Genomic DNA, 72,089 nt, shown 5'->3' with positions numbered 1-72,089 from the left:
TTTTGTGAAAAACTAATTATTTGTAAAATTTGAATCAGTTGCTATATGAGTTGAATTAGGTCAAATTTAGTAAAAGATAAAATGATATGATTATTTTATTAGTTTTAAAAGTTTGATCTAAAGAGTTTTTTGAAACCTCCATAAGTTATGGATATGAAAGTTTTTTTTTTTAAAAAATTAAAAATTTTGATTCAAAGTTTTTATGGAGTTACAAAATTTGGTGTTAATGTTTTAAAGAATTTCATAACTTGTTCTTAAGTTATGGAACATGAAAAGTTTCATCATAAAACAAATATTTAACTCCATAAGTTATGGAATCCAAAAGTTTTCAAGAGTTACAAAACTTGCCCTCAAGTTTTGGAATTTGAAAAAAGTTTTTTTATGATAAAAAAAAGAATTGAATTCTAAAACTCTTGGGTTCATAACTTAGACAATTAATTAAATCGTTTTAATTTTGAATTTAATAATTGGAATTATGATGTTTTTATTGAATAATTCAATTAACTCTTATGGACTTTATTAATAGATAATTAAAGTGTTTAATTAAAAGAGAATTAATAATTCCATAATGACATGGTTTAAATTTAATTAAATTAAGAATATAGTTTAATTAATATATTAAACCACCAAGTATTTTAAATGTCTAAAATACACCCTTATACTATTATAATATTAAAAGTTTAATATATTATATGTATAAGAGCAAGTCGTCTTACCATTAGTAGGCCTCATTCACGAAGCCGGTCTATAAGGGGGTATAAGGTTACTGCCTATAAAATGGCAGTTTAATGGGTGTCCACTCTCACCCACCGCTTCCTTGACTGGTGGAGGGTCGTTAGCCGAACAGGTAGAACAATGACTATAATTATCCCTTCATTAAAAGTATAATGATAAATACTAAGTAACTAAACACTTATAAATTCACAATCTGAGTTACTTAGGAAAATGTGAATAAGGTGCTAATCAATGAAATTACACTTTGCACTTTGTTTAAGCTGTTAGTGGAGCGTGTGTGGTTAACCGGCACACTAACCTGGACTTAACAAGGTAGGCAAATGGTAACTTAATGTTTATCATAGTATCGTTGGAGCGTGTGTGGTTAACCGGCACATCGATTGAGGGATAAATATTAAGGGTACCAAGTTTATTTGCATGGTTACTTCACACCTTGCGTTATGATCCTCGACATCCCAGTCACAAAACCTGAAGGGCACACTCGAGATTGAAACATGCCATTGAAAAGTTCAATGAATCTCAAAAGAATCTAGGAGTTTCAAAACCAATTAAAACCTAATAATACATTTCGTTTATCTTGGTGGAAATTGGTGAATCGTCATTCACCTACCTTCAAATATTTTATAGCTTGGATTACGGCATCCCTCTTCGAAGTTATAAAATAGTTTGTTGGGTCCTAGCCTTAATATATCATATTGGGTGTTATATTAAGGACTTAAATCAACTTTACGTGAATTTCTCCCATTGTTGATGTCTGGTTTAGACAACAATGATCTTCCCAAACCAAGCTTTCCTAATGAATATGACTTCCCGAGTTTGGCTCATGGAAGTCATACTTCTCTTCCACCACCTCCTCCAATTATTCTCCCTAACCCACAAGTTCAAGGTCACTCAAGCCCTAATGGCAAGCAAGGTCTATGTGTGATCACATCTTAGAGATGAAGTCACATATTGACAAGCCGGGAGAGTTGGGTGTCAAAGTCTTGAGAAAGTTGGATGTTCAATCACTTTCTAAGTCACATAGTGAGTTCCTTTGCGACTACTATGAAACAGACTATGACATGAACCTTAATGATCATATCTATTTGCTTGGTGCTGCTGAATCAGCAATGAGTTAGAACGATAGTAAAGCAAATTTGATTAGAAGATCAACTTCCCAAAAACTTTATGGACAGTGAAAATGGTGACACTGGAAATCCAGAAAAAGCATTCTCTTCCCAATGGAAAGGGATTGGCCATAGTCAACCCGGTTGACCAAATGGTAAAGAGAAAGGCTAAGTCTGAGATAGTCCCATTACCAAAGGGTCCATATGTTTATTTTGCCAAAGGAAGGGGCGTTGATTGCAAAGCTGCCAAATTTACCTAAGGATGTTAAAGTCAATAAGTTTGACTCTACATCAGGTAGAGCCCATTATCTAACTTTGTTAAGTTCTATTCTGAGATCCTCATTACATGATGTGACTGGGTCACATGTTGATGTTTTAAGAATCAAAGAATAGAGAGAAATCTTAAAGGAAGTATATGTTGATTCTGATCGCGAAGGTGGATTTCGATCGCATCAGAATTTTGAGCAGTTGCTTAAGAAGTTATGATATATTGCTAAGGAATAGATAACAACAATTTTCCATGTGGATTGTAAGGATAAGTTTTTCCGCAAATTTTTAAAATAAAAGAAAATTGTTTAATTTTATTTATATGAAGTATCCTTACAATGGCATTTGTGGAAAATTGTTGCTTATATGATTCCACTGACAGCAATATTGGAAAATGGATTTGATTCTTTCATTTGTGGTAGTGTCTAAATTTACCAAATCAGGAAAGTTCCTCATCACCCAAGTTTCAATTGGACCGAAACTTGGAATCATGCAAGTTGAATACTATGATGAATGAGAACTTTCAAGCATTGGAAAATCAAGACTAATTACTTGTTCACATGGATGTGTGAGTCAAGTGAAGGACTAAAGGGATCGAGTACACATTCTTGTGCACTGGTCATGTCCACCACAAAGCTCGTTAAGACTATTTGATTTACTAAAGTTTAGTAAATATGGTTATACTTACAAGTTTAAGTATAATTCTGAAACATTGGAAAAGTCTCAATATATGGCAGAACGAATGGGAAGAATCAAATTAGGCAGAAAGATAAAAGTTTTTCAAATCTGAAAAGATGGGAGAGTACTTTAGTATCATGTTTGTGATCATCTTAATGATTTAGAAATCATATCACAATTAGTCCTCTTAAGGTCATCTTAGTGCATTCTTATGACTAAGAAGAGGAGTCATGAATTGTTGAAATGGTTAGATCAGGAAGATGAGTCATACTTCGTTCCAAAACAATTCTTAGAGTCATACTCCAAGATTGTAACTTGAGTGATATATCTTAAAGAAAGGTTTAAAACACTTGTCAAATGTAAGAGTAAAAGTATCCTACTCTTGTACATTTGAAATTGGTAAGTTATGATGTTTTGGATAAAACAAAGACCAACTAAGGCCAATTGTGTGAAGTGTTTGTCTTGATAAAGAATCCGCACTATCTCTTGAATATTTGGCAAGATAGTCTTATATGTCAAGAGGATAGTGGGAGTGTTAAAGATCCTAAAAAGAATTTCAAGAACTAATCAAGAATAAAACCTGAGGTTCTTCACTAGCACACAACTTGAGGTTTATAACCTATCGTGTTGACATATTCTGTGCCCATTCCAGTTAAAGTTGGCTTTGCATAGGAGTTCTGAAAGTTCTCAATTGGTTGCATAACAACTTTGAAGCAATGGCAGGCCATGTATTGCCAGGTGGCAAGAAGTTAAGATTGCATAAGTTCAGTCCATATGAGTTTGGATTTGTCATTATCCTTGTCTTGTGACTATGGTTTGGACGATTCACATGGATAAGAACACATACACCATAAAATCTAAGGGTCATAAGGTTTCTCTCCGATTCATGAAAATGATGGTGGGGAAACACTTCCACCATGTAGATTTGAAGCAGATGGCAAAAGGTCTAAACAATTGAGACTATGAGTATGACATCCCTTTTCATAGTTCTGAAATTGATTAGACACACATGCATGCTATCTAAGGAAAGGTGTATGATTTTGATAAAGTTTTATCAAAGCATCTCGTATCAGAAATCTAAACTTTGGTAAGAAAGTCAATAAAGTATTGATTTCTAGAAGTCTAGCTGATTTCTAAGTACATGTCAAAGCTAGTGGGAGCATAAGTGTTATGCTAATAATCATCATGTTAGTGGGAGCATGATAATTATTGTTAGTGTTACAAGTTAGCAATGTTAATTATAGAAAACAAAAGTTTCAATTCGTGAGGCTGCAGGGATTGAAAAAGTTGTTTTGCTATAATTAAGGGAGAGGATATACTTCATTTCAGTTCTAAAGGCTTAGATTGAGACCTTAATCATCTTTAGTCAAGAATATATATATGAATTTCATGTTGGATTGGTTCAACTTAAGGAAATTCTATATATTGAGTTCTCAAAGAATATATATATGAATTTCATGTTGGATTGGTTCAACTTAAGGAAATTCTATATATTGCGTTCTCAAATTTCGATTATGATTACGGCATCCCTCTTCATAGTCAAATTTTGAAAACATGGCAAATAAAAATATTGTAGCAAAAGACTGGTCTAGAATCATGTCTTTATGTGAGACATCATGAATCGTGTACCATTTGCCTTGGGTACAGGATCGATTTCATGTGCTATAATAGTTGTCATTTCTAAATTTTTCCAAATGCCTAGAGGCATTAAGAAGGGGAAAGGTCTAGAATTGGATATGACTAAAATGATTAAGCAATTGTCGAAGACAATCTGAGGTTTACCAAAGATTGATTGCTCAGGGACAGTTGGAAGTATAGTGCTAATTTTGGAAGGACCATATTGACATATTCTGAAAAGAGGCATCTCTTGTTCAGAAGTGATAGTCAAAATGAGAATATGGAGTTGTCTCCATAGGTGGAAGTTATTTGTGTAAGATTAGAAAACATAATGGAAGAAGCATGTCCAAAGCAATGTACTTTGAATATGAGACTTAGTTTCCATGGAGTTGATCTCCATTGGAATACCTTATAATGACTGTTGAAAAGTCTTTGTGACTTTGTACATATTCATTACAGGAGGGTCAGTGCATATAAGTTTAAAATCTAAACAGATTTCGATAAATGATAGGAATTTGAAATTCTCACATTTTTCGATGAGGATTTGGGAGTGTGAAATTAGAATCATTGAAATTATGTTTAATTGGTTTATTTCACAAAGTAAGGATCATATACAAACATAGAGTGTATACTTGGTGTATCGCAAAGCTATTGTTTAGAAAAACATAGTGTACATGCTTGGAGCATGGGACAACTAGTGTTTTTAATTCAGGTATAAAGTTGATAAAACTGAAACAATGAAATAATGAGTAATCAGTATGGTGATAAATAAAAGTGGTCTATTTATATTCATAGGGATTGATACCATATTTGATTCATTTATTCTTTTGTTTCATTTTGCATGTTTTGACTTCCAGAATAAACTAGGTCATTCTTCCTGAATGACTAAGTTATTCAAACTATCCACAGTCGGTCATATGTTGGAAGTAGATATGAATCAAGACTGTCATGGGTTGGCTTGTAGAGGTCTAAGATGTTGGACAAAGCGGTGCTACAACACTCATGAGTGCTCATAAGTTCTGAGTATTGGATTTAACCCACGTTCATTTGAATCACTTCATGGATTTTATCACGAGTGATCATGAGACGATAATATCTTATATTCTTAAAACCTAGAGATATGAGTTGTTACTATGAGTTGATTATACATTGATTGCACGAAAACGCATAGGTAACTCGATGTTATAAAACGTGCCTTTGTGTATGATTCAACAAGTAGTAGAACAAGCTATATTAGTCAAAGTTTATCCATTCCTTTTACCTTCGGGATAAAAGCGTTATCTGTGGGCCCCTCGATGATTTAGTGATGACACCCTAAGTGCTTGGCCAAGCCTGGACTGATTTGATTTGTTCAATTAGTCGGTCGTCATAAATCGGAAATCGGGAAACAACAAATGGACAGAGAGAATGATTATAATCCATGTCTCAGTCCATATGATATCTAGAATGGAGGAATATATGATCCCTTATCTAATGGACAAGTCATTGACAAGGTCAGAGTTCGACAGCGGCTTTAAGAGCTACGATTGTCAGTTAGGTTTTGAAGTCATACTCAATAATAGTTTTAGACTTATCCAAGTGGGAGACTGTTGGATTAATGTCTAAGTCCATAACTGTATTTGGTATGTACTTGACCCGACCCGGCATGGTCCATTTGGGTTGCACTTCACCGGCACAATATATATGGATAGTCTTTTGAGAATAGTATATTTATGATTTATATTAATATATTATAAGTTCTAATATATTAATATGGAATGATATTATTTAATTAGTATTGATCAAGAATTAATTTAGAATTAATTAAGTGATCAAAAAGAATTAATTAAATATGGACTCTTATATATATGGAATGGGCCAAGTTCATTTAGGTTGGGCTAAGCTTTCATGGATGGTCCATGGAGCTTTTAACCCATGGATCCTATGTAAATGAAAGGTCATGGGTATTAGGGTTTATGTGGATGTAACCCTAATCCTCCATAATATATAAAGGGGTCCTTGACTCACAAAATTGGCACAAGTGTGTGAAAAAAAGTGTGGGCCGATTTTAGTGAGCATACATATTCTCTCAAGTTCTTCCAAGGTGTTTTGGTGATTTGTGATTCCACTTAAGGCTTCCACACTATTGGGGCTAAGCTCTTAATGTTCAAGACTTCAAGCAACATCAAAGGTATGTCATCTAACTAGAACTTTGTAGTATAGTTGCTTCATAATATGCTAGTTAGGATGAAACCTTGGAATATTGATTATTTGCATGTATAATAGAGAAAACATAGATCCAAGGTTTATAGGGTTGCATGTACACCATAGGAGTGTTAGAATGCTCAAAAACCAACAAATATCATCTATGAACACAATGACCGAGCGATCAAGCATCGGTCTGCAGACCCGATTCATCAAATCCATGAACATTGTCGGTGCGTTGGTGAGCCCAAACGGCATCACCACGAACTCATAATGACCATAACGAGTCCGAAACACGGTCTTCTCCACGTCTTCCTCTCTCACCCTGACCTGGTGATATCCGGATCTCAAATCGATCTTGGAAAACCAAGATGCGCCCTGCAACTGATCGAAAAGATCATCTATCCTCGGGAGTGGATAACGGTTTTTCACCGTAAACTTGTTCAACTCCCTATAATCAATGCACATCCGATGCGTACCGTCCTTCTTCCTGACAAAAAGGACCGGTGCTCCCCATGGAGAACTACTCGGACGAATAAACTGCTTACCCAGCAGCTCCTGCAACTGAGATGACAACTCCTGCATCTCTGGTGGTGCCAAACGGTACGACGCCTTAGCGATCGGGGCCGCACCCGGCACTAGATCAATCCTGAACTCCGCCTGCCTCTCTGGAGGCAGTCCAGGTAACTCCTCCGGAAACACGTCAGCAAACTCCCTAACCACCGTAACCTCTGAAACTGAAGTCTGATTCTTGACCCGCGTATCCACCACACACGCTAAATAATCGGCACACCCGTGCTGAATATATTGTCGAGCCCTGGCTGCCGAATAAAACCCTGATCCTACTCTGGTGCCCTCACCATATACCACCAGTTCTCCCCCACTTGGGGTTCGAACTACTACTTGCTGTCCCTCACAATCGATCATGACACCAAATAGATTGAGCCAATCCATCCCCAGGATCGCACATACTTCCCCCACGGGAATAGGAATCAAATCTATCAGGAAGGATACCCCGAAAATCTCCAACTCACATCCCCGGTAGACCGAAGAAGCAGAAACACTGTGTTCGTTGGCGATAGAAACTCGCAACGGACACTCAAGCTCATCTACCGGCACACTGAACCCCCTACTGAAAGTTTGAGATACAAACGACCGACTCGCCCCCGAGTCGAATAAAACCAATGTAGGAAAAAAGTTTACTAAGAACGTACCTAAACATAGGTACAACACATAAGCATAACACAAATATGATAACTGAAATAGAGAATAGAAACATACCAGCAACCACATCCGGTGCTGCCTTGGCCTCCTCGGCCGTCAGCTGGAAGGCACGCCCCTGAGCCTTCGGAGGCTCCGTCTTGACTGGCCTCCCATCTGCAATCCTGAACCCAGTTGGTGCCAGAATCTACGCCGGCTTAGCGGTGAGCTGCAGACAGTTGGTCTTCACATGACCAACCTGATGACAGTGATAACATATCCTCATATCTGCCGGAGGGGCGGACTGGCGACAGTCCCTGGCATAGTGCCCCTCCTTGCCACATTTGTGGCAACCACCACCTGTTCGGCAAACTCCAGAATGACCCCTGCCACACTTTCCACAACTGCGGCTCTGCTCAACTCCGGTCCTAGTATCAGCGGTCTTACACCGCTTAGGTGTCGGCTGAGACTGTGCCGGAACCTAACGTTGCTCCTTCAACTGGAGCTCTATCTCCAACTCACACCGCCTCGCGGCTTCCTGAAGATCTAGAAGAGTATCAAAATGTTGCGTAGCAACAAACTGACGGATATCGGTCTTGAGCATACTCAGATAACGGGTCATCTAAGACTGCTCGGAAGCAAACTTCGGGCAAAACATAGCCCTCTCCGTGAACATGCGGGTGATTTCCATCACCGACTCTCCATCATGCATCAATGTCAAAAACTCCTGAGCAAGCCACTAATAGCATCACGCGTGGAACGTAGCGGGTGCGAAACATATCCCTGAACTGCTCCCAACTAATAGCAGCTCTCTGATCATCGGTGTACAAGCAAGTCGTCAGTCTCCACCAGTCCTTGGCCCCAAGCCTCAACAGGTTCAGGGCACACCTGACCTTCTGGTCAGTAGGACACGAGCACATGAAGAAATAGCCCTCCACGTCAGATAACCACCTCATAGCCCTGATCGCATCCTGAGTACCATCAAACGTCGGGGGATTCGTGTTATCGAAGTCCCGATACTGGAAAGCCCGGTTGGCTCCCCCTCTACCCCCTGCCGTTGTTACCGCCGATGTGGCTGCAGCGGCAGCCGTCTCTACTAAGGCTGCATAACACTCATCAAAGTACTCGACCATAGCGGTCTTGATCGACCCAAACATCTCTGGTAGTTGCGCTCGAAACGCAACAGCAATCTCATCATGCAGGATCTCCCGAATCTTGGCATCCAACTCCTCTATCCCTATCTGCACCACGGGCTCAGGTGCTATAGGCTCATCCGGGCCTCCGCCCCCTGATCCTGATCCTAATCCTGATCCAGTCGTAAAGCGTCTCGTCATCACCATACTGAAAATATGCCCAAGACGTCAGATAAACAACATAATATCGAGAGACCAATTCCCACAAACACTAGGGGTTGTGACTTCCTTGGTACGCGTATGGGTCCTGTGCTTTCAGTAGTACGGGCCCATACTACCTTCCACACATACCCATATTTGTGTCAAGTATCACCACAACGTTGTAACAATAGACATCAACTTAGCAAGCGCTCAACCCTCACTCCTAGAGGAATGTGAAACTATCTCACAACTGGCCTCACGGCTTCTCCCAACCTATCCATCCGTGAAACTTCCACCAACTCTGCAGCATTAGTGTATGCTAGCCACACATAACGCTGGACCCGATAGACTTTCGAATATCCAATTCTACCCTAAGGTTGAATCAACATTCTCAGGCTATAAGATCTTTATTATGCACAGCCGTGATACATACACTAAACAACTACAGTAATGATGTCAATTTCATATAAAAGAAACCCTAGGCTAGTAGGCATCATATAATCAGGCAAATCTATCATACAATTCCTGAAGATCCCTAGCCTAGCACTAGCATGCTAATCTAACAGATCATAATATCAAATAATTGTATGGTATTTTGGGGTCTACTTACAGGCTCCAGCTGATCGTACACTCTGCATCCTCCATCCCTTATTTTGAAAACCACTTTAGAATTTATTCAAAAATTTCCTTGATTTGAGACTGGATTCACACGAGTGTTCCTCTAATTCACTCAAACCAAGGCTCTGATACCAACTTGTAACATCCCAAAAATTTTAAGCCAAATTTAAACTTTTTCAACCATAACACCAAATAGTGTTTTACAAAAATGTTTTCAAAATATTATTCATCAGAGTGTCCCAAAAATATGATCATATGGATGACGAGCAGTACGATCAAGCCTTCGCCTTGCCACGATCTCCGGAAGTACCTGAAACAATAAACTGAAACTGTAAGCCCGAGGGCTTAGTGAGCTACCCCCAAAATACCAATACCATATCAAATAACAGATAATCAACAACATGCATATTGGGCCTCCGGCCTGACTAGACCGCCCGACAGGGCCTACAGTCTATCTGGATCTATCCCGAGCCTTCGGTATGACTGGACCACCATTTGGGCCTACAGTCTACCCGGACCGCTCGCAGGGTATGTTGGCCTTCAGCACAAAGCAGGACCGCCTCAACCCAAACATCAAGCAAATAACCATGTGCACAAGACTAACATATACTAGCATATATAGATATCAGATATAACTATCTCACAGATCATCAATCATAACAATCTCTCATAACCAGAGCACCGACCTACCAGGTCACTAACATGCCAATCCTAACAGACCATAAGAGCATAACCACATATTGTCTATCCTGATACCGATCTAACATATCATACCACATGCATCATATTATAACCAAGATAACAACTAAAAGGGCCGGCCTTGGTGCCTTAGACCCTATTGATATAGTGAGGATTACTCACCTTGCTAGTAGCTCGGAATGATATTGCCCACACCTCCATATATAGCTCCAACCACCTCGCCTGTACCCATAAGTGGCCCACTTAATAATCAATCAAATTACCAAAACGCCCTTGGGAGGTACAAGACATCCCACAGTTAAATCAAGTCACTGGTCAATGGTCAACAGTCCATGTTGACCTATTTGCTGAATATAACTTTCTCTGCCTCGAGTCCCTCCTGATTCCAGAATTTCTCGAATCGACTCGCCGAGTCTCTATCAGACTCGCCGAGTCGATACGCGACTCAGTGCTTGGAAGTCCAAACTGACTCGCCGGGTCATCTCCCAGACCTCGCCGAGTCCATGTGGGACCAATCTGGACAAAAACCTACCCGACTCGCCGAGTCATCTTCCAGACTCACCGAGTCCATACACATACTCCCATGATCAAGCGATTCTGAACAACACTTTTGTTCCAATCAGTGGATCTAGGTCCCTAGAGTGCATTAGCAAGGTAAAGTTGCTACCTTTACGTATTTGCATGACTCAAAATCCACATCTAAGCTTAAAACGGGACTTCACTCATAAACAAGGGTTCCTTCATGACCCTATTAAGAACTTTATGAACTTAGGACTCAAAAAGGGGTTAGATTTGAAGTTTCAACTTCAGATTTGAAGATTAGGACTCAAAAGAAAGCCCTAATCTTCACATATGAAAGGTTCTTAGAAGAAAAGAGACCAAGGTAACAGCTTGTTACCTCCAAAACGTGCCCAAACTGAAGTAGACTCTGGATCCACACGAAATCCTTGATGCTAGCCTCTTGATCTACAAGTTTCCTTCACAAAAATCACTTCCCAAAGCTCCAAAACACTCTCCAAGCTCACTCTCACGGGATTTAGGGTTTCTGGCTCTCAAGGGGTGATAGAGGACAGTAGGAGGCGCTAATGGTCCAATATATAGGGTGCAAAAACCCTGAAATTTAGGGTTTCTTCTGCCAGCTCCTACTCGTCGATTTCCCCAAGCCGACTCGCCGAGTCCTTCATTAAATGACGTGTCCTGATCCGCTGCTACTCGACGAGTCACAGCGTTGACTCGTCGAGTAGACCTTAAAACATGGAATCTAAATGGAATAATAATGATACCTGACGGTTGGGATGCTACATTTTTGTTGGATTAGGTGTCTAAGTTCATAACTATTTCTGGAATGTACTTGACCCGATTAACATGGTCCATTTGGGTTGCATGACATCATCCATTTGGATAGACTAAAATGAGAGAAATAACACTTAAGGTTTATTAATATATTATAAGTTCTAATATATTAATATTATTATTTAATTAGTATTGATCAAGAATTAATTTGGAATTAATTAAGTGATCAAGAACTAATTAAATATATGGGTTGATTGTGTAAATCAGCCATACTTGTATAGTGGGCTTATGCTTCATGGGTTATCAAGTTGGGTTAAAACTCATAGGACGCTCCATGGATTCTCCATGGTGTTTATAGAACCCATGGGTCATGGAAATGAAAGGTCATGACAATTACGGTTTACATGGTGTAACCCTAATTGTAGCACACTATATAAGCTTCATGTTACACACCAAAATCGGTCACTAAGTATGACAAATGAGGGCTAGCCGATTTCTAAGTGTTCTTCATTTCTCTCTAAGTTATTCCAAGTGCATTTGGTGTTGTGTGAGACATTTGAGGCATCACACTTGAGGTGCTAGGTTCACAAGGTTTTCATGGAATCCATTCTACTACAAGGTATGTTTTCTTGCTTACTTTTATGATTAAAAGTTCCCCATGTATGCTAGATAGGATATAAACCTTGGAAAAACAATTTTATATGTATCATAGATAAAACATAGATCCAAGGTTTCTAGGGTTGTATTTACACCATAGGAGTGTTAGAATGCTCAAAACCCTACAGTGGTATCAGAGCCCAGGCTTGTTTGTTTGATACTTGATGCAAAATAGTGAAAAAAACTCAGTTTTTATGCACTTTGCAGCATGAACTCGCCGAGTCCATGAGGGGACTCGATGAATCCTTGAGTAAACTCATCCTACTCGTCGAGTAGGTTCTTGCACTAGACGAGTAGGAGCCACATAATGCAGTTTTTTGAGTTTTGCTACTGGAAATGGACTAGAAACATTACCCTAAACTGTTTTGGTGCTATAACACTTGTTTTAGATGGTGTAATGGTTATGCTAATCCATTTTCAATAGCTATTATCAAAATTTGAAGTTTTATATGGTTAATTTTATGATTCTTGAAATTGTTGATATGCATGTTCATGAACTTATGAGTTTAGAAGATCATAGGAATTATTTGTAACTTGCTTGTTAGTTTAATTCTTGATCATTATGTGTGTTAATGGAATCCATAATTTGTCCTCAAGTTATGGATTACCAAAAGTCACACTTTTAAAGTCCATTATTAAACACATAGGTTACATCAAATGAAAAGTCACTCATTTTATTAAACCATTAACTCATAAGTTATGAAAGATGAAAAGTTTTGAAAGTTACAAAACTTGCCCTCAAGTTTTGGAACATGTAAAGTAACTTTAAAAAAAACTTTAGTTCCAACCCCTAGAATTTTAAAAGTTCAAATTCAGACCTTATACTTTATAATATTATAAGTTTAATAATAATTATATATGTATAAAAACAAAGTCGTTTTACCGTTAGTAGGCCTCATTCACGAAGCAGGTCTATAAGGGGGGTATAAGGTTGTTGCCTGTAAAATGGCAGCTTAATGGGTGTCCACTCTCACCCACCGCTTCCTTGATCGGTGGAGGGTTGTTAGCCGAATGGGTAAGACAAGGACTTTAAATCTTCATTAAAAGTATGATGAATATAAAGTAACTAAATGTTTTATAAATTCCCAATCTTAGTTACTTTAGGAAAATGTGAATAAGGTGCTAATCCATGAAATTACACTTTCCACTTTAATTAAGTCGTTAGTGGAGCGTGTGTGGTTAACCGGCACACAAACCTGGACTTAACAAGGTAGGCAAAGGGTAACTTAATATTTATCATAGTATCGGTGGAGCGCGTGTGGTTAACCGGCACATCGATTGAGGGGTAAATATTAGGGGTACCAAGTAATTTGCATGGTTACTTCACACCTTGTTTTGTGATCCTCGGCATCCCAGTCACAAAACCTGAAGGGCACACTTGAGATTGAAACATGCCATTGAAAAGTTCAATGAATCGCAAAGAATCTAGGAGTTTGAAAACCAATTAAAACCTAATAATTTATTTTGTTTTCATGGTGGAAATTCGTGAATCGTCATTGACCTACCTTTCAAATACGTTATAGCTTAGATTACGACATCCCCCTTCTAAGTTATAATATATTGTGATTGGATCCTAGCCTTAATATTACATTTGGGTGTTTTTTTAAGGACTATCCTTATATCTGAACTAAACTTGTCTTTCTTCTTTTCAGATGTCTTCCAACAATGCTACTTCTGTCTCAAACCCTACCGGCTCCTTCTCTCTCATGAACCTTTGTGGGAGAGTCATCTTTGATGGATCCAAATTTATGGATTGGATCAGGAACATCAGGATGGTCACTCGGTATGAGAACAAAGAATATGTTCTCGACAAGGAGCTTAAGGTACCCGAGCCGTCTGCTACTCCTGAGGAGATCGGTGAATATGAGGCACATGAAAGAGATGCTACCAAAGTGGCATGCATCATATTGGCCACTATGACAACCGAGCTCCAAAAGTCCTATGAGGACTACTATCCTTTTGAGATGCACCAGGATTTGATGGACCGCTACCATCAGAGTGCTCGTCAAGAGCGATATGAAATAATATCCTCCATGATAACAACCCGGTTGAAGGATGGTGAACCCATCACGAGCCACATGCAAAGAATGCGAAGGTATGTGGACTGTTTGCTGAAACTGAATGTGAACTTCCCCGAGGAGTTAGCAATAGATATCATGATGCACTCCTTACCATCGTGTTATGATTAATTCCGCATGACATACCGCATGAACAAGGAGGAAGTTACACTCTACAAACTTCAAGGACTCTTGAAGACTGCAGAAACTAGTCTTAAGAGTAAATCGGTTGTTACCACTCCTACTCCTACTCCTCTTCAAGTGGAACCAAGAAAGGTTCCGTCACTCCTTCTGCTAACCCTAAAGAGGCGGAATGCTTCTATTGCCATGAAAAGTCGCACTGGAAGCGAAACTGCCCAAATTACCAGCAAGATGTGAAGGATAGGAAAGTTAAACCCAACCATGCAGGTACATACACTATATTGTCTAATAATTCACCCCATTCTAATTCTTGGGTCCTTGATACAGGTTGTGGTATTTACATATGTACTGATTTGCAGTGACTAAGAAGAAGTGAGAATGTGGAGCATGGGAAGATAAACTTGATCATGGGGAATAGGAAAGCTTCACCTGTCACCAAGATTGGAGTTTATTCTTTGTTGCTAAGTAATGGATTAGTATTAGATTTGAATAAATATTGTTACTCGTCCGAAATGGCGAGAAATATTATTTCCTTTCATGGTTTGCACAAACAAGGTTTTACCTTTTCAATTGATAATGATAGTGGTGGTATTAATGCTTTCAATAATAATGTCCTCTTTTTTAAAGCATTACCTTGTGATGGTGTATGTGAAACTATGTCGGTTGTTGATAACCTAGGAAATAATGTATTGTGTATCGATTATTCCAATATCTTGGATAAAGCATCTTTATGGCATTGTCGTCTTGGACATGTAAGCAAGAAACGCATAGGCCAACTCTAAAAGGATGGAGTCTTGGAGTCGTTTGACCTAAAGTCAGATGATAGTTGTGAATCTTGTTTGCTTGGAAAAATGACAAAGTCACCCTTCACTGGCACTTGTGCTAGGGGTGAGGTTTTGTTGGACCTCATACACACTGATGTGTGTGGACCCTTCAGAACCGCCACAAGAGATGCTAACCGCTTCTATGTGACTTTTACTGATGATTTTAGTAGATATGGATATGTCTACTTAATCAAGCATAAGTCAGAGACCTTTGAAAGATTCAAAGAGTTCAAGCAAGAAGTGGAGAATCAGTTGGGTAGGAACATTAAGATGCTTCGATCCGATCGAGGTGGTGAGTATCTTAGTACATAGTTCCTTGACTATCTTAAGGAATGTGGGATTATCTCACAATTGAAACCTCCCAGGACACCACAACTTAATGGTGTGGCTGAGAGGCGCAATCGGACCTTATTGGATATGGTTCGTTCCATGATGAGTCGAGCTTCGCTGCCAATCTCATTCTGGGGTATGCCTTAGAGACTGCCGCCCATATCCTTAATCTAGTTCCTACAAAGAAGGTTGCCAGAACACCTCAGGAGATGTGGACCGGAAAAGTTCCCAATCTGGACCACATCAAGATTTGGGTTGCAAGGCTTTTGTGAGGCGCGAATCTCACGATAAGCTCGAACCTCGAAGTGAGTGGTGTATTTTCATCGGCTACCCACATAAATCCTTTGGTTACCTCTTTTACAGACCTACTGATAATGTGGTCTTTGTATCAAAGAGAGGAGTCTTTCGCAAGAGAGAATTCATGAGCCAAGGAAACAGTGGGAGGCAAATTGACCTTGAAGAAATTCAAGAGTCAAGTGGTGAAGGATCCTTAAAACCTAGCAATCAACCGGAGGAGGAAACTCCTGTTGATCCGACAGAAGAGTCTATACCTTTGAGGCGTTCCACGAGAGTTAGGAATGCACCTGAGCATTACTATGGTTTCCATATTACTGCGGAGGGTGATATACTTATCAGTGATAACACACTGATAGGCTTGGATGAACCTAACAACTACTCTAAAGCCATGGCAGGCCCTAAGGCTGCTAAATGGAAAGAGGCTATGGACAGCGAGATACAATCCATGTATGACTATCAAGTTTGGAACTTGGTTGACAATGTACCAGGTCGTAAGACAGTTGGGTGCAAATGGATCTTCAAGAAGAAGATCGACATGGATGGTAATGTACACACTTATAAGGCGCGACTGGTTGCAAAGGGATTTTCTGAAACTCCGGGAGTTGATTATGATGAGACCATTTCAACAGTAGCGAAGATTAAGTCTATTAGGGTTATGTTAGCCATCGCTGCATTTCACGATTATGAAATATGGAAAATGGATGTCAAAACCGCCTTCCTTAATGGAAAGTTGGCTGCGGATATTTACATGAGTCAGCCAGAGGGTTTTGTCAGTACAGAGCACCCTAATAGAGTGTGTAAGTTTGAGAAATCTATCTATGGATTAAAGCAAGCACCTCGCAGATGGAATCTTTGCTTCGATGAGAAGGTAAAAGAGTTTGGCTTTTCGAGGAGTGAAGATGAATCTTGTGTATATGTCAAGGCTAGTGGGAGTATAGTCAGCTTTATGGTGTTGTATGTGGATGACATACTACTCATAGGAAATGGCATCCTAACTCTGCAGGAAGTTAAGTCCTGGCTTGGGAAGTGTTTCGCTATGAAGGACCATGGAGAAGCTGCATATATCCTAGGGATAAGGATTTTGAGAGACAGGAGTAAAAGACTAATTAGACTTAGTCATAGTACCTACTTGGAGAAGGTGATGAATAGATTCAGCATGCAGAATTTTAAGAAAGGAGAGTTACCGATCCAGAGTAACGCCAGACTGAGTAAAACTCAGAATCCGAGTACAGAGGCTGGGATAGGAGAAATGAGTCGAGTACCTTATGCTTCCGCTGTAGGCTCGATCATGTATGCTATGACTTGTACTCATCCTAATGTGGCCTTTGCATTGAGCATGGTCAGCAGATATCAGGGGAACCCTGGCAAGGCTCACTGGACTGCGGTAAAGAACATTCTTAAGTACCTACGGAGGACTAAGGACTGGGTCCTTACCCTCGGTGGGAGTGATGACTTGAGAGTATTGGGGTATAGTGATGCTAGCTTTCAGATTGATAGGGATAATTTCCGCTCTCAGTCAGGCTGGGTATTTACCTTAAACGGAGGATCAATTTCTTGGAAAAATTCCAAGCAGGAGATATTAATTTTAGTAATTAGATAACTTTGAAATGTGTAAAGTGTAATTGACATTTGATGATGAATAAAAGGTGTATTTATTTATGAATAAAGTGTTGCTATCTTTTGTCGATCGTTTACTATCATTTCATTTTGCATGTTTTGACTTCCAGAATAATTATGTTTGGTATATCATATTATTCGATTTATCCACAGTCGGTCATATGTTGGAAGTAGGTATGAATCAAGACTGTCATGAGTTGGTTGTATAGGTCTAAGTTGTTGGATATGGCTACAACACTCATGAGTGCTCATAAGTTCTGAGTATTGGATTCAACCCACGCTCACTAGCATCACTTAATGGAATTTATCTCAAGTGATTGTGAGACGGTAATATCATATAAGTCTTCAAAACTAGAGATATGACGTGTTGCCTATGAGTTGGTTATACATTGATTGTACGTAAACGCATTGGTAACTCGATGTTATAAAACGTGCCTGTGTGTATGATTCAAAAAGTAGTAGAACAAGCATATGAGTCGAAGTTTATCTATTCCTTCTTGGATTAGAAGCGATATATGGGCCCCTCGATTATTTTGTGTTGGCCCATGTAACGGGCCTGGTCAGAACTAAGTTGATGTGTTCAATTAAGTTCTATATCAAACAAATCAGGAAATCGAGAAACAAACTGTTGGACAGTAAGTAAGACATTGTTCCATGTATTTGTTCGGTTGATATCTAGAACAGAGGATTATATGATCACTTATCTTAAATGGCGTATCATCATCATCTCAGTTCTGCGAGACGTTGAAAGAGCTACGATTGTTGATCGGTTCCTGAAGTCATTCTTGCAGTTATAGTTATTAGACTTATCCAAGTGGGAGACTGTTGGATTAGGTGTCTAAGTTCATAACTATTTCTGGAATGTACTTGACCCGATTAGCATGGTCCATTTGGGTTGCATGGCATCATGCATTTGGATAGACTAAAATGAGAGAAATAACACTTAAGGTTTATTAATATATTATAAGTTCTAATATATTATTAGTATTATTTAATTAGTATTGATCAAGAATTAATTTGGAATTAATTAAGTGATCAAAAGAAGTCTAATTAAATATATGGGTTGATTGTGTAAATCACCCATACTTGTATAGTGGGCTTATGCTTCATGGATTATCAAGTTGGGCTAAAACCTATAGGATGCTCCATGTATGCTCCATGGTGTTTATAGAACCCATGGGTCATGGAAATGAAAGGTCATGAAAAATAGGGTTTACATGGTGTAACCCTAATTGTAACACATTATATAAGCTTCATGTTACACACCAAAATCGGTCACTAAGTATGACAAGTGAGGGCTAGCCGATTTCTAAGTGTTCTTCATTTCTCTCTAAGTTATTCCAAGTGCATTTGGTGTTGTGTGAGACATTTGAGGCATCACACTTGAGGTGATAGGCCCACAAGGTTTTCAAGGAATCCATTCTACTACAAGGTATGTTTTCTTGCTTACTTTTATGATTAAAAGTTCCCCATGTATGCTAGATAGGATATGAACCTTGGAAAAACAATTTTGCATGTATCATAGATAAAACATAGATCCAAGGTTTGGAATGTTGCATGTACACCATAGGAGTGTTAGAATGCTCAAAACCCTACAATTTTAAATCACATTATCTAGATAGCATTTTGAGTGTTTAGAAATGACAAGTAGTCTCACTATTATCAAAATGTGTAATAATTCCAAGATAATGAAGATACATTTGTGGCGATCAAACGGAGTAGTAGAATAATATAGAGATTAATTAAGGTTACAGGTTTTAGTCATCAATAAGGGAATTTATACATAAATATTTTGATTATTCTTTTGAAAAAAATTCTAATTGTCTAAGTCAGGACAAATTCAAGCTTACGAGTCAGAATATTTATGAAAACAAGGTTGAGAGTTTAGGAAGTTACTAAAAATTACAAAGTAGAATGCTATTTTAAGAAAGGTGTAAAAATATCGATCATTGAAAATAGTGCATTCTTAATTTAGTGTTTCTACAAAAACAATCATTTAGAGAATAGATAATAGTAAAATTCAAGACTTTTGATGTACTTAAAGAAAAGAAGAAACATAAGAAAACATATCCTTCACATATATTTTTCCGAATATAGAAAAATGATAAGAACAATGGTAGTCATCTTGTGTATTAATTTTAAGGAAAATACAATGAAAATTGCACTTTAAATCAAGTTTCCGAATTTAGTATGAAAGAGCAAATGTAAATAAGGATAACTTGCTTACAACAGATTTCATAATTACAATAAAATGTATGTGATAAAAGGCGTAATTGAATATATCAAAGTTAACTAAATCAAAATTATGTCTCACGACTATACACGTATTAATCGCTCAAAACGAAAGGCTAGACTTCTAGTCTGCATGTGTACGAACATGGTACCAAGAGAAGCAAAATGGATAGAAACAAAGTTAGACAATGTATTTTGTTATTATTATGGGTGTGCGAGACCTAAAATCAGAAGGAGAGCAAGAAATCAAGTGTGGGGGAAAGAAATGGAAGGTAGCAACAATGATTTCTATTGTTAAAATTTTAAGATCAATAATTATATGTAGATTTAAAACTTAGGTTGAGATATATTTCAATCATCAATAATTGATGTATGTTGATGATTAAATAGACATGTGGAAGTTTTAGAGTGTTTGCTAGAAATCATGAGTTATCTGTTAGGTTAAACTCCATTTGTGAAAAAGAAGAAACAATAAAACTTGTAATTGAAAATCTAACAGTTTTGACCTTTTGGACTGGGGTCCAACAATGGTTAAAACGGAAAAGGTAAAGACTTAACATATTTAGATGAATAATTGTGCATTGTCAAAAGTGTGTCGGTGGAAGTTTAAAAGTGAACACTAAGTTTTGCAATGTTGTATGTTTTATAAACACAGATTATAAAACTAATTTGAAATAAAAAATAAACAAATGAGGTGTGTTGGAAATTTAGGAATTAGAGATATCTTAGAAACATGTGGGAAGTAGAAAGTAGAAAGTAGTCAAAAGACATAAAAAAAAGTGGTTTGAAGATCCGATGAAGCTTTTAGATATAATATGAACTTTAACGTCATATGTTTAAGTTTTATAGCATAGAGTTTAAACACTTTTTTAAAATAAAATGTTTCTAAGTTTTTTGAAAACGTGTCAAAATGATAAGCAATGTTTAAAATGGTTTATATGCCCTTAAAAGCACATCTATCCATTGAAATGGATTTGAAATGAAATTGAAATAGTAGGATTAAAACCAATATTGGTTAAATTGAGTCTTGAAGAAAAGTGTTAAGTTAAAGCAAGTTGTCAAAAGATTTTTTAGCGAGAATATGGCTTACATTTTTAGGAAAGGTCTAGTAAGTTGTATGAAGTGGTTATAAAATATTTTATCGATGATAAATAAAACCGATGAAGCGAAATAACTTTTTGATGGAAGATTAAGAAGTAAGGAATAAGTATGTTAGTGTAGCTGATCGTACCTAAATACTAAGGCGAGTACAAGGCGAGTATAAGGCGAGTACCGGTGTCTCTTTCCCAAAGATAAAGGACAAGAAATTTTTTTTGTAATTTTATGGTGTCAATGCAGTTTACGACCTTTTATAGAGGTCAAAGGGATATCCTATGTTAAGTTTTAAGCTCAAGGTGGGAAACAACCTAGAGCTAAATCGTAGCGTAGTAATAAGGTCTCACGTATGGGTTAAACCTCCGTGTCTCCTCGTGTGTCGAATTGGGAATGCACTCCAATGGTATCCAAGTGACTACTCGAGGGGAATCATCTACCTTCTAACGCGATGTTCCAATTGCCTCCCGTGTCGGTATCGGAACGCTTTCCTAGTTGTAACTCTAGTACGAAGACGATGAAGAGGTATTGAGGAATAATTGGTATAGGTTTCGACTTATGATTATTACTAGTTTTTATCTAGCTACTAACCTTACATCTAAAGTCAATAGCTACCCAGAAATACCCATTCTCAGTACTAAGTGCATTGCTCCTAGAGTAGATAGTGATATAACCTAAGTGGTTAACCTAGCACTTGATTAAGGATAAGAATATTTCTAAATAAAGGCATTGTGTACTCGAATTAGTTGGCCAGGCTATACTTAATTAAATTCCAATAATGTTGTAACAACCTGATATTTCAGGTCCATATAACGACTAAAAGTCAAATATGGTAATCCCTTTGTCGATTAATTAAAATAACATCAAGAATGAAATGTTCAAAAGTCTCACGTTGAGTGTACTAAGTGGTAGATATCGTAATAAGGTTTCCAAAAATATAAAAAACACAAAAATCCGAGTTATATCGAAGAAGTTATGACCAATTTAAGATCCGTAGCAAATCCGATAAAACACTGTTAAGCATAAAACGAGAAATTTCAATAAAATACTTTCCAACTTTAGGTGTCTAAATGAAAGTCGTAGTTATCCCAAAACCGTAAACATACATAAAAAGAACGCCCAAATCTGACTTCGTATGAGGAAGTTATGATTTTTCGAAGTTTCGGACATAACAGTAGACAGCAAAACACTCGAATTAGAGATCGAGCTACTTTTTGCCAACATGACCTAAACGAGAATCGAAGATCTCATCAATGGTATTGCAACAGTAAAAAGTATGATGAAAACGGACATCGAATGAAGAAGTTATTGATTTTTAACGGACTTTTCCTATCCCGGCCTGTTAAAAATGTAATATTAAAAATAAAATCAAAATTAGCCAACGAAGTCTAAACGAGAGTCGTAGAGCATAATCTCGCCTACGCGTGCATATAAAGAACGTCAAAATCGGAGCTCGTATGCGAGAGATATGAATTTATGAAGTTCGAGACACGAAAATCGAAGCTTTCAGACAGCTCACAACGTGAGCCAGAAGTTCACGACGTGAGTCTGTGACTGATGGGTTCCAGAGCTGACAGTGTAACACCCAATTTTTCATTTCAAAACATACTTTCCACCAAATAAAAATCACAAAATCATAATAAATCTCTGTATCATCACAAAACATGTCCCAAGATCTCGTATAAATAAATCCTCTGTGTGTGTACGAATCATGTCGGCGCCTTCCCGCGATCCTCACTAGTACCTGAAACACATCACACAACAACTGTAAGCATAAAAGCTTAGTGAGTTCCCCAATATACCACATACAACACATACGCCACTCGAGGCTACAATACGACCTTCCGGTCCGATGTGTCTCAGCTGGACCCTCCAGTCCCGTAGCTCGTTGGACCCTCTGGTCCGGTCATAGCTCGTTGGACCCTCTGGTCCGGTCATAGGTCGTTGGACCCTTCGGTCCGGTCTGTATCGTTGGACCCTTCGGTCCGGTCTATATCGTTGGACCCTTCGGTCCGGTCTATATCGTTGGACCCTTCGGTCTGGTTTGTATCGTTGGACCCTCCGGTCCGGTCTATATCGTTGGACCCTCCGGTCCGGTCTATACAAAACATAGCATACATATAACACAATGCACATAATCTCATACATACACATAGCATAAAAGACCCTCTGGTCTACACATAAATACCACTCTAGGTAATGTATAGTGAGAAGACTCACCTCAGTTATCTCGGATGATCTCGCACAAGAATCTACTGATCTAGCCCCCGCCTAATCACATACGAAATATCCTCAATAAGTAATGGCTCTCAAAGGCTAGATTAAACCCCCTTCTACGATCTCTCAGAAGGGTAAAGACCATTTTACCCCTCCTTGACTCAAAAGTCCAACTGTTGACCGAAACCCTAAAAGTCAATGGAAGTCAACGGTCAAAGTTGACCCTACTCGCCGAGTGCACTAAGGTGACTCGGCGAGTACACGCATGCCCCCTTCGCCCCTGGTCCTCTCTTGACTCACTGAGTCAACCCTATACTCCACTGGTCGTCACAGATCGCGAGTCGCGGGGCAACCCGACTCAACTCGTCGAGTCCTCTCATGGACTCGGCGAGTACATTCCATGCTCACACTCAAACGACTTTCTGAGGTCAGATCTGTTCCTCTAATCCATAGATTTGGACTTTCCAACCACTATAATCACGTAAAGTCTCAATCTTGATGCACATACAACATCCATATGACCATATATGATGATTTGGCCCCAAATACCTTAATGCAAGGTCATGACCTCCATTGTTCTTCATAAATCTTGATGAGTAAGGCTCTCTGGACCTCTATGGATCTAGATCCAAAGCCTCATCACCAGAAGGGACTATTTGGACATCAAATCAACCTAGCAAAGGGCACAAGAAACCCTAAATCCATATATTCTTCATAAAACAGAAGAAGAGCCGAAGTAATACCTCAAATGCAATGATCTAAGATTCAAATCCTCAGAATAGCAACCTCCTTTGCTTTCTCTTGGCTAGGACCTCCTTCTTCTTGCTAAACAACACCATAAAGGTCAAGAATGGCTTCCCTTCGCTCTCAAAACGCTCAAGCACTCTAGGGTTTCTCTCTATGGACTGGAAGCCGCAATTGGAGGCCATAAGGGCCTTTAAATAGGTCATAAACCCGAGAAATTAGGGTTTCATTAAACAGCATGGACTCGCCGAGTCCACGTATGGACTCGCCGAGTCCACGTATGGACTCGCCGAGTCCCTTCTTAGTCAAGGCACTCGTATCGCGATCCAACTCGGCGAGTCGGGGTTCCTACTCGCCGAATCCCTCTCTAAAATTCAATATAATGAATAATATCATATACCTGGGAATCCGGATGTTACAATTCTCCCCCACTAGAATCAGACTTCGCCCTCGAAGTCTCACTCCGCAAACAACTCTGGATGTTGCTCACGCATCACTCACTCCGGATCCTATGTCAGCTCGGACCCTCTCCGATGTTGCCACTAGACCTGCACCAGGGGCACTTCCTTGTTCCTCAGAACCTTGATCTTTTGATCCACGATCGCAACCGGTCTCTCAACATAGTTCAGGCTCGCATCCACCTGAATATCCTCCAGGGGTACTTCCGCCGACTCGTCGGCTATACACTTCCTCGACTGGGACACGTGGAAGGTATCATGAATCTGGCTCAACTCCGCAGGTAGCTCTAACCGATGAGCTACCTCGCCCACTCTCGCGGTCACCCTGAACGGACCGATGTACCAGGGCCCCAGCTTGCCCCTCTTCGTGAATCGGATCACTCCTTTCCAAGGAGATTCTTTCAGGAGTACGAAGTCCCCCACCTGGAACTCCAGCTCGGATCGTCGTTGATCCGCATAATTCTTCTGACGACTCTGAGCTGTCAGTAGTATCTGTTTAACCTGTTGTATCTGCTCTGTCGTCTGCAACACTATCTCAGTGCTACCCATCACACGCTGTCCTACCTCTCCCCAATAAACGGGAGTCCGACACCTCCTCCCATACAACAGCTCAAAGGGTGGCATACCAATGCTCGAATGATGGCTATTGTTATAGGAAAACTCAGCCAATGGTAAATACGTGTCCCAACTGGAGATCGGCTCAACCCCGACCTCTATCATCTAATGCTCATCGTTGGACCCTTCGGTCCGGTCTATTCCACACACCACCAGGACTCAACTCAACTCAAGAGTTTGGTCCGACCCGTAGTTGGAATCGCTAGTTCCAATGACTCATTCAACTCATAGCTTGTGACCCGCAACCCATGCATACTTCACTTATCCAATCCCTTCGGATTGGATGTCCACACTTACTGAGAATATAATGATTCCCAATCATTAAGGAGACCCCGGTCTCACCCCTGGTCCGACCACCAGGCTCCCAAAACCCATGCATAGGGCTTTTCAAGCCTAAAACCCTCCTGTGTCATACTCTGATCAAGAAGGCTTCCTCATAACAACCTCTCGCTAACTAGTGCGTATTACGGCTCCCCATAACATCACCACAACCTCCCACTGACTAGTGAGTACTACGGCTCCCCGTAGCATCACAATGCCCTGCTCTGACTAGTGAGTACTACGGCTCCCCGTAGCATCACGACACCCTCTCTCTGACTGGTGAGTACTACGGCTCCCCGTAGCATCACAACACCCTCTCTCTGACTGGTGAGTACTACGACTCCCCGTAGCATCACAACACCCACTCTCTAACTAGTGAGTACTACGGCTCCCCATAGCATCATAACACCCTCTCTCTGACTAGTGAGTACTACGACTCCCCGTAGCATCACAACGCCCTCCTCTGACTGGTGAGTACTACGGCTCCCCGTAGCATCACAACAACCTCTGAGTACTACGGCTTCCCGTAGTATCACAACACTCTCTCTCTGACTGGTGAGTACTACGGCTCCCCGTAGCATCACAACACCCTTCCCCAGCAGCTCCTGAAGCTGCGAGGATAACTACTACGTCTCTGGCGGCGCAAGGCGATAAGGCGCCTTGGCGATAGGCGCTGCCCCCGGAACCAACTCGATGCGAAACTCTACTTGCCTCTCGGGAGGCACACCCGGCAACTCCTCGGGAGAAACATCCGGGAACTCACGCACTATCAGAACGTCATCCATTGAACTTGGCCTCCCAACGGCCTCTCGTGTGCCCATCACATAGGCTACAAACCCGCTGCAGCCCTGCTGTAAACTCTGTCTCACTCTGGCGGCTGAACAAAACGCCGACCCACATCGGGTACCCTTGCCGTACACCGTGAGTACTCCCCCATTGGGGTCTCGTATCGTCACCAACTGTCGCTCACAATCTATGACAGCCCGAAATTGGTTCAACCAATCCATGCCCCCCTCATAACACATGCGTCCCCCATCGCTATCGGGACCAGATCTATCGGGAACTCAACACCAAAGATCTCGAGTACACATCCCCGAATCACCTCCGTGGCATACTTCGCTCGCTCGTCAGCTATGGAAACTCGTAGAGGTCGACTCAACGCCTCTCGTCGACTACTGATATGTCGACCAAATGCTATCGACACAAATGATCGACTCGCTCCCGAGTCAAATATCACCAAAGCAGGTACAGAACCCACAAAAAGTACCAGCCGCAACATCGGGCGATGCGCGGAACTCCTCCGCTGTCAACTGTAAAGGTCTCCCGCGAGCCTTCGGTGCCTCGACCTTCGCTGGCGGAACCTCGGTAACTCTAGCAGCAGGTGCGGATTCCTCAAATAAAATACTCGGTTCTTCCCCGCTTGGAGTTCGAACCATCACCAATTGGTGCACCAACACTCTATCCCCCAGGCTGTCTCCACCAGTAACATCGCACCTAATTTCGCAAGGTGCTACGCAACGCTCGATGCTCACTCTGACAAGGATCAAACAACTCCAGATACCAAGGTCTCGTATGGAACCTTCAGAACTTACCATCGTGACTGCCTCTAGTCATTCAGGATCTCGCACTATACCCTCACCGGACCTCCCAACTGTCCTGTGTTAACACAAACTCTGGATCTGGAAATAATGAACCATCATACTCCTCATCCTTGCTTCCTTGCCCAACGTTCCAACATGCCCCTTATCATAAGAGCAGAAACCACATTTCCACCCCTTATACCTCTCAAAAACAATAGGAGTCACTGCCCTGATATACCCTTCTTGATCGCCCAACACTGCAGCTAACACCTGCACTATTATACTCAAATAGGGTGTATACTGATCCTTGACCATTTCAGTCTCCACTGTCAACCTGCTCAAGCTATATCATTTCCTCGCGACAGACCTACTGCCGGATACTCTGATTGGAAAGTCACCATCCGTGCGATCCCACAGGGCTCACCCCAACTCAGAAACCAAAATCTCATCACCCCTTACGTCTCCCGCAAGAAAAGGAAATGGCACCACTCGGGTCACGGAAAGTGACATATCTACTATCGGCCGGCTCTCCAACTCAGACTGTACCCCTCCATATCGCACCGTCCCTACTCATCTCTTAGTCTTGTGACTCCACTGGCATATCACCAACAATCCCTTAGAGCTAACTCGTTTTCCCTATCAAGGGATGCTCCACTAAAACTCGTTCTCCCTGGCCTTCTGGGCCCATACTCCTTCACATCCGACCTTGGACTAGATAATCGCTGCGGAATAACCGGCAAAACCAGAAGCACTCACCGCCACATTTCATGGAACTGGAACCATATCCTCTCTTCTCAACCCGCCTCAAATCATGGTACTCGAACCACGAAATCACCCCTCCATCTGCCACCAATCATGGTACTCGAACCATGACATCACCTCTCGATCTGCTACCATTCATGGTACTCGAACCATGACATCACCTCTCGATCTACCACCAATCATGGTACTCGAACCATGACATCACCTCTCGATCTGCCACCATTCATGGTACTCGAACCATGACATGACCTCTCGATCTGCTACCATTCATGGTACTCAAACCATGACATCAACTCTCGATCTGCCATCAATCATGGTACCCGAACCATGACATCACCTCTCGATCTGCTACCATTCATGGTACTCGAACCATGACATCAACTCTCGATCTGCCATCAATCATGGTACTCGAACCATGACATCACCTATCAATCCACTACTTATCATGGCACTCAAACCATGACATCACTCCTCAATCCGCTACTTATCATGGTACTCGAACCATGACATTACTCCTCAATTCGCTACTCAAAATCCTCTGGATAGCCTTCCGGATCGCCGCGGTCATTTCGTCATAATCATACTGCGAATCTCATCATTGCTAATACCGCTGCCCTCCGGCGTGTGTGGTGTACCAACCATGATGTCTCTGAAACACAACATGAAGATACCAGAGACTCGATCGAGTATACTCCCACTCGATAACTCAACCCTACTTGTTCCTGAGTACCCAATGGATTCTGACTTAGGGTGCGCGCTGCTCCGGTGTCTTCAGTAGTACGAGCCCTATACTACTGTCCACACCGCATCAGCATTCACTCTAAGTCCTCCTCCTTGGATCCCAGATCACAAGTACACTATATCTTACTGGCATAGGCTACCCTTCGGTAGACCTCTCAACAGCTCCTCACTGCTACCTATTCGCTCTCAAACATCACATAGCAGCAAAATCATTCCTAGGCTAAGGCATCACAAATCAGGCCATTCTAGTCCTAATATGATTACCTAGCGTACTCTATCATGCATATCATATCACATCATATCTCATAACACATAATGTAAGGGTATTTTGGGAAATCACCGTTCGGGCGCCGGCTGATCGTACACACTGCTTCCTTCTGCCTTTCTCAAAATCTTTTATTCTTTTAGAAAAATTGTTTATTTTATGAAAACTTTCTCATCTACTCAGTTTGAGTTTGGATTCATCCGAAGATGCACCAGAATCCCTCAAACCAAGGCTCTGATACCAACTTGTAACACCCAATTTTTCAAAACAATTTTTCATTTCAAAACATACTTTCCACCACATAAAAATCACAAAATCATAATAAATCTCTGTATCATCACAAAACATGTCCCAAGATCTCGTATAAATAAATCCTCTGTGTGTGTGTACGAATCATGCCGGCGCCTTCCCGCGATCCTCACTAGTACCTGAAACACATCACACAACAACTGTAAGCATAAAAGCTTAGTGAGTTCCCCAATATACCACATACAACACATACGCCACTCGAAGCTGCAATACGACCCTTCGGTCCGATGTGTCTCAGCGGGACCCTCCAGTCCCGTAGCTCGTTGGACCCTCTGGTCCGGTCATAGCTCGTTGGACCCTCTGGTCCGGTCATAGCTCGTTGGACCCTTCGGTCCGGTCAGTATCGTTGGACCCTTCGGTCCGGTCTGTATCGTTGGACCCTTCGGTCCGGTCTGTATCGTTGGACCCTCCGGTCCGGTCTATATCGTTGGACCCTCTGGTCCGGTCTATACAAAACATAGCATACATATAACACAATGCACATAATCTCATACATACACATAGCATAAAAGACCCTCTGGTCTACACATAAATACCACTCTAGGTAATGTATAGTGAGAAGACTCACCTCGGGTATCTCGGATGATCTCGCACACGAATCTACTGATCTAGACCCCGCCTAATCACATACGAAATATCCTCAACAAGTAATGGCTCTCAAAGGCTAGATTAAACCCCCTTCTACGATCTCTCAGAAGGGTAAAAGACCATTTTACCCCTCCTTGACTCAAAAGTCCAACTGTTGACCGAAATCCAAAAAGTCAACGGAAGTCAACGGTCACAGTTGACCCTACTCGCCGAGTGCACTAAGGTGACTCGGCGAGTACACGCATGCCCTCTTCGCCCCTGGTCCTCTCTTGACTCACTGAGTCAACCCTATACTCCACGGGTCGTCACAGATCGCGAGTCGCGGGGAAACCCGACTCAACTCGTCGAGTCCTCTCATGGACTCGGCGAGTACATTCCATGCTCACACTCAAACGACTTTCTGAGGTCAGATATGTTCCTCTAATCCATAGATCTGGCCTTTCCAACCACTATTATCACTTAAAGTCTCAATCTTGATGCACATACAACATCCATATGACCATATATGATGATTTGGCCCCAAATACCTTAACCTAAGGTCATGACCTCCATTGTTCTTCATAAAGCTTGATGAGTAAGGCTCTCTGGACCTCTATGGATCCAGATCCAAAGCCTCATCACCAGAAGGCACTATTTGGACATCAAATCAACCTAGCAAAGGGCACAAGAAACCCTAAATCGATATATTCTTCATAAAACAGAAGAAGAGCCGAAGTAATACCTCAAATGCAATGATCTAAGCTTCAAATCCTCAGAATAGCAACGTCCTTTGCTTTCCCTTGGCTAGGACCTCCTTCTTCTTGCTAAACAACACCACAAAGGTCAAGAATGGCTTCCCTTCTCTCTTAAAACGCTCAGGCACTCTAGGGTTTCTCTCCATGGACTGGTAGCCGCAATTGGAGGCCATAAGGGCCTTTAAATAGGTCACAAACCCAAGAAATTAGGGTTTCATTAAACAGCGTGGACTCGCCGAGTCCACGTATGGACTCGCCGAGTCCCTCCTTAGTCAGGGCACTCGTATCGCGATCCAACTCGGCGAGTCGGGGTTCCTACTCGCCGAGTCCCTCTCTAAAATTCAATATAATGAATAATATCATATACCTGGGAATCCGGATGTTACAGACTGCAGGCGTCTCTTCGTTGGAAGAGGATAAGGGTCGACCTGATGACATGAGCAACTCAATTCTCACGACGTGAGACCCCAAAAGTTGGCCTATAAATAGATCTCAAGGGTTTTCCGAGTTTAGTTGCTCACTTCTTCCCTTTGTCATGCTTATGCTCTGCGTTTAACCCCTCGAAGCCATCCCGAAGCCCCGGTTATCATATTCAAGTCCTGAAGGACGTTTTACGTTCCCGAGATTCCCGAGGATCCCGAGAAATCAGCCTTCTCCAGTCGAAGTTCTGCTCGACTGTTGTCTCACATTGTTCAAGCTACCAAGTGAGTTCATACCCCCATTTCTACGCTTTTAACTGATTTTAAATGCTTTCGAACACTTTACGGGCGAGAATGCAAGTAAGCACACGGTTAATCTTGTGTGAAGACATCTATCTTTCGTTATACATTTTAGATTGTTTTTAATAACTTTCATATGGATCTGTTAACATGTAAAACATCTTACCTTACTTTACCCTCTCGGAATAAAACCTAATTATAAATACTAGAAACTTATTTATACGTTTGCATCATATTAAGGGTAACTATTTTTCAGTTTACCACTTTTATACATACAAGAACATCCACCTTTTATTATGCCTTTGTTAACATTGTGAAAAAGAATAATCATTTCAGAAACAACATATTCATTTTAATACTGGACTTAATTGAGAATTCGTGACGCATTCATCTTCAATATAACTTTTAAGGTACCACTAGAAGTCCTATTTATAACCAGAATCTCCCGTCTGGAGAACGTGACAAGTGTGTATAGATCTATACGAGACTAATGATCCCGCGCCCTGACTGCTAGCTACAGTCCCCGGGGTGACAAGTGTCATCTCATTTCGACGCCTGAAGAACGTCGCTACAGGCAAATTATGATAGTACGGTTATAAAAACTCACTAGATAGACAATTATTATGGTAATATGTTTTCACGGGAAAATTAATAGATACAGTTCTTTTCACATTCAAATACAAATCTTCTTATAAGTTTTGTTTTATAATAAGACTATACATCATATTTTGAGCATGTCATAGTTGCTTACAAGTTACGGTCTTGGACATTTGAGACTGCATTTCACTTTTCGGAAAATATAGGATTTTCCTGGTTCAAGTACATACAGTTTATACAATGATCTTTCATACACATTTCATACATTTGTTAGAAAATATCGGATTTTCTGGAAAACATACACGAACTTTCGAATGACATACATTTTATCAAAACACTACTTATGAACTCACCAACTTTATTGTTGACACTTTTTCTTTGAAATAACTTGTATTCTCAGGAAAACGCTAAATTAGGTAGCAACTACTTTTGAAGACTAACGCGCTGGCGTTAGTAACATATTTTGGATCACCATATTGTATTTAATATTTTAAACATGTAACCCATACAATCATGTAAACTTTTCAAATATATTTATATTATGGAGGTGTGTACTTTCTTTACTATTCAATTGTTATGATACTGTACATGACGTCCTCCGCCCCCGAACGTTTCCGCCGTTCAGGTTTGGGGGTGTGACAGATTGGTATCAGAGCATTGTTTATAGTGAACTAAGTATATCAAAACCAATTATTTTTGATATACAACTACAAACACAACTGGGGAAAAAAACACTCTGACTGAGAGTTATACTTTTAAAATGATATTTTTATAAAGTATACATGCATACATTGCATAATAGGGCCAGTATCACATTGAAAACAATATAGAAGTATTACAGATGAGTTGTGCAGTGCAGGTATGCCTTGGAACATGTAATCGGAATTGGGATGAATATAGCCTGATCAACTATATTTGTCCGAGAGCCGACTAACGTATGCCAGGGAGTAGCTGCAGTGGACAACAAGTCTAAAAACTTACCAAAAACATAACCATATTGAATCAATCATAACATTTAGAATACTATAGGAGTATTTGGTAAATGCAATAACTTTAAACTTTGATACTTCAGTATGTGATTTAGTTTATGGTAAATTCTTAACCCTATTCTCGTGTAGACACAATGGCTGGATTCCACCTACCAGGAGACCCCTACTACCCCAATCAAGGCAATGGGGGATGGGAGGAAGACGGCCCAGCAGAGGATGAGGAACCCATGGAGGAGGAGGAGGAGGAAGAGGAAGGCTCTGATGGGACAGACTCAGAACCAGAAATAATCAATCCACCAGCCGTCCGACCTCCTGCAGTTCGAAGAGGTTTTCAGGGACCAACTCCCGTCTGGGGAAGTCACATTCACCATTGGAGTCAACAGCAATGATTGCGCCCTCCCAACGGCATGTGTCGGGACTTCTACGACGTCAGTGGTGGAAGTTCAGCTGACCGGGCTCTCCAGTCATGGTGGGCAAAATAGCCAACTAGTCCTACCAATCAGGAGTTCAAGAGAACCGGATTCGTGAAACCGACGTAAAGGTACAAGGTAACGCAGCCGATATCCGTCGCCTGGACAGGTTGCAGGAGGATGCACAACTCCACACCGACACACTCCAAGACCAACTAAACACAGCCCTTTCTAAGATAAGGGAAATGAGGGAGTAGCAAGCTACCTTTAACAGGTGTCGGGCCAAGCAATCAGACACGGAGTCAAGCTCCAAGTGTAAACCACATCGCAAGTAGTACTTGCCCAACTCCCAAAATTTTGTTATAGAATAGGATCTCGACTAAAAGTCTTACTTTTCTCTACCTTTTGCAATCGGAGACCTTTAGAAAGGTCGAAAATTTTCCTGACTCCAAAATGTAACCCAATATATGTTTAATATATAAGGAAGTAGTCCTTTTGTGTGTTAATTCTTTGCCTACCACTCGAATTCATAAGTTTATCTATAAACTCTAATTATGAATCAAAATCGAGAACCTTGTTTATATCGAACCCAATTCATGAAATGTTGAAAATGGCTAACTAATTAACACACGACTTTCAAACATGTGAGACTTATTGTCTTCCATTAATTTTGTTTCAGCACGATGCCTCCTTGTAGGTCAGCATGCCGAAATACGACACCAACACCGCCACCACCACCTCCAACTTACGATCCCGCTATGGTATAGGCTGGCATCACCGCAGCAGTAGCAGCTGCCGTATCCCAAATAAACTCTAATGGAGCCGGAGGGAGCGGGAGTAGTACCAATCATCAGAACCATGGCACTGGTCATGGTCATATTAGGGAATGCACCTACAAAGAATTCTCGAACGCCAAACCAAAAATGTCCAACGGCACTGGAGGGGTCATTACACTTATGCAATGGTTTGAAAAGACTGAGACGGTCTTTGAAATATGTTCATGCCAAGAAATAAGCAACGTCAAGTTTGCTGCTTGTACCTTCACAGACTGAGCCCTCACATGGTGGAAGGGCCATGTGAAATCCGTATCTCTTCCAGTCGCCAACGCCATGAGCTGGGAGGACTTGAAGGTCCTACTGTTAGAAGAATACTGCCCGAGGGGCGAAATTCAAAAACTAGAACAAGAACTATGGAACTTGAAAATGGTTGGTTCTGACCTAGCCGCCTATACGGCCAGGTTCAGTGATTTACCAGCCCTATGCCCGGGAATGGTCAACCCGGAGCCGAAGAAAGTGGAAAGATACATCTGGGGGTTGTCACCCCATATTCAAGGGCATGTTTTGGCTTCCAACCAGTCACATTCAATAGCACGAAGCGCCTGGCTCAACGACTAATCGACCACGGGGTTAAACAGGGTACTATCACAGTTACTGCTGACCCTCCGAAGGAGGCAGAGGACCGAAGGAAACCCTGGAACAAGAGAAAGGGGAAAGCCCCGCAAGAGAACCCCAAGAGGCAACGGTTAGTGACAGCTCACGCTGTTACTGTCCCTACCACCCCTGCACCTACAAAGCCGTACATCGGCAATCTGCCGAAGTGCAATAGGTGCAACTTTCATCACCACAGACCCTGCCGTGAGATGCATTGCACCAAGTGCAACCAGAAGGGACACACTGTCCGCTTCTGCAAGGAACCAACCCAACCAACCGCTCCAGCCGCAAATGTGGGAGTAACGGGACACTTCCGAAGGGACTGCCCGAAAGCAAACAATGGGAATACTGGTGGAAGTGGCCGAGTATTCGCAATGGGCCAGAAGGAACCCGTTGCAGACCCTACTGTTGTTACAGGTACGTTTCTCCTCAATAACTAATATGCATATATGTTATTTGATAGTGGAGCGGAGAGGAGTTTTGTGAGTCATAGTTTTAAAAACCTACTCAAACAAATCCCTCAATCATTAAGTTAAACTTTTATAGTAGAAATGGCTAACGGGAAAACAGAAAGCGCTAAGGAAATATACTTAAGCTGTACCCTCTCATAAACAATAATTCCTTTCCAATCAACCTCATGCCAGTCTCAATAAAAAGTTTCGACGTCATCATAGGCATGGATTGGCTAAGTTCTCATCGTGCGGACATTTTATGTTACGATAAGGCCGTTCGCCTTAATCTGCCAAATGGCGAAGCCCTCGTTATTTATGGCGACAAACCTAGCACCCCTCTTCGTATCATCTCTTGCATCAAGGCTCAAAAATATCTACGCAAGGAGTGCCACACGTTCTTGGCACATGTTGTGGATGTGAATCGAGGAATAGAATACTTCAAGGGCGTGCCTGACGTTTGTGACTTTCCTGATGTCTTTCCTGAGGATCTTCCAGGAGTACCGCCTGCGAGACAAGTCGAATTCAGAATCGACTTAATTCCTGGAGCCACCCCTGTGGCCAAAGCGTCGTATCGCTTAGCCCCAACAGAGATGCAAGAACTATCCAGTCAACTGAATGAGTTACTCAGCAAAGGATTCATCCGACCAAGCTTCTCACCTTGGGGAGCACCAGTGCTTTTCGTGAAAAAGAAAGACGGATCATTCAGAATGTGCATCGACTACCGTGAACTCAACAAACTTACCATTAAGAACCGGTACCCCCTACCACGAATAGACGATTTGTTCGATCAACTCCAAGGAGCAAACTACTTTTCCAAGATCGATCTGAGATCGGGATATCACCAGCTGGGAGTCCTAGAGAGCGATATTCCTAAGACGGCCTTCCGAACCAGATATAGCCACTACGAATTCGTAGTGATGCCGTTCGGACTAACCAATGCACCCGCCGTGTTCATGTACTTAATGAATCGGGTATATCGTTTGTTCCTGGAAAAATTTGTGATAGCATTCATAGATGACATGCTCATTTATTCAAAAAGTAAAGAGGAACATGGTCAGCACCTGAGACAAGTCTTAGAGACGCTGAGAACTGAGAAGCTTTACGCAAAATTCTCAAAATGCGAGTTTTGGATTAGGAAGGTGGACTTCCTGTTGGATTAGGTGTCTAAGCCCATAACTATAATTTGTATGTACTTGAATTGAGAGCAGCACAGTCCTTTTGGGTTGCCCTCAACCTAGCAACTGGACAAGGAAATTATGAAAGGAGAGATATTAATTTATAAGATTAATAAATTAATATATAAATGATTTATTAATATGTTAGTGGATTAATATATTAATTATAAATCATTATGTTTAATTGATAGTTAGCCAGAAATTAATCAGAATTAATTTTGGGGTTAAAAGTATTAATTGTAAAGTGCAGGGACTAGTTTGCAATTATCTAATAGTTGAGTGGAAGGCTCCAGAACCTCCTTGGAAGGAGGTGGACGAAATCTATAGGGGAAACCCTAAGGATTTCGTCCAAGGGGGCTTTGGATAAGGCCATTGGGTTTGCTTAGGCCCTAAGCTAAGGAGCATTAGGGTTTTCCTAAAACCGTAGTTCCCTCAGCTATATAAGGAGCCTCCTGGCTCATATTTTCGGCCACTCTATTTCTTTGGAAGATACCTAGGCCGAAATTGCATACTCTCTCCATTCTCTCTTCTTCTACTTTCCTTCTTGCTAGTTCTTGGGTGTGATTCCATTAGAGGCATTACACTTGTGGTGCTAAGCTTCCAAGAAGATCAAGATCAAGATCAAGGGAATTATCAATTGTTTGCTATAACAATTGAAAGGTATGTAACTCCTAAACCCTAGTTTACTATTTTCGAAAATAGCCTCCTCCTCTAGGGTTCTTGTTTTGCAATTCAAAGTTGTATGTTCAATAGTTAAAACATAGATCCAAAGTAGGTTGCATGTGAACTTAGGAATTGTTTTCTGGTTTATTTGTTTTACCTAAAACCCATCAGTGGTATCAGAGCCATTGTTTGTTTTAAATTGAATTGCTATAATTGTTGAATTGCAAATTAGGTTTATAGCCATTAAACCCTAAAGGCCAAATTTTCGATTTTAGGGTTTTGGTTCAAAGGGTTTTCGAAAACCCTAGCCTCCAAAGAACCCTAATCGAAATTAGGGTTAGGGTTTTGAAAACCCTAGCCTCCTCCCTTTGAATTTCGAGATATTCCTAGTAATTTTAGGGTTTCTTGTTTTGGATAATTGTTACTTGATTATATTAATTGATTAATTATCCTTTACCCTAATTTTCGAAATTTAGAGGGATAAGGATTAGGATTAAATTAATTGATTAATTTGATTAGATAATCCTTACAAGATTTAATAAATTGATTAAAAGTTAATTAATAGATAAACATTAAATCTAGTAATTTGGTTTATTTTAAATTTAAATTAATAGTTTAATTTTCGAAATTTATATAAACCTTAAAGTTTTAAAAAGTTTAAAACATACCTTATATATGAATTATAATTAAAAGTTTAATATTATATATGTATAAGAATATGATCAGTCAAATCGCTAGTATGCCTCATTCACGAAGCTAGTCTATAAGGGGGTATACGGAAACTGCCTATAAAATGGTAGTTGAATGGGTGTCCACTCTCACCCACCGCTTCCTTGATTAGTGGAGGGTCGTTAGCAGAACGGATTTGATAGGACAACTACTTCTCATTAAAAGTATAATGCTTTTAAAGAAAGTACTAGAACATTATTTTACAAAATCCCAACTCTAGTTACTTTAGGAAAAATGTGAAAAGTATGCTAATCCATGAAATTGCACATTGTGCTTTATTGGTCGTTAGTGGAGCGTGTGTGGTTAACCAGCACACTAAAAGGCACTAACAAAGAGTAGTAATGGGTATCTCATAATTATCATTTTGATGGAGCGTGTGTGGCTTACCAGCACATCAATAGTTAATGATAAAGACAATGAGGTTACTAAGCACATTTGCATGGTTATTCACATCTTGTTTGTGATCCTCGGCATCCCAGTCACAAATAGAAGAGCATAATCTGAGATTAAAACATGCCATTGAATAGTTTCAATGTATCTCAAAAGAATTAGGAATTTCACTTCGTTTGTTTCGTCTAATGGTGGAATTGGTGAATCGTCATTCACCTACCTTTATGAAATTTACACTTGGATCTCGACATCCCATTTCTAAGTTGTGAACCTTCATAGTTGGATCCTAACCTTGATATTATATCTTTGGGTTATTATATTGAGGTATCTTGAAATCTAACTAAAACTTTCTTTCTTTTCAGATGTCTACTCCCGGACACACTTCTGCTTCATCCTCGTCCAACCAAAACTTCTCTTTGCTCAATATCTGCTCCAAAGTCGTTATGGATGGCTCTAACTATAACGATTGGATGCGCAACATCAAGATGGTGCTTCGTTTTGAGAACAAAGAATATGTTCTTGAAAAGGAGCTCAAAGAGCTTGATGAGTCTGAAGCTACTCCTGAAGAATATGCTGCATACAAGAAACATTATGATGATGCTACCAAGGTGGCATGCATCATGGTGGCAACTATGTCCCCAGAATTGCAGAGGTACTATGAGGACTATTGGCCTTTTGAGATGAACAAGGACCTTATGGAAAAGTACCATAAGCGAGCTCGTCAAGAAAAGTTTGAAGTAGTCAAGTCACTCATGGCTTGCAAGATGAAAGAAGGGGAGTCGGTTGTGTCACATGTGCAAAGAATGCAACGCTACATAGAGCGTTTGGTGAAGCTCAACATTCACTTTGATGAGGAATTGGCCATTGACATGGTATTGAACTCACTACCTGATTGTTATGGTCAATTTATTCTAACTTACCATTTGAACAACACTGAGCAGACTTTAGCCCAATTGCACAACTTGTTGCAGACAGCTGAAGCAAGGATGAAGGGTAAAAGTATAGCCTCCACACCTGCAAGTGCCCCTGTCTTGGCTATTGGACAAGGAAAGGGGAAAAAGACGAAAGGTCCTCCTAAGCAAAACTGGAAGAGCAAGGCTCAAGCTGGGTCATCTAGTAATGGCCCAAAGGCTAAGCCCAATGCTACCACTCCCCATGTTTCTGATCCAAAAGAGGCCGATTTCTTTTATTGCAATCAAAAGGGGCATTGGAAGAGATCTTGCCCTCAATATCTGCAAGATATCAAGGATGGCAAAGTAAAGCCATCTTCGGCAGGTATTTACACTATTTCTTCTAATAACTCATTATCTTCTCGTTCATGGGTCCTTGATACAGGATGTGGTTTTCATATCTGTTCTGATTTGCAGGGGCTAAAGGAAAGTGAGGAGATAGATCAAGGAAGGATAAACTTGATCATGGGAAACAGAAAGTCTTCACCAGTGACCAAGATCAGAGTTTATCAACTTTTGCTTAGTAATGATGTTAGATTAGATTTGATAAATTGTTGATATTCGTCTGAGATGAAGAGAAACATTATTTCATTTCATGCATTGTTCAGACAAGGTTTTAAATATTCTTTTAATGATTTGAATGGTTCAATTTCTGTTTATAAGAATGGTGTTTTTGTGTTTGAAGCTTTGCCTTGTGATGGTATGTATGAAACAGTGACTTGTGTTGATAGCTTAGGAAATAGTGTATTTAATATTGACTTGTCTAATAGTGTAGACAAGGCATGGTTGTGGCATTGTCGTCTTGGACACATTAACAAGAAACGCATCGCCCAACTCCAAAAGGATGGAGTGTTGGAATCATTTGACCTAAAATTAGATGATATGTGTGAATCTTGTCTTTTGGGAAAGATGACAAAATCACCATTCACAGGGTCTTGTGAAAGAGGTGAAGGTCTGTTGGATCTCATACACACAGATGTGTGTGGACCCTTCAGATCAACTACAAGGGATGCTAATCGATTCTATGTGACTTTCACTGACGATTATAGCAGATATGGCTATATCTACTTAATCAAACATAAGTCAGAAACCTTTGAAAAGTTCAAAGAGTTTAAGCATGAGGTCGAAAATCAATTGGGCAGGAAGATAAATATACTTAGATCCGATAGAGGCGGGGAGTATCTTAGTATCGAGTTCAACGACTATCTAAAAGAGTGTGGGATAGTCTCACAATTGACTCCTCCTAGGACACCACAGTTAAATGGTGTAGCTGAGAGGCGTAATCGAACCTTGTTAGACATGGTTCGTTCTATGATGAGTCGTGCTTCGCTTCCTATTCACTTCTGGGGGTATGCCTTAGAGACAGCCGCCCACATCCTCAATCTTGTCCCTACAAAGAAGGTTGCCAAAACACCTCACGAAATGTGGACGGGGAAAGTTCCCTTGTTGGCACATATTAAAGTCTAGGGTTGTGAAGCTTTCGTAAGACAAGAGACTCATGACAAGCTAGCAGCTAGAAGTGAGAAATATGTTTTCATTGGTTACCCAAAGCAGTCTTTTGGATATTTGTTCTACAGACCTAGTGAAAACGTGGTCTTTGTAGCACGAAGAGGAGTCTTTCTGGAGAGAGAACACATATTCAAAGAGGACAGTGGGAGCACCATTGACCTTGAAGAAATTCGAGAGTCAGCCAATGAAGGAACCTTAGATGACACTAGCACTCAACCAGAGGAAACAGTTCCAGTTGAACCAGTTGATAACTCATTACTTCTTCGAAGGTCCACTAGGGTGAGTGCGTCACCTGAGTTATATGGTTTTCATATTACCTCAGAAGGTGACACATTGATAAGTGATAGGACACTGGTAAATTTAGATGAACCAGTCACTTATAAGGAAGCAATGGCAGGCCCAGAGGCTTCCAAGTGGAAAGAGGCAATGGACAGCGAGATTAAGTCCATGTATGACAACCAAGTTTGGAATTTGGTTGATAGTGCACCAGGTCGTAAGACAGTTGGGTGCAAATGGATCTTCAAGAAGAAGACAGACATGGATGGAAATGTGCACACATTCAAGGCTCGACTGGTTGAAAAAGGTTTCACTCAAACCCCAGGGGTTGACTATGATGAGACCTTCTCGCCAGTAGCTAAGATTAAATCTATTAGGATATTGCTCGCCATAGCTGCCTTTCATGACTATGAAATCTAGCAGATGGATGTCAAGACTGCTTTCCTTAATGGGAAGTTGGCTGAGGATGTTTACATGAATCAGCCAGAGGGTTTTGTTGATGTAAAGTTTCCCAATAGAGTGTGCAAGCTTGAGAAATCCATTTATAGATTGAAACAAGCATCTCGTAGCTGGAATCTTTGCTTCCATGAGAAAGTCAAAGAGTTTGGCTTCTCTAGAAGTGAAGATGAGTTTTGTGTGTATATCAAGGCTAGTAGGAGTATAGTAACTTTTCTGGTGTTATATGTCGATGACATATTACTCATTGCTAATGACGTTCCAACCTTGAGAGATGTTAAGTCTTGGCTTGGAAAGTGTTTTGCCATGAAAGACCTTGGAGAAGCTGCCTATATTCTTGGGATTAGAATATTAAGAGATAGAAAGAAGAGACTAATTGGACTTAGTCAGAGCACATACTTGGATAAGGTACTAAAGAGGTTTAGTATGGAAAATTCCAAGAAGGGAGAGCTACCTATCCAGAGCAATACCAAATTAAGTGAGACTCAATGCCCGAGTACAGATGTTGAAATAGATGACATGAGTCGTGTACCTTATGCTTCCGCTGTCGGATCGATCATGTACGCTATGACATGTACTCGCCCTGATGTGGCATTTGCTTTGAGCATGGTCAGTCGCTATCAGGGAAACCCGGGTAGAGCTCATTGGATAGCAGTAAAGAACATACTCAAGTATTTGCGAAGGACGAAGGACTGGGTCCTTGTACTTGGTGGCAATGATACTTTGAGAGTAGATGGTTACAGTGATGCCAGCTTTCAGACGGATAGAGATAACTTCCGTTCACAGTCAGGCTAGGTATTTATACTGAACGGAGGAGCAGTTACTTGGAAAAGTTCCAAGCAAAATACGGTGGTTGATTCTACTTGTGAATCAGAGTATATAGCAGCGAGTGAAGCGTCGAAAGAAGCAGCTTGGTTGAGGAACTTCATCGGAGATCTCGGAGTTGTTCCAACAATCCAGGAGCCTATGGAACTGTTCTGCGATAATGAAGGAGCGGTTGCCTTGACAAAGGAACCGAGAGATCATGGTAAAACCAGACATATCGACGGAAAGTACCATTTCATCAGACATAGAGTAGAAGAAGGCCATCTTATAGTAAAGAGGGTGTCATCTGAAGATAACCCAGCAGATCCCCTCACAAAGGGTCTGAGTAGGGCTAAGCATATTCAGCATGCTCGGAGCATAGGACTGAAAGATGATATTAGTTTTAGTAGTTAGCTTAGTTTTGTTCTAAAACTTGAAACAAAGTAAATGTAATTGACTTTTGGTGATTAAATAATAAAGTATTATTTATAAGTTTGGTTACTGCCTTTTGTCGATTGGTTGTTATTGTGTTTCATATTTTGCATGTTTTTGCTTCCCGAGTAATTTAGTTATTCAAACTCCACAGTCGCTCGTACTTTTGGAAGTAAGTAGTGAATTAAGACTGTGGTGAATTAGATTTCAGATTGTCTGAGGATAGACATGGCAATAGAATTGCTGCAATGTTCATGAGTACTCAGAAATTGAGATTTGAGTATTGGATAAACCCTCGCTCAGAGTATCACTTCATGGAATTCATCACGAGTAATACTGAGACGATAATATCTTATAATCTTGAAACGAAGATATATGAGTTGTAATTTACAAGTCGTTGATGCATTGGTGATACGAAAATGCATCAGTAACTTGGTGTAATAAAACGTATTGTCATGTATAATTTGATGAGTAAAAGATACAAGCATATGAGTCAACGTTTATTCGTTCCTTTTGCCCTAACCGGAAAAGCGATATCTGTGGGCCCCTCGATGATTTGGTGTTGACTTATGTGCTGGGCCCAGCCAGGACTGAATTGATGTGTTCAATTAGAAGTCCTACATCATCACAAATCAGGAATCGGGAAACATAGATTCTGAACAAAGAGATTGATTATATTCCATGTCTTTTGTCTGGGGATATCCAGGAGAACGAAGGATTATATGATCACTTATTTTAGGACACGTAACTGACCGGGTCAGAGTTCGGCGGCAACTTTTTGGAAGCTACAATTTGCTGGTCAAATTTAGAAGGCATACTAGCAATTATAGTTACAAACTTATCCAAGTGGGAGACTGTTGGATTAGATGTATAAGCCCATAACTATAATTGGTATGTACATGAATTGATAGGAGCACAGTCCTTTTGGGTTGCCCTCAACCTAGCAACTGGACAAGGAAATTATGAAAGGAGAGATATTAATTTATAAGATTAATAAATTAATATATAAATGATTTATTAATATGTTAGTGGATTAATATATTAATTAGAAATCATTATGTTTAATTGATAGTTAGCCAGAAATTAATCAGAATTAATTTTGGGGTTAAAAGTATTAATTGTAAAGTGCAGGGACTAGTTTGCAATTATCTAATAGTTGAGTGGAAGGCTCCAGAACCTCCTTGGAAGGAGGTGGACGAAATCTATAGGGGAAACCCTAAGGATTTCGTCGAAGGGGGCTTTGGATAAGGCCCTTGGGTTTGCTTAGGCCCTAAGCTAAGGAGCATTAGGGTTTTCCCAAAACCCTAGTTCCCTCAGCTATATAAGGAGCCTCCTGGCTCATATTTTCGGTCACTCTATTTCTTTGGAAGATACCTAGGCCGAAATTGCATACTCTCTCCATTCTCTCTTCTTCTACTTTCCTTCTTGCTAGTTCTTGGGTGTGATTCCATTAAAGGCATTACACTTATGGTGCTAAGCTTCCAAGAAGATCAAGATCAAGATCAAGGGAATTATCAATTGTTTGCTATAACAATTGAAAGGTATGTAACTCCTAAACCCTAGTTTACTATTTTCGAAAATAGCCTCCTCCTCTAGGGTTCTTGTTTTGCAATTCAAAGTTGTATGTTCAATAGTTAAAACATAGATCCAAAGTAGGTTGCATGTGAACTTAGGAATTGTTTTCTGGTTTATTTGTTTTACCTAAAACCCATCACTTCCTACGTCACGTGGTCAGCGAAGAGGGAATCCACGTGGACCCTTCCAAGATCAATTCGACAATTTCTAGGCCTTGCTGGCTATTATCGCAGGTTCATATAGAACTTGTCCAGCGTTGCAAAACCTCTTACCTGCCTGAATCAGAAGGGTGTAACCTACAACTGGGGGGAAAAGCAAGATATCGCATTCCAAACCTTGAAGCAAGCCCTGTGCAGTGCACCCATCTTGTCCCTTCCAGAGGCGACAGAAGACTTCGTAGTATATTGCGATGCTTCCAATCAAGGGCTGCGTTGTGTGCTAACGCAGCGAGGAAAGGTTATTGTGTACGCCTCACGACAACTGAAAACACATGAGGTCAACTACACCACTCACGACTTAGAACTTGGAACAATGGTGTTCGCTCTGAAGATTTGGAGGCACTACCTATATGGTACAAAGTGCACCATCTTCACAGACCACAAAAGCCTTCAACACATATTCGATTAGAAGGAACTTAACATGAGGCAAAGACGTTGGATTGAGCTACTCAACGACTACGAATGCGAGATTCGTTATCATCCGGGAAAAGTCAATGTGGTGGCAGATGCCCTTATTCGTAAGGAGTACTTTGGTCGAAGAGTGAAGTCATTAACCATGACGATCCATTCACACCTGTCAACAAAAATCAAGGAAGCTCAATTGGAAGCCTTGAAACCCGAAAACATGGCAGGTGAAGCACTTAGAGGGATGGACAAAAATTTTGAGATCAAGAATGACGGAGTTCGTTACCTCGTGGACCGAATCTGGACACCGAAGTTCGGTGGATTCAGAGAGATAGTTATGGACGAAGCACACAAGACCCGATACTCCGTGAACCCAGGTTCAGATAAGATGTACCTGGATCTCAAGCAACTCTACTGGTGGCCAAACATGAAAGCAGAAATTGCTACATATGTGGGCAAGTGCTTAACTTGCGCCAAGATCAAAGTAGAACTTCAGAAGCCCTCAGGTCTACTCCATCAGTCCGAAATACCTGAGTGGAAGTGGGAGCATATTTACATGGACTTCATAACCAAACTACCCAAGATGCAGGGTGGTCACGATACCATGTGGGTGATCGTCGACAGGTTAACCAAATCTGCCCACTTCTTGCCTATCAAGGAGACCGATAAGATGGAGAAACTAATAAGAACCTACGTCCGAGAGATCGTGAGACTTCATGGAGTACAATATCTATCATCTCGGACCGAGACAGTAGATTCACTTCAAGGTTCTGGCAGACGCTGCAGAAAGCTTTGGGAACTAGGCTCGACATGAGTACAACATATCACCCACAAACTGATAGGCAGAGTGAGAGAGCGATCCAAACCCTAGAAGACATTTTGCGAGCATGTGTAATCAACTTCGGTAAAGCATGGGACGTCCACTTGCCATTGGTGGAGTTCTCTTATAACAACAGTTATCACACTAGCATCAAGACTGCTCCAGTCGAAGCCCTTTACGGCCACAAGTGCAAATCACCTCTGTGCTGGGCGGAGGTGGGCGACACGCAGTTGGCGAAAGGCCTAGTCCCTGATAGTACTCTCACTGGTCTGAAAATCATAAGGGAAACGACTGAAAAGATCGTTCAAATTCGAGAGCGACTGAAAGCCTCACGAGATAGACAAAAGAGCTATACCGACAAAAGGCGAAAACCCTTGGAATTTCAGGTTGGTGACCGCGTTCTACTAAAGGTCTCACCCTGGAAGGGCATGATACGTTTCGGGAAACGTGGAAAGCTAAACCCAAGGTACATTGGACCCTTCGAAATTACTGCAAGGATTGGTCCAGTAGCTTATAGACTTCAACTTCCAATCGAACTTAGCAAAGTACATCCGGTGTTTCACGTGTCTAACTTGAAGAGGTGTCTATCCGACGAAACTCTTGTAATTCCACTCGAAGAAATCGAGCTGAACGAAAATTTTAACTTTGTGGAAGAACCCGTCGAAACCATGGATAGGGAAATCAAACGGACTAAGCAGAGTCGCATACCAATAGTGAAGGTTCGCTGGAATGCTAAGCGGGGACCCGAATTCACTTGGGAGCGAGAAGATCAGATGCAACAAAAGTACCCACATCTTTTCCCTAGTTCAAAAACTTTAACTTTGTAATCAATTTCTAGTCGAAATTCCCTCTAATAGGGGGATGATGTAACAACCCGATCTTTCAGGTCAATATAACGACTAAAAGTCAAATATGGTAATCCCTTTGTCGATTAATTAAAATAACATCAAGAATGAAATGGTCAAAAGTCTCACGTTGAGTGTACTAAGTGGTAGATATCGTAATAAGGTTTCCAAAAATATAAAGAACACAAAAATCCGAGTTATAACGAAGAAGTTATGACCAATTTAAGATCCGTAGCAAATCTGATAAAACACTGTTAAGCATAAAACGAGAAATTTCAATAAAATACTTTTCAACTATAGGTGTCTAAATGAAAGTCGTAGTTATCCCAAAACCGTAAACATACATAAAAAGAACGCCCAAATCTGACTTCGTATGAGGAAGTTATTATTTTTCGAAGTTTCGGACATAACAGTAGACAGCTAAAAACTCGAATTAGAAATCGAGCAACTTTTTGCCAACATGACCTAAACGAGAATCGAAGATCTCATCAATGGCATTGCAACGGTAAAAAGTCTGACGAAAACGGACATCGAATGAAGGAGTTATGGATTTTTAACGGACTTTTCCTGTCCCGGCCTGTTAAAAATGTAATATTAAAAATAAAGTCAAAGTTAGCCAACGAAGTCTAAACGAGAGTTGTAGAGCATAATCTCGCCTACGCGTGCATATAAAGAACGTCAAAATCGGAGCTCGTACGCGAGAGATATGAAATTATGAAGTTCGAGACACGAAAATCGAAGCTGTCAGACATCTCACAACGTGAGCCAGAAGTTCACGACGTGAGTCTGTGACTGATGGGTTCCAGAGCTGACAGCAGGCGTCTCGTCGTTGGAAGAGGATAAGGGTCGACCTCATGACGTGAGCAACTCAATTCTCACGACGTGAGACCCCAAAAGTTGGCCTATAAATAGATCTCCAGGGTTTTCCGAGTTTAGTTGCTCACTTCTTCCCTTTGTCGTGCTTATGCTCTGCGTTTAACCCCTCGCAACCATCCCGAAGCCCCGGTTATCATATTCAAGTCCTAAAGGACGTTTTACGTTCCCGAGATTCTCGAGGATCCCGAGAAATCAGCCTTCTCCAGTCGAAGTTCTGCTCGACTTTTGTCTCACTTTCTTTAAGCTACCAAGTGAGTTCATACCCCCATTTCTACGCTTTTAACTGATTTTAAATGCTTTTGAACACTTTACGGGGGAGAATGCAAGTAAGCACACGGTTAATCTTGTGTGAATACATCTATTTTTCGTTATACATTTCAGATTGTTTTTAATAACTATCATATGGATCTGTTAACATGCAAAACATCTTACCTTACTTTACCCTCTCAGAATAAAACCTAATTATTAATACTATAAGCTTATTTATACGTTTGCATCATATTAAGGGTAACTATTTTTCAGTTTACCACTTTTATACATACAAGAACATCCACCTTTTGTTATGCCTTTGTTAACATTGTGAAAAAGGATAATCATTTCAGAAACAACATATTCATTTTAATACGGGACTTAATTGAGAATTCGTGAGGCATTCATCTTCAATATACCTTTTAAGGTACCACTAGAAGTCCTGTTTATAACCAGAATATCCCGTCCGGAGAACGTGACAAGTGTGTATAGATCTTTACGGGACTAATGATCCCGCGCCCTGACTGCTAGCTACAGTCCCCGGGGTGACAAGTGTCATCTCATTTCGACGCCTAAAGAACGTCGCTACAGGCAAATTATGATAGTACGGTTGTAAAAACTCACTGGATAGACAATTATTATGGTATTACGTTTTCACGGGAAAAGTAACAGATACAGTTCTTTTCACATTCAAATACAAATCTTCTTATAAGTTTTGTTTTATAATAAGACTATACATCATCTTTTGAGCATGTCATAGTTGCTTACAGGTTACGGTCTTGGACATTTGAGACTGCATTTCACTTTTAGGAAAATATAGGATTTTCCTGGTTCAAGTACATACAGTTTATATAACGATCTTTCATACTCATCTCATACATTTGTTAGAAAATATCGGATTTTCTGGAAAACATACACGAACTTTAGAATGGCATACATTTTATCAAAACACTACTTATGAACTCACCAACTTTATTGTTGACACTTTTTCTTTAAAATAACTTGTATTCTCAGGAAAACGCTAAATCAGGTAGCAACTACTTATGAAGGCTAACACGCTGGCGTTAGTAACATATTTTGGATCACCATATTGTATTTGATATTTAAACATGTAACCCATACAATCATGTAAACTTTTCAAATATATTTATATTATGGTGGTGTGTACTTTCTTTACTATTCAATTGTTATGATACTGTAGATGACGTCCTCCGCCCCCGAACGTTTCTGCCGTTCAGGTTTGGGGTGTGACAAATGTGTACTCGAATTAGTTATGCCAGTAGTATGTTCAGTATTTTAAAAACGTTTTGAAAATTTATGGCTATAGTTGTGGCTCTCCAAAGGAAAACCGGTATTCTCTATAACCTTCGGCTCTGATACCATTTCTGTCACACCCCGCTAAAGCGGAAACACGGGGCGTGGCAGTACAAAGGTTCTCATAGCAAAAGTTTAAAGACAATACCAACCATAGTATTAAAAATCATTACAAATTTACAAGGAGTTTGAACAACTTTTTAAAAGAAATTACAATGTATTTAAAAGTCAACACATGCTAATGCTCCTACAAGTGTTGTGTCTCTACGTGCCTTTTACTAGAGGATTCCTAAAAAAGCATGTAAAACGAGCGTCAACTATAAAAATAGTTGGTGAGTACTCACAGATTAAAAATAATATTGGTTTCAAGAATCGAATAAAACTTTTGATAAAAGTTTCCATAAATAAAAGTATATTGCTAAAATGAGTTTTCAAGAATCGAAATAATATTTGTTGTTACAAGGAGCAAACAATTTCATTGCTAAAACAAGTATATAAGTTTTCAGTAATAAAAGTTTGTTGCTAAAATGAGTATACAAGTTTCGTTGCTAAATTGCGATGTAAGATTCGTATTTGCATCAAGTTTCCATTCATGAGTCCACAACCCAAGCCTAATGACCGAATCGTGCCCTATTGACTACTATGTATATCGCAAACATAGTGAATAAAATGGTAAAATGCATTCAAGCGAATCGTGCGAGTGAGGAGTTGTCTACCTCCTGATAGCGCTATCCATAATAACCATAGGCTCAAAAGAGTTAATGAGTTGTGTTTAGAGATTCCAGGGACTTAACCGCGATACAGTCCTCATGAATTAAAGTAACATACATATACATACGAAATATAGCAACCAAGTTTCATACGAGTCAAAATAAATACAACGAACATAAATAGTTTAGGACACGCTTTTCCACCCCAAAACATTTAAAAACCGAAAATAGGGGAATGGTGAATAATCACAATACATTGAGATGATGCAAATGGTGCCTTAAACTACGTTCCACTTGTACCACTACCGATTCCTACAATAATGGTATTCACTAGTGAGTCTCTAATCGAAATCTAACACTAGTATACTTACTACTACAATAGAATTATGTCAATATGGTGTCAAAATCTAATATTGTTAAGTTACAAACATTTTTTTGAAATGGAAAAATTTTATAACTCATGTGATTAAGATAATTTTGGATATTATTTTCCATATTTTTGTAATATTAATTGAGGGTATTTCAATACATTTAAAGGTGTTTTAAACTCCTAAAAATCCAAAATTATTATCAAACAGTTTCCAAAATTCATCAAATTTTACATTTTTGTTCCAAATATAGTAGATGTCTTCCAAAAATTTTCTCTTGAATTTTTGATGTGATTAACTATTTTCCCAAAATTTTAAGCCTTCATATCAATATAAATTCGTGAAAAATAGTATCAAGATAATAGAAATTCTAAAAATTTTTATATTACTGCCACTAAACATACTTAAGCTGGGAAAAATATGAAAATCGGTTTCTAAATAGTTTATTCCGATTTTTTGATTTTTATGCATTTATTCTAACAAAAATGGAAATAAATAGAAGACAACTTCCAAAATTGCCCAAACTTTGTTTAACACTGTTATAATACATATAGAAGCTGTGAAAAATATAAAACATATTTTTCAATTAGTTTTGCTATTTTTCTTTGTTTTATGCTCTTGAATATTCATTAAATGGTGAATAATTACCAAATAGTTAAAGTAAATTACCAAAATTCTTGTAAACTCCATTTACAGTGTACATAATCTGGGAAAAATACCAATGGTGATTTTTATATATTGAAATCCGATTTTGTGGATTTAAGTGTATTTAATCTTAGAAAATAGGAGAAATATAGTATACTGAATAGAAAAATCATGAAAATTTTTATTTAGAGTTCGAATATATTTTAAGGTCTTCTTTTAAATTTTCATGAATTTTGGATGAGTACAAATATTTTTCCCATTATTAGTCCATTATAAATACAAAAATCGGGGAAAATAGGAATGCATCATGAAAAATTCTGAAAATATTTTTCTGAGTACTCCAAGTTAGGTAGGATCTGTGAAAAATCGTATATAGCCTTTTCACATTCCTTAAAGTGGTTTTATGATTTATTTGATTTAAACAATAAGAAATTCAAAACCATAGCAAACAGTAACAAATATCGATGAAACTCACTGAGATGTCATCATTCACTTTAGGGGTCATCCAAGAATTTACCTAGGATTTATAGACCTTGGAAAGTATTTTATATGAATTATTCCCCTATTTTCTTGCAATAACTATAATAATTCGAGAAAAATGAATTATTTTCTGAACATTTGTAAAACATCTCATTTTGTTGATGGAATTCAAGGAAAAATCGGATTTGATCATAAAATAAGTTTTAGATATATATTTGGGAATAAATCCTTTATGAACCTATTTGAATGCTTTTTAACAACAAATTTTGATGATCAAGCCTCTAAGCTTGAAGATCATCACATGCATGTTGGTTTTTCGATGAAATAATATCACCATAAGCATAAAAATCATGGTTATGAACATGCATGTGAATAATCTCGAAGAAAAGTGTTTATGGAGAAGAAGAAATAGTAAAACTTGAAGGAACAGTGAAGTAGAAATCGATTTTACCTTCAAGAACACCACAATATGATGAAGATTTCAAGTTTGAGGAGTGTTCTTAGGTTTGTTTACTGGAAAATTTTGTGGTTATAGAGAGAGGAAGAGAGAGTTTGAGAGAAAAACTTGTTCTTGAAGGATGTAAAGAGGTGGAGTGAAGAGTGAGTGAAAATGAGTAGTGTGTGCCTTTTGAGTGTGAGAGAGAGAGATATGGGGAGAGAGGGATCCGAATTGTTGAGGTATAATACCCTCTTTCTCTCTTACTTTTATAAAGATTTCAATTCTTTTATAAAAATATTAATTTTTTTATAAAATATACACCCTAACCTACTTTTTATTCATGAAACCTTGATTTTTGACTTATAAATTAAGGGTGAATGTTAATGACTTAAAATTTTATTTTCCTTGATTATATTTCCCTAAATTTAATTATTTTAAGATAATATTATAAGTTTCATAACTATTTTTATAGAATTCTTGATGTTCAATTTTATAAAATTTAGGTTTTAGGGCTTTTAGGGTTTTGAGATTTAATAAATCTTTGGATATCAAAATCAATAGAATCTTTGAGACTTCAATTTATCTTATGATACTATAACTCTTTTATAGTTATAAATAATGTTTGTAACTTATTTTATCGGTTTATTGGCATTCTATGTAGTGATTACGAGATTCAAGAGAAATTGAGGAATAAAGTATACTAGTCCTAGTTTTCAACTTTGACTTAAGTTCTGACGAGACTCATACCTAATTTCTACTACTAGGTCAAATTCATAATGTGTGTATATGATTCATAAAAAGGTGTTCGAGTCAAAGAGTGACTCAAATATGGATAGTTACTACAGTTAAGTAGTTGTAGAATTCACATATCAATGTGAAATCTAAGCATACTATCCATTTATTCTAATTGTTTCCAAGTTTCTAGTAGGCTATAACTTAGTTTCTAGTTACTAAGTCTAGTATGTGTCGTGCCTACACGTACAACAAAGTTTATCAAATCTAGAACCCACTCGAATTTTGACGGTTGTCACATTTCCCCTAAGAATTTCGTCCACCTCCTCCAAGGGGGTTCTGGAACCTTCCATCCAACTATTTAGTAATTGCAAACTACTCCCTGTACTTTATAATTAATACAATTAAACCCAAAATCAATTCCAATTAGATTCTGGCTAACATATTAATAAATCATTTATATTAATTTATTAATGTTATCATAAATTAATCTCTCTCCTTTTATAATTTCCTTGTCCAGTTGCGAGGTTTGAGGGCAACCCAAAAGGACTGTGTTGCTATCAATTCAAGTACATACCAATTATAGTTATGAGCTTAGACACCAAATCCAACATTAATGGGACTCAATACTCAAAATGAACCATAAAAATAACTCTAGCTCGTGCATGGACCAAGATGACTAATCAAGAATGCATTTTTATGAACAAGGGACCTCAAAATGCCAATATCTACCATCCCTAGCTTCTAGAGTATCTCATACTCTGAAGCATGGATTAAAGAACCATAAAATCATAATACAAGCCCTAAATAGATCTAAACAAATGATCCATCAAGTTAAGAGTTTTATACATCAAATAGCTTGCAAAGTTGATGGAGATTCTGGATCTTCAAGCTCCAAGTCCGACAAAGGTTCACCACCAAGATTCACTTCCCTCAAAGGATCTAAAAACAACACAAGGTCACAACAACGGCTCACAAACACTGAAATGAAGGCTATGGTTTCGTTCTTCGGGTTTGGATAGGTGAGGCTAGAAATAATAACCACCCAAAGCAACATAAGTTGTTTAAATAGGGTACAAACCCTAAAAATTAGAGTTTATCCCAGCCGACCGTACGCCATGCGTACTCCCACATATACCCAGTTTACATGGTTTTCCTCCGTGACCAGATTTTGACCCAGTACACCCAACATAGTCATAGCATACGCCCAGCATACTCAGCCATAGACTAAAACCATCAAACTTCCGAAGGCCACAACTTCTTCGTTCTAAGTCTAATTTTGACTTTTTTTATATCCACAAAAAGGTAATGAGAAGCTCTACAATTCTATCAACTCTCCTTTGTCTTATAGCTCCCCAAGCTTAAATCCAAAATTCATAAAAGGCTCGAATTATCACTTTACGGTTACAGCCTTGGGCTCCAAAACACAGACCGAACTCTCGAATCTCCTAATCTACATGATCCACTTCCACGAGGTCTAAATATCTCTTTCCCCGAGGAACATAGCCATATTATAACTAAAATTCGGGTCACGGACAAGAATTAGGAGACGACTCGGAACAGGGTGTTACACCATTAAATTATTTTTATAATCATTGAGAATTTTCAAATAATTAGCTTAACTGTAACTTAAAATAAGAATAGTTAAAAGTAATATTATATAAAAAATTATAATGTTATCATTAAAAACAAAAACAATGTTTGTTGTTTTAAATAATTACAATGTAAGAAACTAACAATATTTATCAAATAAATTTTAAAAAAGTTCAATTTTTGAAACCAAATTAAAATAATTAAGAGTTTCCAAATACGTTATTTAAAATAATTTACAACAACAATAGTTTAAAGTAACATTATATACAGAAATTATGTTGTTGTCTTTAAAAATAAAAACAATTTTGATGTTTCAAATAATTGCAATGATAGAAATTAAAATGACAACCAGATAAACATTTTAAAATTATTAATCATAACAACAACTATAAATATCATTAAACCGTATATTATACTTAAGTTTCTTCATGTTTAACCGACAGGTAGAGATTATTGAGACAACTGAGATTATAGAATTTTAAAAGATTTCTATATTTTCATATAATTCAAAACAAACAATCTTTATACCAACTTATTATAAGATTTATTATATAAGAGCAAACAACAACGTCAATGATATATATTTAAAAAACATATATTTATAAATATTTCAAATATATTGTTGTATTCTATGGAACGCGCGAATATTCTCCTAGTTATAAAATAAAATGAAACCATAAGTAATGACTTGCACAAAATGACACCACTAGATCAAGCTTGTAGGGGTTATCATAATTGTACTCAAGGAGCTTGTTTAAAGAAACCACACAGGCTAATCGTATATTTTTATCTTTTTTTTGTTTTTATTTTTATAAAATCTAACAATAAATTGTCTCCAACTATAACAAAAATTAAATAGATTCTTTTATTTACTATAGAAAAAAACATCAAAAAGTGGTCATTGTGGTTCAAAAAAATTGAGTTCAGTCCTTAAGTTTTTATTCTATAAAACGTATCTGTGGTTTCAAAACTTTTAATGAATGGTGTTTTTGGCTCACTCCGTCAAATTAGATTTGTTATCTTCTCTCACGTGCAGATCATGTGAGGGTGCTTTCGTCATTTTAGTTAACCTTGATCATTTATTTTTGGTGATCATTTTCCCTACATACTCACTTGCTTCCTTTCCATCCTATCAACTATGTTCCTTTCCTAAGAAACAAACATTTGTACTCCTAACTTCCGATTAGAAGAGCACAATCAATCGATTAGGTTTTCAAGCTTTCGAAGAAAAAAGGGCTTTTGTGTTTTGAATATCCGTGAAAAAAGAAAAAAAATATTCACTTGGATGTTGAATGCGGTAAGGATTTACATCAAAGAAGCTATTTGTTCCTTATAATTTATTGATCAAAGACTCACAATGTAAAATCCTATTTCGAGAAGTTTCTTACTGCAGGGAATAGGGTTTAGACCCTATTAGATATTGATAATATTGTTTATGTGATCTAACCCATTGGTTTGTGTTTTGGAGCCAAGGGTAAAATGGGAAAAGTTATATATCAGGCGTCTTGCATGGATTAGGGTTTTTAGTTTGCATGGATCAGGCGTCTTGCACGGAGTTCGAATGAAGAAGTTATGGTTGTTTGAAGTTGAGGTAAATTTGGGTGAAAACTGTCACCACGAAGTGGGGATCAGAGCCCACGGCGTGGCAGTCACCACGAAACAGCGAAACGTGGCCACAACACGATGATTAGTCTGGCCCAAGTCCATGATCTCTATGGTTTTCAACATATCTAGGAATCAGGTTCCACTTTTTGGCAATTTTATCAGTCTCTATCACCTCTAGAACCCCTTAGGAGAAACCCTAGCCTCCACCTTCAAGATTTTAGCTTCTACCCTCTCCCCTCTCTTCTTTTGGATGCTTTTTATGATATTTTGATGAAGTTTGAAGATCAAGAAGCTCCTTTTGATTGCAAGGAAGTTGTTTCAAGTTTGGATCAATCAAGGGCACTACATTTCTGGACTATTGTAAGTATAAAGTTCAAATCTTGCTATCCAGTTCTTTAGATCTTGTCATTAGGAGGTTTTGGCACTTTTCGCCCATTTTTTTAGTGATCTTGGAGTTGTCTGGACTCCAACATATTTTGATTAGTTTGGAATGTTTCTTGGACCTCATGGACTAGGAAAGTTATGATCTTTTGCCTACCATTTTAGCCATGCAAGTTATCTTCTTCCTTTAAGCCATTTTTGTGTATTAAAGTCTAGATCTTGAAAGATTGTGACATTATTATGGATTAAGTTGGAAACTTTATCCATCTGGACATCTTGTTGATTCAGATTTCAATGTGGGAGACTTGGATGTATGGACTAAGTTGAGAAATATGCATTTTTGGGTCCCTTTGAGACTTAAGGTCTAGATCTTGGTCGGTTAGACCTTCCCAATAGATAAAGTAAAAAACTTTATCAATTAAGACCTTGGAAAGAATTAGATCTGAGCATTGGAGCTCTTGAAATCAGAAGAAAATGGACCAAGCTCGTTTGAGCTGTTAGACCAGTCCACACGGCGTGGCCTTAGGCTGCCACGGTGTGGCAATTGGAGGATCGACATCTGCTTTGGTATTTTGTGCTCCGGACGTGGTCAAGGAAGGCCAAGACGTGGAGGGCTGCTATTGGCAATTTTGATCTTAGCTTTGACTGTTGATTTTTTTACCAGTTTGACTTTTGGTCAAACTTGGGTAAAATTGAGTATTTGACTAAGCATTGGTTTCAGTTTGGCCTTAGGAAGCTTGGGTTAGTTGTTCAATTCCTGAGGTAGCTATTGGGCTCCTATTGAATATTTTTCGTGAGTCTCTTCACCATACTTGTGGGTCGATGGAACCAATTTCGTCCTATTGGATTACATTTGTAGGATGATAATTGTCTTTGTGACACTTGTTGATATGCATATATGTGCTTATTGTCTTTTTTGACTCTTGCTAATATGACTGTATGCTTAGATGTATTGGGTGGAATAGACCCGTACCGGTTGAAAGATACTAAAGGAGATGAAATAGACTCGGGGGTGAAATAGACACATACTTGTTTAAATATACTGAAGTAGTTGAAATAGGCTCGGGTGTGAAATAGACTCGTACCGGTTTAAAGATAGCGAAGGATTTGAAATAGACACAGGCGTGAAATACACCTATACCGGTTGAAAGATAACAAAGGAGTTGAAATAAACTTGGGGTGCGAAATAGACCCAGTTTACCTTCGAGTCGTTATGTATGTTTAGTATTTGGTATTTTAGGGAACTCATTAATCTTTGTGCTTACGATTTTATGTTTAAAATGTTTTCAGGTACTTCTGGTTTAAAAGGAAGGGCCCGACTTGATCGAACTGCAACTCCTGAAAAATTATTCTGCATTGATTGTTAATAACTTTACTCAGATGTTTTTAGAATAGTTTTACTCTGATCTTCTTTTGGGATAATGAATGAATGATTTTGACTTATTAAAAATGTAATTTTTACTTGGTATTTTGGCGACGTTTCAAGTTGGTATCAGAGCCCTGGTTTGAGGGATTTAGGCATACACTTGGGTGTGTATGAACTCAAACTAAGGAGTTAATAAAATCTTATTAAAGAAAACAAGTTTTCCAAAAAGGTTTTTAAGAAAAAGGGGTGTGATGCGTGCAATCAGCTGAACTCAAGTAACTATTTCACAAAATAACCACACAAGTGTTATGCTTATTCTTTAGGCATGACTATATGAGAATTGCATACTAGATTAGGGCTAAGTATCTACTTAGGATTTGCGTGATAGTATACTTGGAGAGATGCCTGTCGATTGAGCTTTTGGAACTGCATGCTAGTATGGATTTCAGATTGTTGGATACAATGGCCTGATTAAGTGAGGCACTGGTTTAGATTACTCGATGCTCGAATGTTGCATGCTTTGTGCTTTTAGATACCTCCAATATATCAGCTAACTATTAAGAGAATACGTTAGGTTACATGTTTCAGGGATTAAATAATTTTAGAATGTTAGGTTTAACTCTATTATGCAACACTTGTTTGAGTCCAACCATTGTACTGTGAGACCTTGCAGTTGAAGAATTATCTAGTGTCTGTGGCATGTAATTGTATTTGTAAGGTAGGTAGATGGTATTAGAAGGAGTCTCTTCTGCAGCTGATGGTGGAGAGTGGTGTGAAGGGAACCCTAGGAAAAATGTTAGAATGTGCTTGTGTGAGAATTTTAGGAAGAGAAATCCTAAAAGGAAAATATAGGAAGATTAACAGTGTGTACTCATTTGTGGGCAGGTAATGATGGTTGGATTGGAGGGTAATGGACATGTGTAGTTACTTACAAGATCCGAAACAACTTTTGAGGAAAGCACGGATAGGATTGGAAGGTAGTATTCGGCCCGTAATACTGAAAACACAGGATCTGTACTTGAATTGTGGAAAAATTTGGTGATTCTAAGGAGCTTATTGTGGGCAGATTGTATGGGTTGGCACCAGGATTCATTGAAGTGTGTTTCAATCTATACCGGTTATGGTTGTTCAAGTTGAGGATCGGATGGGTCTTGTGATTGTTTGAATGGTGCAAACCTAGGCGAGTTAGTTTATTTTTAAGTCTCAAGGTCCTTGCTCGAGGTAGAGCCAATTGAGTCGCGTGACTCAAGAAGGAAGCGACTTTGATGATAGGATCGAGGATTAGAGTCAAAGTTCTGGTGATTGGTAGATGGATTGGGATGTCACTATCTACGACGGGGGTTATGTTCCTCCAACTTTCCATCATCAGAGGAAAGACAGAGCATACATGTGATTTTCAGAGTTAGGATGTAGACCCAACATGAAACAAGATAGTTGTGGTTTTTGGTGGCAAGTTGGCATTGTGGGAATACACAAGAGAATTCTTATAGTAGGGCCACCTTAAGATGAGATCAGAGGTATGCTTTCTTTGATTATAGTCATCTCAGGTACTAGTTGATTGTTTCAGGTGATCAGGGATGTGAATTGGGAACAACAACTGTTGTTATCTTTACTTTATCCCGGTTATGATTGGGAAGTTTCCGAGGTCTCCATCCGAGATTCAGAATCTATTTGAGTTTTCTTGTATTTATCTGGAAGATCACCTTGCGTTGTGTTATACATTCCTAAGCTCAGGTATGCTATGTATCTAGTTGAGCCGGTTTGAAGTTTCGTCAGTTTGCGATGTCAATTGGTGGTATTGCGAACCCTACGTGGGGGAGAAATGGAGCGTGTGTGGTTAACCGGCACATTGACTAGGTGGTAAATAACATCGAGAGTAACAAGTACATTTGCATGGTTATTCACACCTTGTTTGTGATCCTTGGTATCCCAGTCACAAACTTGAAGGGCATATCAAGATTTAAACATGTCATTGAAAAGTTCAATGAATCTCAAAAGAATCTAGGAATTTCAATTCATTTAAAACTTAATTGTCTTTTTTGTTTTTCATGGTGGAAATTGGTAAATCGTCATTTACCTACCTTCAAATTATATGCAATTAGATTACGGCATCCCTCTTCTAAATTGTAAATAATTGTGTTGGGTCCTAGTCCTAATTTCTCATTTGGGTGTTAAATTGTGGATTCTTATCTAATCTAAGCTTTTTCTCGTTTCTTTTTCAGATGTCTACTCAAAACAACAACGCTTCTGACTCAACCCCTTCTGGCTCATTCTCACTCGTGAACTTGTGTGGGAGGGTGATATTTGATGGGTCCAATTTTAATGATTGGATCCGCAACATCCACACGGTCACCCGCTACGAGGACAAAAAGTATGTTCTCGACAAGGAGCTGAAGGAGATTGACACCAACACTGCTACTCCCGAAGAAATTGTTGTGTATGAAACTCATGAGAGAGATGCTATGAAGGTTCATTGCATCATGCTCGCGACAATGACTGCTGAAATCCAAATTTCCTACGAGGACTACTATCCATTCGAGATGCACCAAGATTTGATGGAAAGGTACCATCAAAGTGCTAGCGAGGAAAGGTACGAGATCATCATTGCGATGATCACTACCAAAATGAAGGATGGAGGGTCCATCATGGCCCACTTGTAGAAAATGCAGAGATATGTGGACCACTTGCTGATGTTGAATGTCAACTTCGATGAGGAGCTGGCCATAGATATCATTCTGCACTCCTTGCCTCCTTGTTATGACCAGTTTCGTATGACCTATCATATGAACAAGGAGGAGGTCACTCTAAGCAAGCTTTAAGGCCTGCTAAGGACTGCTGAGAGCAGTCTAAAAGGCAAATCTATTGCATCTACTCCTACTACTGATGCCCCTGTCTTGGCTATTGGGCAAGGAAAAGGAAAGAAAAGGAATGCTCCTTCTAAGAGCCACAAGAGAAAGTCTCACGATAGTACCTCTTCTAGTGGAACCAAAGCTGGTCCTGCTGCTCCCTCTTCCAACCCGAAGGATGCAGAGTGCTTCTACTGCCACGAGAAAAGGCATTGGAAACGAAGCTGCCTGAAGTATCTGCAAGATATTAAGGATGGGAAGATAAAGCCTACCTTCGCAGGTATTTATACTATTCATTCTAACAACTCATCACATGATATCTCCTGGGTCCTCGATACAAGATGTGGTTTTCACATTTGTTCTGATTTGCAGGGTCTAAGAAGAAGTAGGGATGTGGAGCATGGGAAAATAAACTTGATCATGGGGAATAGGAAAGCATCGCCTGTCACCAAGATTGGAGTTACTCTTTAGTGCTTAGTAGTGGGTTAGGTTAAGATTTGAATAATTGTTGCTATTAGTCAGAAATGACACGAAACATTATTTCTTTTCATGGTTTGTATAAACAAGGTTTTAGATTTTCATATAATAATGAAACGGGTTCTATTAATGCGTTCTTTAATGTTACTTTCTATTTTGAAGCATTACCTTGTAATGGAATATATGAAACTATGATGGTTGTAGACAATTTAGGAAATGATATGTTGCATATCGATTCTTCGAATGGTTTGGACAAAGCATGCTTGTGGCATTTTCTTCTTGGACAAGTCACCAAGAAGCGCATAGCCCAACTCCAAAAGGATAGAGTGTTGGGGTCATTCGACCTTAGGGACGATGACACGTGCGAGTCTTGTTTACTTGGAAAGATTACCAAGTCACCCTTCACTGGTACTTGTGAAAGGGGTGAGGGTTTATTGGATCTCATACATACCGATGTATGTGGGCCCTTTAGATCCACCACAAGGGATGCGAACCGCTTCTATGTGACTTTTACTGATGATTATAGCAGATATGGGTATATCTACTTAATCAAGCACAAGTCAGAAACCTTATAAAAGTTCAAAGAGTTTAAGCAAGAAGTGGAGAATCAGCTGGGCAGGAAAATTAAGATGCCCCGATCCGATCGAGGAGGTGAGTACCTTAGCATTGAATTCCACGACTACCTCAAGGAATGTAGAATTGTTTCGCAATTGACGCCACCTAGGACACCACAGTTGAATGGTGTGGTTGAGAAGTGCAATCGAACCTTGTTGGACATGGTTCTTTCAATGATGAGTCGAGCTTTCCTACCTATCTTATTCTAGGGGTACGCCTTAGAGACTGCCGCCCATATCCTTAATCTAATCCCGACTAAGAAGGTTGCCAAAACACCTCATGAGATGTGGAAAGGGAAAGCTACCTCGTTGTCACATATCAAGGTTTGGGGTTGCGAGGCTTTCGTAAGACGAGAGACTCATGACAAGCTCGAACCTCGTAGCGAACAGTGTATTTTATCGGCTACCCGCATAAGTCCTTTGGATATCTCTTTTATAGACTGAGTGACAATGTTGTCTTCGTTGCGAGGAAAGGGATTTTCCGAGAGCAATAATTCATATGCCAAGACCGAGTGGCAAATTATTCTTGAAAAGCTTCAAGAATCAAGTGGTGAAGGAACCTCTAACACTAGCGATCAACCCAATGAGGAAACTCCTGTTGAACCGATTGACGAGTCCTTACCTCTTAGACGTTCCAGTAGAGTTAGTGTTCCACCTGTGTTATATGGTTTCCATATAACAAGTAAAGGTGATACGTTTATTAATGATAGCACACTAATAAATTTGGATGAATCTAACACCTACAAGGAAGCCAAGGCAGGCCCGGAGTCTGCGATCTGGAAAGAGGGTATGGACAGCGAGATTCAGTCCATGTATGACAATCAAGTTTGGAACTTGGTTGACAATGTGCCAGGTTGTAAGATGGTCAGGTGCAAATGCATCTTGAAGAAGAAGACCGACATCGATGGGAAAGTACACACATATAAGGTGCGATTGGTTGCGAAGGGCTTTACTCCAACTCCTGGAGTTGACTATGATGAGACCTTCTCACCAGTAGCGAAGATTAAATCTATAAGGGTCATGCTAGCCATAACTGCATTTCATAACTATGAAATATGGTAGATGCATGTCAAAACCGCTCTCCTTAATGGAAAGTTGGTTGAAGATGTTTACATGAATCAGCCAGAGGGTTTTGTCAATAGAGAGCACCATAATAGAGTGTGTATGCTTGAGAAATCCATTTATGGATTGAAACAAGCATATCACAGATGGAATCTTTGTTTCGATGAGAAAGTCAAAGAGTTTGGTTTTTTGAGAAGCGAGGATGAGTCATGCGCATATGTCAAAGCTAGTGGGAGTATATTTAACTTTCTCGTATAGTATGTGGACGACATACTGCTCAAAGGAAACAACGTCCCAACCCTGCAGGAGGTTAAGTCCTGGCTTGGGAAGTGCTTCGCTATGAAGGACCTCGGAGAAGCTGCTTATATTCTTGGGATAAGGATATTGAGAAATAAGAGTAAAAGAGTAATAGGACTTAGTTAAAGTACTTACTTGGATAAAGTGTTAAAACGTTTTAGCATGGAGAATTCGAAGAAAGGGGAGTTACATATCCAAAGCAATACCAAGTTGGCACACCCCCAAACCAGAACGGCGGAAACGTTCGGGGGCGGAGGACGTCGTGTACAGTATCATAACAATGCCAAATAGTAAAACAAGCAACATCATCATCCATTGCATTAATAATATAGTTTATACATATGTGTTTTGTGTAAAGTAATATGACACCAAAAATGTATATATATATATATATATATATATATCAAAAATAAAAGACGAGTCTTGGTCCTGCTCTGTCTTCTCAAAACATGTGCAGTGTACCTGTCTACTGATGACCTGAGTATACAAGTTATTTTGAAAGAGTAGATGAGCATTTAAGCTGGTGAGTGCGTAAGTATTTTAGTGTCAAAAGTTGCATGTGTTTCATGAAAATGTTTGTAAGTGTTTTGATGTAAATGTTTGTATACTTCCTAGAAAATGCTATATTTTCTACTAATATAAAAAGTAGTCTTCTACCAAGACTCAACTGTTTTGTATGTTCTATTTCTCTTTGAAAAATGATGTAAGATGTATGTTTGTACTTGTAATAGTATAAATGTGGGTTTTCCAAATTTGTAAAACTATCTTTACTCGAAAAATAGTATGCATTTCTTATGTGAGAATATCACTGTATGAATATAATGGAAAATGAAAATGTATAGTAGTGTTGTATAAAATACCTACAGAAGCACTAACTACCTTAAACCAAATTGTTAATTAAGGTAAAAATGTGATTAGGTTATAACCATGCCTGATTGACTAGTATAAAACACGACGTTCTTTAGACGTCGAAAATGGTATAACATTTGTCACCCGTAGACCTGCAGGTCCCACTGTAGCAAGCAGCAAGGTGTAGGATGGTCAATCTCGTATAGATCTATACACAAACTCATGATCTCCCTCCAGGAGACTCTGGTTACAAAACGTGACACAGTAAGTATATTGATATGCCATGAAATAGTGTTTCACATTGTAGTTATTCTGTTCTTGTTATAGTATGTGTGTTCCTTTCTGTTCTTATTATAGTATGTTTTGTAATGTATGGCAATGATATGAATGTACCAACTCATGTATGTTTCTCTGTTCTAGAAATAGTATGTAGTGATTCTCTAAACTATACCTATTATAGTTAATAGTATGTTTGTTTGAACTGTTACTGATTTGTACAAAAGACTCAATTACTCACCATAAGCAACTAAGTTAAGTATGTTCCTTAAAAATGGGTTTAATATTCGTATATGTATTTAATAAGTATAAATATGATTTAGCCGACCGTCGGACTAGTGATCCTACCCTAAGCCCACAACCAAACAAGGAATAGGAGTTAAGGTATCTAGCAGTAGTCCTAAGTCCATTAAAGCATACTTATTGGTAAATATATAGTTGAATATGATTTGATATAAAAGAAGTTTAAAATAGTTTAAAAGAGTTTTAACAGGTTTTTTGAGTATAAGAAATCCTTTTGGGTGTTCTTTTCATATATAAATGGTTAACACAATTGTATTCGGTTCTACTTGTATTCTCCCCCTAAAAGCATTTAAAAGCATTTAAAAGTGTAATTATAGGGGTATGAACTCACATGTAGTGAGTGATTCGAATGAAAGATCGATATAGGATGCTTGGTATGCCAAGTGAAGTCCCGAGCACAAATGGATCCTATTTAGCATATATTAGCACATATATGTATGAAATTAGGGCCTATAACAACTAATATGTAAAGGAAACAACCTTAGGAACTAGGAAACACTTACAATGAAGTGTTAGAACCAAGAATGAAGGGCTGAAAGATGTTCACGGCCACACAAGAGGTGTTCACGGCCCTTGGAGGGTTCATGGTCGAAGAACACTTGAAGTGTTCGCGGCCAAGATGAAGGGTTCACGGCCAGAACTCCTTGAAGATCTTGATGAAAAGTGATAGATCAATAGATGAAAGCAATTTGTTTCTAAGGAATATCAAGAAAGGGTGTGATACTTACGTTTTTGAGGTGAAATGAGAGCGTTTTGTGGATGATACTTGAGAGAGAAGGTAAAAGTTCACAGCTGGAAGGTGAGAAATGATGAGAAAAATGGCTAACACCCATATATATATATATATATATATATATATATATATATATATATATATATATATATATATATATATATATATATATATATATGGGGAAGAGTAGTTCACAGCCCAAAGATGGGTTCACGGTTGTGAACCTAGTTTGCGGCCGTGAACACATTTGAAGGTGTTTCTGGCTCGAATGCAGTCCACTGATCTCTTGCTAACACTTCCTAACACACAATCCGTTAAATGTACTAGGCCTAAAACTCATAATAAGACCCTTAACTTAGTAAAAGATAATAGAAACAAGTCCCAACTTTTGATTGATTTGATTGACTTACAAGATAGAAATTCGGGTTGTCACACAACTTGTGTAAGACTCAAAGCCCGAGTACCGAAGCTGAGATAGCAGAGATGAGCCGAGTACCTTATGCTTCCGTAGTTGGCTCAATCATGTATGCTATGACGTGTACTCGCTCTGATTTGGCCTTCGCTTTGAGCATGGTCAGCAAATATCAAGGGAATCCTGGTAGAGCACATTGGACCGCAGTAAAGAACATCCTCAAGTACCTACGAAGGACTAAGGAATGTTTCCTTATTGTTGGGTGGAGTGATGACTGGAGAGTGCGAGGGTATAGTGACGCCAGTTTTCAGACCGACCGAGATAATTTCCGCTCTCAGTTGGGTTGGGTCTTTACCCTGAACGGAGGAGTAGTGACTTGGAAAAATTCCAAGCAGGAGACCGTAGCTGATTCAACGTCCGAATCAGAGTATATAGCTGCGAGCAAAGCATCAAAGGAGGCAATATAGCTAAAGAACTTCATTGGACACCTTGGAGTTGTACCGAACATAAAGGAGCCTATGGAGATTTTCTGCGATAACGAAGATGCGATTGCCTTAACCAAGGAACCGCGGCATCATGGTAGATCTAGGCATATCGATAGGAAATATCATTTCATTAGACATCGGGTAGAAGAGGGACTCCTCGCAGCAAAGAGGGTATAGTCAGAGGAGAACCCAACAGATCCCCTTACGAAGGGACTGAGTAGGTTAAGCACTTCCATCACACTAGGAGCATTGGGCTGAAGGACGATATTAGTTTATTAATTAGATAGCTTTTAGAAACTTGTAATAGATAAATTGTAATTAATATTTGATGATTAAATAAAGGTGTATTATTTATAAGTAAAGCTACTGTCATGAATTGGCTTGAAGATTGTCTGATGTTTAGACATAGCAAAAGTTTGTTGCATCGTTCATGAGTGCTTCTGAAATATGATTTGAGTATTGGAGTGAACCCACGCTCACATGAATCACTTCATGGAATTTCATCACGAGTGATTGTGAGAGGATAATATCATATAGTCTTTAAACATAGATATATGAGTTGTTGTTTACGAGTTGGTTGTGCATTGATAATGCATAAACGCATCACTAACTTGATGTTATAAAACGTATTGTTGTGTACGATTTGATGAGTAAATAGTACAAGCATATAAGTCTAAGTTAATATGTTCCTTTTATCCTACGAGGTTAAAAGAGATATCTTGGGCCCCTCGATGATTGTGTTTTGACTTATGTGTCGGGCCAGGCCAGGACACAATTGATGTGTTCGATTAAGTTCTATGTCAGACAAATCGGAGATCGAGAAACAAACTGCTGGACAATAAGTATGACTATGTTCCATGTAATTGTCCACGTGATATCTTGAGAACGGAGGATTATACGATCCCTTATCTAAAGGACGTGTCAGAGTTCGACAACGGCTTTTGAGAGCTACGATTTCTAATCGGATTTTGAATTCATACTTGCATTTATAGTTATTAGACTTATCCAAGTGGGAGACAATTGGATTAGGTGTCTAAGCCCATAACTATATATGATATGTACTGACCCGATTGTAGCATGGTCCTTTTGGGTTGCCTTCACCAAAGCAACTTGTCTTGAAGAATTATGGAGAATGAGGATAAATGTGATTTATTAATATATTATGAGAAAAATATATTAAAAGAGAAATCAAATTATTTAATTAACATTGGTCAAGAATTAATTTAGAATTAATTTTGTGGTCAAAAGAGGTTAATTGAATTAAGGGGACTGATATTTTAATTATGTGATAATTGCAATAATGGGCTGAGGACCTATTGGATAAGTGGTGGACGAAATCTTATGAGAGCCCATAAGGAGTTCGTCCAAGGCTAGGGTTCTTGAAGGTTCCTATGGGCTGCTTAGGGCTTAAGCAACTAGATTAGGTATTTTATTTTCAGCTACAGAAACCCTAGAATATGCAGACCTAGATGGAACACTGACTTTGATGGCTCAAACTCCACAGTTTACTATCAAAACTCCACAATATCCTTACACTAGAGAATCATCCTATCAACACTCATATGACAGCTCACTGCAGTCGTATGAAGCTGATACAAAACTTGATGACGAATAAGAGTTTCAGAATGTCATTGCCCTGGTCATCCAACAGTTCAATAGACTCCCACAACCCTCCTTTCGAAAATCAACAGTTCACTCAACCACCTTTCAATCGCAACTTCAACCTGGAGAACAACCAACCTAGATATCCCAGAAATGCTCATCACCAATCTTAGCCACATAATGCTTCTCGGATAAAAGAAACCCCGCAGACTAACAAACGTTAAGACTCTGATACCACTACCAAAGAAAAAGATGGTGTAACGTCCGAAAAATACCAACTAAAAATTTCATTTTTAAATTAGGTTAATACATAAAACATCGTTACAAAACATTCATAATATTAATTTATGTCTGAAAACCGGTAACATCATAGTAAAATATTCAGAGTACATCGCAGAAAATCCATAGTGCGGAAACAAGAGGGTGTGTGATATGCCGCTACCGCGCCAGCTCCTTTTCCCTAGCTGAAGAGGTACGTGAAAACAAAACTATAAAACATAAGCACGAAGCTTAGTGAGTTCCCCCATAATGCCACATACCATGAAATCATATAATGAATAGTTAAGGGATACGGGCCTCGCCCACACCCATAGAGATACGGGCCTCGCCCACACTCTACTAGCTAGGAGATATGGGCCTCGCCCACACTCTACTTTCTGAGAGATATGGGCCTCGCTCACACTCTACTTTCTGAGAGATACGGGCCTCGCCCATACTCCGCTACTAAACCATAACATACAAGTATCACACAGACAACAAGTATAAGCAATTATATCATACTGGCATATAACACAATCAAACTCAGCTATGAGATACGGGCTCCGCCCACACTCCGATACTAACATATCGTCTATACGGGCCGGCCTTGGTGCCTTAGACCCGTCCCTACTGGAAGGAAACTCACCTCGAGAGTAGCTGTCGAACACCTGCTTAGACTACGCCTGGCTGCCGCACCGGTAATCCTTCCGGCTATAAATCCGTAAACATGGATTAGGTACTCATAAATACCCCTAAGGTCAACTGACTGGTCAAAGTCAACTCCTTGGTCAAAGTCAACCTTCTGATTGACTGGACTCGCCGAGTCCATATGGCGACTCGTCGAGTCTGACTCATCGGGTCCCTGTTCCCACTCACTGAGTCAGCCCGACTCGCTAGACGGGGACAACCAACAAACACGCGACTGGACTCGCCGAGTCCAAGGGGGTGACTCGCCGAGTCTGACGAACAGATCTCACAAATCGCTCCAATCTTGCATTAGAACATCAACCTTGGAGATTTGGAGATTCTGGGACTATAGCTACACGTTAAATTGCTAATTCCACGTGCGACTACGGAGGGTTGGACCTCCTACACTTAAACCCTTCTTATCCTAGTGACTGATCATATGACTCGCCGAGTTGGAAGAACAACTCGTCGAGTTCAAGGCTATATTCAAGGGACTCGCCGAGTTTGAAGAACGACTCGCCGAGTACCAGGCAATCTTCATAGGACTCGCCGAGTTGTTTATCCAACTCGCCGAGTCTAAGGCCATCTTCATGGAACTCGCCGAGTGCACTTTGGCACTCGCCGAGTACCCTTCGACTCTTCACCCATTCTGGCCAAATTTGAGACATGCAATGGTTCCAAACCATAAATCTAAGCTCCTAGGGCATAAACACACGGAGTTTGGGAGGTTTAAGAGCTTGCATTCCACATATAAGGGACAAAAGGGAATCTATTTTACTAAGGATCAAGAAGGAGCTTTCTTACCTGGTTAGGAGCTTCTCCCAGGGTAGATTTCGGATCTACCACACTTCCTTGCACCCTCCAACTTCCCCCTTCTTCTTCTAAGCTTCAAAATTCCTTCACAAAGCCAAAATCACTCACAAGGATCAAAATGGGCTAGGGTTTCGCTCTACAGTTCTTTTGGAAGAGAATGGGACGAAATGGGTGTTTTTGAATGGGTAAAATAGGGTGCAATGTCTGAAAATAGAGTTTCATCCAGACAGGTGGACTCGCCGAGTCCATGCATCGACTCGCCGAGTTCACCGCTCAAATCCCGTGTCCACCCTGCTGCTACTCGGCGAGTCGGGAAGCAGACTCGCCGAGTTCGTGGAAAAATTAAGATAAAAACTTAAATAAAATCATACCATGAACCCGGTGTTACAAATCTCCCCCACTTATTTTAGACTTCGTCCTCGAAGTCTGCCGCTCCCTTCCGGAACAGCTCCGGATAATGCTCCATCATCTCATCCGCGGGCTCCCAAGTCCATTCCGAGCCCTTCCGATGCTGCCATTGCACCTTCACCAGCTCCACCCTTTTGTTCCTCAGTTCCTTCGACTTCCGGTCTAGGATAGCCACAGGCCGCTCGATATAATTCAGGCTGTCATCAACCTGGATGTCCTCCAAAGGTACCACTGCTGAATCGTCCACCATGCACTTCCGTAGCTGGGAGACGTTTAAAGTGATGTGGATCTGACTGAGTTCGGCTGGCAGGTCCAGCTGATATGCCACCTTGCCCACCCGGGCTGCAACCCTAAACGGTCCAATATACCTGGGACCCAACTTGCCCCGTTTCCTGAATCGGATGACCCCCTTCCACGGCGACACTTTCAGGAGAACCATATCCCCGACCTGAACTCCAGGTCTGATCGGCGCCTATCGGCATAACTCTTCTGCCGACTCTGAGCAGTCTGAAGCCTGCTCCGGACCTGCTGAATCTTCTCTGTCGTCTTGAGCACTACTTCGGTGCTCCCCATGACTCTCTGTCCAATCTCGCCCCAACATATCGGGGTCCTGCACTTCCTCCCGTACAACATCTCGAAGGGAGGACAGTCAATACTCGCCTGATAGCTGTTATTGTACGAAAACTCGGCTAAAGGAAGATAGGTATCCCAGCTACCACCGAAGTCTAAAACACACGCCCGCAGCATATACTCCAGAGTCTGGATGGTCCGCTCGCTCTGGCCATCCGTCTGCGGGTGAAAGGCTGTACTAAAATGCAGACGAGTACCCAGCTCGTCATGAAACTTCTTCCAGAACCTGGAAGTGAACCGCACATCCCTATCCGCAATCACTGAAACTGGCACCCCGTGCCGTGCCACCACCTCTCTGATGTAGATATCGGCCAATTTCTCGGCCGAGATGCTCTCCTGAATCGGGATAAAGTGGGCGCTCTTGGTCAATCGATCGACGATGACCCATATCGAATCCACTCCCCGCGCGGTCCTGGGAAGCTTGGTGATGAAATCCATCGTAATGTCTTCCCATTTCCACAGCGGGATATCCAACGGCTGCATCTTGTCGTGCGGTCTCTAGTGTTCGGCGTTGACCTTCCTGCAGGCCAGGCACCGCTCAACGTACCATGCTACATCTCGCTTCATGCAGGGCCACCAATAGTCCAGACGAAGATCCCTATACATCTTCGTTGCCCCTGGATGAATGGAGAATCGGGATTTGTGCGCCTCCTCCATCAGAAACTGGCGCACGCCTCCGACGTATGGAACCCACACCCTGCGGTGTAATGTCAATAATCCACTTCAGTCATAGTCGAAGGAGGAAACCTGTCCCACAATCCGCTCACTCTTCCGATGTTCCTCCTTCATAGCCTCCTGCTGAGCCTCTCGGATCCGCTCCAAAAGCGGAGTCACCACTGTCATCCGCATGCAAATATCCCTGATCGGCGCCGCCTTGCGGCTAAGCGCATCGGCCACCACGTTGGCCTTCCCCGGGTGATAAAGGATTTCACAATCATAATCCTTTACCACATCAAGCCACCGACGCTGCCTCATATTCAGATTTGGCTGGTCCATGAGGTACCTCAAACTCTTGTGGTCCGTGTAAATCGTACAGCGAACCCCATAGAGGTAATGACGCCAAATCTTGAGGGCGAACACAACAGCCCCCAACTCCAAATCATGCGTCGGGTAGTTCGCCTCGTGAGGCTTCAGCTGCCTCGACGCGTAGGCGATGACATGCCCTCTCTGCATCAATACCGCGCCCAAACCTGAGATGGACGCATCGCAGTATACAACAAAATCCTCCATGCCCTCTGGCAAGGCTAAGATTGGCGCCTCGCACAATCTCTGTCTCAGTGTCTCGAATGCTGCCTGCTGCTCAGGCCCCCAACGAAAGACCACATCCTTCCTCGTTAACCTGGTCAGGGGTAATGCTATCTTGGAGAAATCCTGGATGAATCTCCGATAGTAGCCAGCTAATCCCAGGAAACTCCGAATCTCAGATGGAGATTTCGGAACCTCCCATCTCATCACGACCTCCAGCTTGGCCGGATCCACCGAAATCCCGTTCTGGTTGACAAGGTGCCCAAGAAACTACACCTCGCGCAACCAGAACTCACACTTGGAGAACTTAGCATACAAGTTCTCCCTTCTCAAGGTCTCCAAAACCTCCCGCAAATGCTCCTCATGCTGCTCTCGCGTCTTGGAGTAAACCAAGATATCATCGATAAATACTATCACCGACCGGTCTAACATCGGTCTACACACGCGGTTCATGAGGTCCATGAACGCGGCAGGAGCATTGGTGAGCTCGAAAGGCATCACCACGAACTCATAGTGGTCATAACGTGTCCGAAATGCCGTCTTCTGCACATCCTCCTCTCTAACCCTCACCTGGTGATACCCTGAACGCAAATCTATCTTGGAGAACCAAGATGCTCCCTGAAGCTGGTCAAAGAGGTCGTCAATCCTCGGGAGTGGGTAGCGGTTCTTCACCGTTACCTTATTCAGCTCCCTATAATCGATACACATCCGATGCGACCCGTCCTTCTTCTTCACAAATAGAATCGGGGCTCCCCAGGGTGAACTGCTCGGTCTAATGAAACCCTTGTCTAACAGCTCTTGAAGCTGTGTAGACAACTCCTGCATCTCAGGAGGAGCCAACCGATACGGTGCCTTGGCTATCGGAGCCGCACCAGGGACTAGGTCGATCCTGAACTCCACCTGTCGCTCTGGAGGTATCCCAGGCAGCTCCTCGGGGAATACATCCGGGAACTCTCGTACTACGGGTACATCGCCCACCGTCGCCTTACCCACCTCCCGGGTGTCCATGACATATGCGACATATCCTGCGCAACCCTGCTGAAGGTAACGCCTTGCCCTCGCTGCCGAACAGAAGGCTGGCCCTCGCTGTGATCTCTCACCCTAAATTACTAACTCTCCCCCACTTGGGGCTCTGACTCGTACTAACTGTTTCGCGCAATCTATCACTGCCCCATTGG

The sequence above is a fragment of the Lactuca virosa genome, chromosome 3 (genome assembly GCF_052849685.1).
Source record: "Lactuca virosa cultivar CGN04683 chromosome 3, Lactuca_virosa_CGN04683_v6, whole genome shotgun sequence".
NCBI classification, from domain to species: Eukaryota; Viridiplantae; Streptophyta; class Magnoliopsida; order Asterales; family Asteraceae; genus Lactuca; species Lactuca virosa.
Note: the sequence above shows the minus strand (reverse complement) of the source record.